Consider the following 72089-nt stretch of genomic DNA (forward strand, 5'->3'; position numbering starts at 1 on the left):
CAACAGAAATAAAAAAATTATTATTATTTTAATTTATTCCATCGGTGAGATGTCTAAAATCCGTTGGTATTTTTTGAATTTCACACAAACATTTTTAATTACCCTCCATATTTTTCATGGTCCGTCGGCAACCTGACACGATCAAAGATGCATTTAATGCACCGCCCTTTGGAATTCGCACAGTCTGTCGGGAATTTTGTCGGTAATATTGACCCGCCAACACGTACCGACAGACTAGACGCCATCGGCAACTTCATCAATGAGTGTGGCATTTCAAGTAATTATTTTCGAACTCTCTGTCAAATGCCGACGGGCGTTATTCTATCGGTATGGACGTCAGTGATTGTGGCATTGTACAAGAAAGATTGTATTTGTATTGCCTATTTACCTTCTTGTAAACACTTAAATGCTAAACTGTCCATCGCACAAAACAATAACAACAATGCTTAAACAATAAATATTTCGTGTTACAAAATATATCATCCATAAAATATATTACATGAAAAAAATGTTTTACAGAAGGCTTCATTCTGATAGTTAGTCAGAATTTTCTTCTTCTTCGTCATCAATTGAATAGTCATCACCTTCATCACAATCTTCAATATGGATATCATCATCTTCATCGACATTTTCTTGTCCGCTAGAGCTCAAAACAACATTCAAATCCTCTGCGTCAACATCAACAAGACTATCATCGAAAACACGAAAATTTGATTTTTCTTCCAAGTCAATCGAAGGAGCAACTCGATATGGTTCAACCAACTCACTAACTTAAAAGACTTCATCTCGAACACTTGTGTCTTCATTCTCATCCTGAACAACCTCGACACGACCCCAGGGTTTTGTTTTTAAAACGGAAAACCAATCCACTCTTGATCAATCCTTTCTAAATGAAGGGGTGTATGTGTAATAAACTTGTTGACATTGCTTTGTGAAAACAAAGACATCTTTTATGTTGCGGAGTCTAGCTTTTGAGTTGATTTTGACTAGACCATAGTGTGGATCAACTCTAATTCCTTTGTCAGTCGTGTCATACCAATAACATTTGAATAAAAACACTCTATTCTGCTCGCTATGATATTGCAGTTCGATGACCTCTTCTAATCTGCCATAGTAGTCAACTTCTAACTCACTACTAGTGGATCCCTTAATACAAACACCGTTGTTGTATGTCTTTCTTCCATGCTGGTATTCTTCAGTATGGAAAACATATCAATTGAAAAAATACCCGTTGTAGCACTTAACTTTTCTTTCAGGCCCCAGGCTTAGTGAAGACAATGACTTAGGCGCACTCCTTCCCATTTGACAAACCTTATATGTAATGTACATCAATAAATAGTAAATGAACGAGAATCTCATAATGACATGCATACAGTAATTTTGCAAGTTAGAATGAGTTTGTGATAGTGCTTACATGTGTTTTGAACCACGTGGCAAATTGTTCATCTTGTAATTGAAAGATCTAGGATTCGGTCAGTAGTGAGTTATTGGAGAGCAAATATTGTCGATGTTGCCTGCAAGTGATAATGAGTATATGATATTACAATATGTAATTAACAGTATATTACTGACAAAGTTTAATTAGTATTACACATATATAAACTTACTGCATAAAAGGTCTCAACTCATCATAGTTCAATAGAACATAGTTGTGTGCTTGTTTGAACTCTATTTCCGACAAATATCTTCCACTTACGGCATTTTTAGGTGTGGGTCGTCCAGGATTGGAGAATATTGACAAGTTCCCATTGGAAGGCACTTCACCGCCATCATCATGCTGTGGAACGCGATTGATTCTCGTTCTCAGATGAGGTTCAAAATAGTACGAGATAAATGTTGAGATCTTCTCAACAATATAGGCCTCACATATCGAAACCTCAATATGCGCCTTGTTCTTAACCTTTTTCTTGAGATTAAACAAGTACCTACATTGAATTAATCAAGTATTTTCAGTTAAGAAAAACATAGAAAATAATTTTATTTATGAATTACATTGCAACTGTAATATCTAACTGTTCGAATGGGTACATCCATCTATACTGGACCGGTCCTCCAGCTTTTGCCTTGAACGGTAGATGTATGGGGAGATGCTCTATTGAGTCAAAAAATGGAGGGAATATCATCTCAAGTTTGCATAGTGTCTCGATGATATTCGTTTGAAGCCTCTCAATGTGCTCAACATTCAACTTGCTGGAGCATATAACTTTAAAGAAATGACTGATCTCCGTGAGTGCATTCCATATTCCTTTTGGCAACAAATCATGAAAAGCTAATGGGATGAGTGTTTGCATAAACACGTGGCAGTCATGACTCTGCATTCCATACAATGTACAATCATCGATATTAACCAGCCTTAATATGTTCGAGGCATGTCCATCCAGAAAATGCAAACTCTTAAGCCATTTGTAGACTAGTAGTTGTGTGTTTTTCTCTAACATGAAGCTTGCTCTTGGTTTTGTGACCCGTGACTTATCATAAACCAACTCCATATTTTTACGGTTACAGAATAAAGCTATATCCAATTTAGCCTTGATGTTGTCCTTTGTCTTCCCCTTCACATCCATGACGGTGTTGAAAATTTTCTCAAACACATTCTTTTCAATGTGCATGATGTCAAGGTTATGGCGGAGCAGATTGGTCTTCCAATAAGGAAGCTCCTAAAAGATTGCTTTACCCAATTATGGGTCAAACCAAAACCAGGAAACTTTTGCTTACCTGATTGAAGGCCAAACACAATGTGACTGTACTCTGATACAACATCATGCAATTTTTCACCAGAAAGACGCAGGGATGCAACACCTTTTTTAACTTGCCAATAAAGAAATCTTTTATGTTCTTTCTGTACCTGTGATTTAGTGGCAAGAAGCGACGGTGATAGTAAAAAAAAGAAGCTTTACCTCTGTTTGCTAGCGTGAATGCCTTGTTGTTTTCCAAGCAGTATGGACATGCTAGTTTCCCATGCGTGCTCCAACCATAAAGCATTCCATAAGCTGGAAAATCATTGATAGTCCACATCAAAGCTGCCATCATAAGGAAATTTGTTTCCTCGATATATCATAAGTCAGAGATCCGGAGGACAACAACGGTGCCAACTCATCAATCAACGGTCAAAGACAAACATCTATATTCCAGCCCGGGCTGCTTGAACCGGGTATGATAGTAGATAAAAACATGAACTACGGCCTCATACACATTCCCAGTGGAAAGTTATAAACTGTGAGTATGACCGGCCAACAAGAATAAGATGTAGCAAATGACCCGAATGGGTTGAATCTATCTATACACAATCTAAGACGCACGTTTCTTGATTCAGCTGAAAAGTAAGGATGCATACTATTAAAGAGTTTCCAAGCTTCGCCGTCAGAAGGATGCACCATCACTCCATCAACTGCATCATGTGCTTGGTGCCATGTCATGTGCTCAGCAGTCCTTGGTGACATGAAAAACCTCTGCAGTCTAGGTGTGATTGGGAAGTATCTAAGTTTTTTATATGCCACTCTGTAACGGGAATGCCCGCATGTCATTCACTCGGTCATCTCAGCATTTTCAAGGTAGTATAACATGCAAAAGTTAGGGGACATGTCAATTTTTTGGTATCCTAAACCGAGGGGTTTCATCATGGACTTCGCAACAACTTTTTTTTCTTCCTTCACCAGCAACCGACGTTGGCCATCATTCCTTCCACCGAAGCTTGCTGAGCCACCAGCAGAGCCTCCTCGTCGCAGCCAAGCTTCCACCGCAGGTCAACCTCCTTCCCCTTCCCTTTCTTCTTCTTCTTCTTCCTCGGTGGTCTCCACTGTTCACGTGAACAGTGGAGAATAATCCACTGTTATTTATTTTTTTAAAACAAAAAAACTTTAATTCCAAAAAATCTTTTCTAAAAAATTGGTGATTTTCTCGTGTATTTTTCTATCTATTTTGTGTAATATTGGTTTGTATTTTTATACCGTAAAGATACAAATCCGGTATTAAAATACCTGGTTTTCGTCAAAACATTGCAAAAAAAATTATAAAACCAAAAAAATATATTTTGTTTTCATGCATACGCCCAAGTCTCTCAAAGATATATATATAAAAAAAATCATCACATCGTATTTTCCTACAACAAAAAAATCATATTGTTTTTTAAGCATAAAACAAAAAAATTCAAAAAAAGGTTTTAGCATGCACTTTGGCTTTAATAACAAGTCTGTTAGAATGGGATTATGAATATATTTTTGTCTTCTTTTAGTATGAGAACTTGGCCAATATTTCAAAAATTATAAAAATATATTTTTGTCTTCTTTTAGTATTTGGGATTATAAATTTATACATAAAACGTATTCCAGATATAAAAAATATAGTTTTCATATAGATGTTAGAATGGTTAGGTTTTTACCCGATAAGATAAGGACCTCCTTACTGAGGAGGATTTTTCTTGAACTATAGACAGACCAATAACTAGAAATATAATAACACCATGGTTTTTTATCAGACAATCAAACAATGCAACTTACCTTAGGGAAGGTGTATTTGGGGTGCTAATACCTTCCCTTTACACAATCAGTGCCCGTACTTGATCTTTGAGACCAGTCAGGGTTCCTAGTGACCAAAATACTATGTGGCGACTCCCATTCCATTTTCCACCAATAAAAGACAAGAATTTCTTGTCTCCCCATATTTTCCAGATAGATACATACATTTTTAGATTTAAAGTGGAACATTTCGCCGCGACGTCGTACACGTGCGACACATATACTACAAGTTTGTTTGAGAAATGACAATAAAACATGTACATCTACTAACAAAATACATATACTAAAAAAACAATAAAATTGACATTTAAATGTTAAAATTTAAAAATATAGAATTACTTACAAAAAATGATAAAATCCGTCGGTAAATCAGAACACGGATGTTGTGACCACAAAACTTTAAGAAATATAACTTGTTGTGCTGAGATGAGGGAGATTTTTATTTGGGGGGGAGGGGGGCTGGTTGTTTGCAGATGGGGAGAGTTGGGATGAGGAAGAAGAAGGAGAAATAATGGAGGAGAGGAGAGGTAGAGAGGGCATATAATAACTTTTTTTGACGGTTTCACCGACGGACTTATTCCGTCGGTGAGTTTGTCGGATATTCTGATGGAAAAATTGACACGTCACCGTACGGATCTGCCATTTTGAATCCCTTGGTAATTCCATCGGCATTTTAAATGGTGAACCAGTCACATCATTGTACGGAGCTGCCATTTTGAATCCCTTAGTGATTCCATTGGGAAAAATCACCAGCAAAAACCACCACGCCAGCAAACCGCCTTTTTTTTAAATTCTTAACTTTCTGTCCATAATTCCATCAGTAACTATCGATGGACAAATTCTGTCGGTAGTTACTGACTTCATTACGGATGGAAAAAGTTTCGTCGGTAAGTTCAACCTCAAATTACCGACAGAAATATTTCGTCGGTAAATCCATGCAATGTGCTTGTCATGCTATGCCTTGGTTCTTTCCTTGTATATCTTGGCATCATAGGACTCATTGTGAATTTCATCCATCTCGTTAAGTTGCAGGATTCTTTTCTCACCTGCAACCTGCAGATCAATGTTCAGTTGTTTCATTGCCCAATATGCCTTATGCTCTAATTCAACAAGAAGATGGCATACTTTCCCAAAAACTAGTTGATACAAACACATTCCCAATGTTGTTTTAAATGTTTTCCTATACACCCATAATGCATCATCTAGCTTTCTTGCCCAATCTTTTCGAGAGTTATTGACTGTCTTTTCTAGAATCTGCTTCACCTCTCTATTTGACACCTTTGTCTGGTCATTTGTTTAAGGGTTATAAGCCAATGCTCTCTTATGTTTGACTCCATATTTAGACAGAAGTGCTTCAAACTGCTTGTTACAAAAGTGAGTTCCTTCATCACTGATGATTGCTCTAGGAGTGCCAAATCTGGTAAAGATGTTTTTTTTTTTTTGTAATAATTAAACACCACTTTACCATCATTTGTAGGTGTTGCAACTACCTCTATCTATTTTGATACATAATCCACTACTAAGAGTATGTATTTATTATTGTAGGATGAAGAAAAAGGTCCCATGAAATCAATGCCCCATATGTCAAATAATTCAACTTCTAAGATATTCTGGAGTGGCATTTCATTTCATCGAGATTTATTCCCAGTATGTTGACATTTATCACAAGCAGTAACAAAAGCGTAAGCATCTTTAAACATAGTGGGCCAATAAAAACCAGATTGTAGAATTTTTGCTGCAGTGCGTTGTGCTCCAAAGTGCCCTCCAAATTCAAGGGTGTGGTCGTGCTTCAATATGTTTGTCATTTCTTCTTCTTCCAAAACACATCTCCTGATAACTTGATATGGGCAATGCCAATAAAGTATCGGCACTTCCCAGAAATAGTGTTTGACCTCAACAAATTTTTTTTTCTTTTGTTGGTAAGAAAAATATGGCGAGATGATCTTACCTGCAAGAAAATTGACATAATCTACATACCAAGGAATGAAACTATTAATGAAAATTGCTAAGATTCTTTCATCAGGAAAGCTTTCATTTATAACCATGAATTTAGGCTCCAATTGCTTTGTCAATTCCAACTGTTAAAGATGATCAACCACCACATTCTCTGTCCTTTTTTTATCTTTAATTTCTACATCAAATTCTTGTAGTAAAAGGATCCAACGGATAAGTCTAAGCTTGGCATCTTTCTTGGACACTAGGTGTCTATTTGCAGCATGATCAGTATACACCAGCACCTTGTTTCCCATCAGATAAGGCTGAAACTTATCAAAGGCATATACCACAACAAGCAACTCTTTTTCAGTCGTGACATAATTGAGCTAAGTGTTATTGAGTGTTCTGCTGGCATAATATATGGTGTGAAACACATTATTTTTCCGCTTCCCCAGCACTTCTCCAATTGCATTATCACTTGCATCACACATCAACTTAAATGGTTTCTCCCAATCCGGTGCAATTATAATATGAGCTGTCACTAACTTCTCTTTCAATAGCATAAAGGTTGTCTTGCATACTTCATCAAACTAAAACTTCATGTCTTTTATCAGCAGATTGCATAGTGGTTTTGATATTTTAGAAAAGTCTTTGATGAACCTCCTATAAAATCCTGCATGTCCAAGGAAACTCTTAACACCCTTTACTGTAGTTGGTTGCAAAAGCTTGTCTATTGTCTTAATTTTAACTCTGTCTACCTCTATTTCTTTTTCTAAAATTCGGTGCCCCAACACTATATCTTCCTTTACCATGAAGTGACATTTTTCCCAATTCAATATCAAGTTAGTCTTTTCACAACGCTCCAAAACCAAAGCCAACTTTGCAAGGCAGTCATCGAAAGAAGTTCCAAATACAGAAAAGTCATCCATAAAGACCTCAATAATACTGTATCTGAAAAAATAGCCATCATGCTCCTTTGAAAGGTGGCATGTGCATTGCACAACCCAAATGGTATTCTTTTGAAAGCAAAAGTACTGTAAGGGCAGGTGAAAGTGGTCTTCTCTTGGTCCTCTAGCGCGATGACTATTTGATTGTATCCTGAATAACCATATAGAAAACAATAGTATTCATGCTCGTTCAGCCTATCCAACATTGGATCAATGAATGGTAAGGGAAAGTGATCTTTGTGAGTTGTTTTGTTAAGATTTTAGTTTTCTATACAAATCCTCCATCCAGTTACCATTTGAGTAGGTATCAGTTTGTTATATGCATCTCTTACTATTGTCATTCCTCCTTTCTTTGGAACAACTTGAACTGGGTTGACCCATGAGCTATCAGAGATTGGATAAATAACACCAGCATCTAACCATTTTAGAACTTCTTTCTGGACTACCTCTTTCATTGTCGGGTTAAGCCTTTTTTGATGTTCTACTATCAGCTTGACTTCATCTTTTAACAGAATTTTATGCATGCAAATAGAAGTACTGATGCCTTTGATATGTGCCAATACCCACCTGAGAGCTGCTTTATGTTTTCTCAGCACCTTAATAATTTTTCTTCCTCTATTTTGGAAAGCTTTGCAGAGACTATCACAGGATAAGTGAAAGCTTCTCTAAGATATGCATATCGAAGGTACTCTGGTAGAGGTTGCAATTCCAAAATCGGTGCTTGTTCACTGGTTGATTTTACTTTTGGTGGTGCTTGTCCCAAATCTTCAAAGTACCTTCTGCAGTTAGATAAGAGTCCATCCAACATGTATATTCGACTATCTCAGCATCCTCCTCCAGTACATTATTTACCAGACATGCTTCCAACGAGTCACTTGGATGCTTGACTTTCTCACTAATTAAGGAGTCTACCACTTGAATGTTGAAGCAACTCTCTTCCATATCTGGATGTTTGATGGCTTTGAACACATTGAAGTATGATGAAGTCTGCTGGAAAGATGAACTTGCCCACTTTACCCAAGACATCTTCAATTATTCCTCTTGGATGCTTTAGTGACCGGTTAGCCAGTTGCAGTGTTACTGTGGTTGGCCTTGCTTCACCTAAACCAAGTTTCTTTAAAATAGATAAAGGCATGATATTAATACTTACACCTAAATTGCATAGAGCTTTTTCAAATATAGAATTTTCAATGGAACATGGTATAGTAAAACTCCCTATATCCTTAAGTTTAGGAGGCAATTTCTTCTGCAAAATAGCACTACATTCCTCAGTGAGAGCAACAATCTCATATTCCTCTAGCTTTCTTTTGTTTAATAGGATGTCCTTCAGTAATTTCACATAGCTTGGCATTTGTTCAAGAACATCTACAAAAGGAATGTTAATCTGTAGTTTTTTAAACATATCAAGGAATTTAGAAAATTGCTTATCAAGCTTATTCTTCATGAGTCGCTGAGGAAATGGAATTCTTGGTACATTTCTTTTGTTGGTTCTATCAGAGCGTCAAATGTTTTCATGCTCTGAAGTGGTTTGGCCACTTGCTCCTCCTCTTCTTTGCTTGCACTCTTGTTTCCAGCAGTCTACTCTGCTTCTTTTCCACTTCTTAAGGTTATGGCCTTGCATTGCTCCTTATGATTAATTTCAGTTATGCTTGGTAGATTTCCTTGTTGTCTACCCATTAGCATATTGGCTAGCTGACCAACTTAAACCTCTAAATTTTCAATTGTAGCTGCTTGGTTCTGCATATTAGTATTCGTTTCAGTCATGAATCTGCTAGTGTTGTTTGCTAATTGTGTCATAGCTTCTTCAAGTGTTGATTTCTCTTTCATGCGCTCACTTGAGGATGGAATGGTTGGATTCTTCATGACAGTTTGATTGTTTCATGAAAAATTAGGATGATTTCTTCAGCCGGGATTATATGTTGCACTGTAAGGGTTGTTATGCTAGTTGTAATTTGACATAAAATAAGCATGCTCTACTTGAGACAAAGGGTTCCCAACTTAACACTCTTCACTTGGATGGTTTCCATGGCAGAAATTACATGTTGTATGGATGACATTTGTTGTTAGTTGAGTGGCTTTTAGTTGTTGAGTAAGCAAATGGACTTGAGATGTTAATGTCGTGATAGCATAAATTTCATGCACCCCAATAGTCTTCTTCTGTATATTTTTTTCATTATATGAATGAGTGAAAACGTGCTTTCGTTGTTGTGGAATAAGAAGCCTTCATATCTTAATACATGTATTTAATTTATTCGGAGCTATTAGAGCAGGATCCACTTTTCAAGGAATATGATGGCCATTGGTAATTGTTCATGGCCATTTCTTCCAATAAGCTGTAAGCATCATCCTGTGAATTACTTATAAAAGCTCCTGTTGAAGCTACATCGATTAGTGTTCTTGTGGAGGTTTGCTAATCCATTGTAGAAATTTTGCGCTTGTATCTACTTTGGAAGTCCATGGTAAGGGCACCACCTAAGAAAATCCATATATCACTCTCATGCCTCATACAGTGGTTCACTCTCAAGTTGGGTGAATTTTGAGATGTCAATACAAATCTTTGTTGTCTTAGCTGGTGGAAAAAATTTAGCAAGGAATTTATGAGCTAAATCTTTCCAACTGATGACTGAGTCTGCAGGCATGGAGTTTAACCAGTTCGTCACTCTATCTCGTAGAGAAAAAGGAAACAATTTGAGGTGAATGGCATCATCAATAACGTCATTATGCTTAAATGTGTAACAGATTTCCAAGAAACTTGCAATATAGGCATTAGGATCATCACTCGACAACCCATAAAACTGAATTGAAGTCTGAATCATCTATAATATTGCTGGTTTGATCTCAAAATTATTGGCCTCAATCCTTGGTTACCTGATAACATAATGGATTCTTGTTACTTGTGAGAGAGCAAAATCTTTAAATGCCAGTGTGTGTTGCTCAGGATTTTCATTGTTTGCCATGATGTTTGAGTTGTTCTGAGTCCCTCACATTTTCTTTCTTAATTCCTTTGCAGTTCTCTCAATCTCAGGATTATAAGGCAGCAACGGCTAATTTTTATTGCTTCTCATGCACTAGACAAACACCTAAAAATCTAAAGGCAAAAAGTAATCAAATTAGATCAAATTTAACTCATATTAATATTATTAGTGATTTTATCTTAAATCCCCGACAACAGCGCCAAATGCTTGTTGATTAATTTTGTAAGTGCAAGAATCGTAACAAATAATAAAATGATGAGTAGAGTATCATCCCATGAGGATTTGTAAAAATTACTACTAATTACCAAAATCGTTTATATTATGATCTATTTGAGGAATCGAATGAGATAGTTTACGAAACAATAATTAATGATTCAAAACAAACAACCAACTAATTAAATATTATTGAATTCAATTCTATTGATTCTAGGATTTCTGACTTCCTGTAGCTATTTCCATGTGAACTTTCTTAATTGAATTAATTATTCCTAGCATTGATAATCAGGTTTTTCTAATTTAAACACTAATCTCTCTCAAGTATCAATGAATTATTTCGACAATCAAACTTCATATACTCTACGAAATTTCTGAACTTGTCTAAATTTATTAAGTACCATAAAACCTTTAAAGATTACAAAAGTTCCTAGGATATCTTTATCTTATAGATTTCTTAAGGTATTTCAAACACTGTCTAAAATAATTATCACTTCTCAATCTCAAATTGAATCCCAAATCATGCAAATGTTGGCCAAACATACATAAGCATTAAACATATAATGAAATACTCAACAACAAATGTATTAATTCAACCAAAGAAATTGTTCACATATTCATAGTAAGGTTACATCAAAAATCCTAGAACAAAAGTCTACTCCATAGTTAAATTAAAGAGAAACAAACTTGATACAATGAACATCACTTAAAAGTAGAGAATTGCAGAAGAATAGCTAGGTGTCTTCCAATCTGCTTTGATTTTCAACTCCCTTTTTTTCTTTGTTTTTGTCTCCACTTTTTGTGTCACCTCCTCTCTTCATCTTTTTTATTTGTATTGTAAGGTCTCTCCCAGTCTCTCTGTTACCCTAGCTAACCCCCCCTTCATGTCTTTTATATTCTAGCCTTTTTACCCCCCGATGGGATGAAGAAAATTTCTGTAACAACCCGGCTTTCCAAGCCCAACACAACAGTAAATTTTTTTTTTTTTTTTTTTTATTTTTTTTATGCATTCAATCCACATGGTGCCGGCAATCAATGAATCTAAATCCTCACATCATCGAAATACAATCCATACAATCAACATTTCATTTCAAAGTGAATCTTACACAAACACGTAATATTAAGGTTGCTTGATTTGAAGTTCATATTAAAATATATACATAGACATGAGTTTACAGTCTTCTCCTACTAATAGTCATCACAATTTTAAACAAAAAGGATCTAATAAAAGTTATACATTCAGTACATTGATCCATACAAAATACATTGTGATTTAAGATACATCTACATAATTCCTTGCAAAATAGGTTCCCGTGTATCGGGTTTCCTAGACATCTCGTTGGTGTGAAGTCCCTGCAGCAGTACAAACATTTAAGAGAATGCAAATATTTAATAATAATAAGAATGGTAACTCACGGTTTGGCAATTAAATAAAACATTAACAATTATAATTTCTTCATGTATTTGCTACAACAACTAGTAGTACATATAGATACACAAGTTTTCGGATGCCATTCGCCAAAACTACTCATTCATTTGTGTCGGCCATCCATGGTGAAAACTGCGTTGCTGCCGATCAAGGAATCGGCAGCGAAAACTGTGTTGCTGCCGGTCCAGAATCGGCAGCGGAATCTGCGTCGCTGCCGATTTCTGTATCGGCAGCGGAATCTGGGTCGCTGCCGATCCAGAATCGGCAGCGGAAATCTGCGTCGCTGCCGATCCAGAATCGGCAGCGGAAATCTGCGTCGCTGCCGATCCAGAATCGGCAGCGGAATCTGCGTCGCTGCCGATCCAGAATCGGCAGCGGAAATCTGCGTCGCTGCCGATCCAGAATCGGCAGCGAAATCTGTGTCGCTGCCGATCCTGGATCGGCAGCGAAGGCAGCGAAGTCACTCTTTTATCCCGGCCATCCATCCGTTTGGATGCCATTAGCCGAAGCTAATCAGTCCTTCATCCCGGCCATCCATTCGGACGCCATTAGCCAAAGCTAATCATTCTTTGTCCCGGCCATCCGTTTGGATGCCATTAGCCGAAGCTAATCACTCCTTTGTCCCGGCCATCCTTTCGGATGCCATTAGCCGAAGCTAATCATTCTTTGTCCCGGCCATCCCTTCGGACGCCATTAGCCGAAGCTAATCACTCTTTTGTCCCGGCCATCCATTCGGATGCCATTAGCCGAAGCTAATCAATCTTTAATCAACATTTAAGCGTTCAACAATCTAATATCGGTTCTAACAATATGATAGTACTCAAGTTAAAATATTTCAAGATTCAACGTAAGAAAAAGGAAGGTGCAAGTCACCTACCTGCTCCACCTGTGGGTCGATCCTGTCTTGATGATGGTCCAATCCCGACCGCACCACCTAAGACATCAATGGTCACAAATCAGCACAGTTGTATTTATTTTATTTTTGAATCATACTCATCATCACACTTATTTCAAGAGTTCATATGTTCACATTCAAGTGTTCCATATTTTACACCATCATAACATGAGATTGTTACTAGCATTTAAGTCATTCCTGCCTAGGAGGCTTATTGTAGGAATTCGGCAGCGAGAACTGGTTCGCTGCGGGCTGCCAGTTCGGCAGCGACAACTGTTTCGCTGGCGGCAGCCAGTTCGGCAGCGAAAATTGCATCGCTGTTGGTGCCCCAGTTTCGCTGCACAACGCACACTCGGCAGCGAATATCAATTCGCTGCAGGAAGTTCAGTCGCGGTAGCGAAACATAATTTCGCTGCGCAACACACAAATCGGCAGCGAATATCAATTCGCTGCAGGAGGTTCAGTTGCGGCAGCGAAACAGAATTTCGCTGCGCAACACACAAATCGGCAGCGAATATCAATTCGCTGCAGGAGGTTCCGTTGCGGCAGCGAAACAGAATTTCGCTGCGCAACACACAAATCGGCAGCGAATATCAATTCGCTGCAGGAGGTTCAGTTGCGGCAGCGAAACAGAATTTCGCTGCGCAACACACAAATCGGCAGCGAATATCAATTCGCTGCAGGAGGTTCCGTTGCGGCAGCGAAACAGAATTTCGCTGCGCAACACACAAATCGGCAGCGAATATCAATTCGCTGCAGGAGGTTCCGTTGCGGCAGCGAAACAGAATTTCGCTGCGCAACACACAACTCGGAACCATCAATTTCAACACATAGTTCTTCAACAAAAATTCCAGCAATAACATCACAGCAGAACACATTAAATTCCAGCAAGAACATCACAGCAGAACACATTAAATTCCAGCACTAACATCACAGCAGAACACATTAAATTCCAGCAAGAACATCATAGCAGAACACATTAAATTCCAGCACTAACATCACAGCAGAACACATTAAATTCCAGCAAGAACATCACAGCAGAACACATTAATTGCAGCAACAATCATCACAACAAAACACATTAATTCCAGCAGCAACATCACAACAGAACACATTTAATTTCAGCACCAACATCACAGCAGAACACATTCATTCCAGCAGAACACACACACATGCATGCTGGCCTACCCCATAGTTAAAGCCAGCTTCTACCATAATTGTTAGATGTTCTGAAATTGACTTTATTTCACTTCTGTTTGCTAGATCTCCTAGTTAATTTCAGTTTCCCCCATAGTTGGCTTAGGTCTTAGATCAATTTTTCTTAGGGTTTTTCTTCTTCATTTTCGTTTTTGATCTTAAGGGGGAGAGGAAAGGGAGTTCCATGACCCATACCTTCTGATTTTAACCAAGTTTGAGGAAGGTTTGACACTATTATTTTCTCTTCAGCTGCTGGTTCTCCTCCTTCTTCTTCCTCTCACGTTTTCCAGCTCTCTTTTTCCTCTCCTCTATGCAGCTGCCCACTCCTCTCTCAAGGTCTCATCTCTCCCTCACAAGCTCACAAGACACTCTACTAGTTTGATTCACGTTTTTGATGTGAAAGGGGAAGGGAAGAATGACATGCAGCTGCTGGTTTGGGAAGAAGATGGGTCATTCTCTCTCCCCTCTTTGTATTTATAGTACCCATCAAATGAATTGGGTTGTTTGGGGGTGGGTTTAGGTGTGTCCTTATCCTTGTTTGGTTTATCTAAAACCAGTTTTACCCCTCCCTCCCAGCTGTGCGTCACTGTTGATTGAGAAATCGGCAGCCGAAAACTGCGTCGCTGCCGATTTCTGCATCGGCAGCGAAAACTGCGTTGCTGCCCAATCCAGAATCGGCAGCGAAAACTGCGTCGCTGCCCAAACCAGAATCGGCAGCGAAAACTGCGTCGCTGCCGATTTCTGCATCGGCAGCGAAATCTGCGTCGCTGCCGATTTCTGCATCGGCAGCGAAAACTGCGTCGCTGCCCAATCCAGAATCGGCAGCGAAAACTGCGTCGCTGCCGATTTCAGCATCGACAGCGAAATCTGCGTCGCTGCCGATTTCTGCATCGGCAGCGAAAACTGCATTCATCACCATCTTTCTCTCTCTCTTTCTCTTTAAATATATATATATATATATATATATATTTGTTTGGGTGTTTACATTCTCCCCTCCTAAATATGAATTTCGTCCTCGAAATTTTAAAAGTTTCACACTCCATACCTGGTAGTTCAAATAAATTGGGGTACTTTTTCCTCATCTCAGCCTCCCTCTCCCAAGTTTCCTCTTCTACTTGAGCATTTCGCCATAAGATTCTGACGATGGGGATCTTTTTGCTCCGTAACTCCTTTACTTCTTGATCTAGTATCCTTATGGGTCTCAATTCCAGTGTTAAGTCTTCCTTGACTTCTACTGGAACCTGGGGTAGAACTCGGGTGGGGTCTATGTCAGCCTTCCTTAACAAGGAGACATGGAACACATTATGGACCCTGGCTAACTGTGGGGGCAAATCCACCTTATAGGCTACTGGTCCAACTCGTTGTAAGATTTTGAAGGGTCCGATGAAACGGGGAGTTAACTTCCCTTTCAACCCAAACCGTAACATGTTCTTCCATGGGGCTACCTTCAGGAACACCTGGTCCCCCATACTGAACTCGAGAGGTCTTCTCCTCACATCGACATACTTCTTCTGTCTATCCTGCGCGGCTTTGATGCGATCCCTGATAGTTCTCACTTTCTCCGTGGTAACTTGGACCAACTCTGCGCCATATAACTTCCGGTCCCCAATTTCCTCCCAACACAAAGGAGTTCTGCACCTCCTACCATACAAGGCTTCATACGGGGCCATCCCTATTGTGGCTTGATGACTATTGTTATACGTGAACTCCACCAATGCCATGTGTTCCTCCCAGTTTCCTCCAAATTCTAGCACACAGGCCCGTAATAGGTCTTCCAAGACTTGGATGACTCTTTTCGATTGGCCATCCGTTTGAGGGTGAAACGCAGTGCTCATGTCCAACCTTGTCCCCAAGGCATGTTGTATGCTCGGCCAAAGTCGAGAGGTGAACCTGGGATCTCGATCCGATACAATGGACACCGGAATCCCATGAAGTCGTACCACCTCATTTATGTAGATCTTGGCAAGCTTGTCCACCGAGTCGGTCATCTTTACGGGCAAGAATAGTGCGGATTTCGTCAACCGATCTACAATGACCCATATCGCATCATTTCCTTTTCTCCCTTTGGGAAATCCTGACACGAAATCCATGGTGATCATCTCCCACTTCCATTCTGGAATTTGTAATGGTTGTAATGGTCCCGCAGGCCTTTGGTGTTCAACCTTGACTTGTTGACATATCCCACACTTTGACACATACTCAGCTATGTCCCTTTTCATATTAGGCCACCAATAGAGGTGTTTCAGGTCTTGATACATCTTAGTGCTGCCAGGATGTATGGAGAATTTGGACTCATGAGCTTCTTGCAGAATCATTCGTTTGACTGTTTCATCATCAGGCACGTACAACCGTTGTCCCATCATCAAGGATCCATCATCCGCTACTCGGAATTTCATTTCTACCCCGGCCTCCACATTCTTCCTAATCTTGGACCCCACCTTGTCATGGAATTGAGCATGTAGTATATGTTCTCGATACGTTGGTCGCACCAATAATTGGGCTACTAACCCACCTCTTGCATCAATTCCCAAATCTGCACCCAACTCTTTTAATTCTGCCAATTGCCGCTCCTTTCCCACTGTTAAGCTTCCCAAGGAGGCTTTACCTTTGCGACTGAGGGCATCTGCCACCACGTTTGCTTTCCCCGGGTGGTATTCTATGGTGCAATCATAATCCTTAATGAGCTCTATCCACCTTCTTTGCCGCATGTTCAACTCCTTTTGCGACATCAGATACTTCAGGCTCTTATGATCAGTAAAAATTTGGGTTTGAGACCCATACAAATAGTGTCTCCATATCCTCAAGGCAAATACTACAGCTGCCAACTCCAGGTCGTGCACCGGGTAGTTCACCTCATGAGTCTTTAATTGCCTTGATGCATAGGCGATCACCTTCCCATGTTGCATCAAAACACACCCCAATCCCTTCCCCGAGGCATCACTATATACCACAAAACCCTCGGTCCCTGAGGGAAGAGTTAAGACTGGAGCAGTGGTGAGCCTCCTGTTCAATTCTTGGAAGCTTGCCTCACATTCTTCTGACCACACCCATTTCTTATCCTTCCTAGTTAGCTGGGTCAAAGGGGTTGCAATCAGGGAAAAACCTTCGATAAATCTCCGATAGTATCCTGCAAGTCCCAGAGTGTTAGTTGTTAGGGCTGGAGGAACTATACGTTAACAAGCTAGCTTTGAAGTGTTTGTCATCGTACCATAACTTTCCAAACGATTTGAGTTCATTTTATAAAAAATAACCAAGGCAACAAAAAAAATTAATGAACAGAATAATTAATCAGTTTGGTTTGACTAAATTAATATGCAAAAGTATATTTTCGCATGAATTCTAGAAAAGCCATGCTATTCTTTTAGAAAAGCCATGAATTCTAAAAAAATTGAAACTAAAAAGGCACTATTGAAATAACAGAACCGAATTGAACACAAACCGGAAAAAACCGAAAACAAACCGGAAAAAACTGAGCCAAACTGATAAGTTTGAATTGGTTTTTGTTTTAAAATGGTTGGATCCATCAACGTTGGGTCCCGGCCTATCAGGACCTGCCTAACCAACATTATTGATCTTGCGTCAGGACTCAATCTCTTGGGTCCTGCGTCAGGACCCACTTTTCTTGGGTTGTGTCATGATCCAACGCACTTGGGTTTGACGTTACAACCCAAGGCTAATGAGTCCGGCGTCAGGACCCAGTTTCCTTGGGCTGCGTCAGGACCCAAGGCTAATAGGTCATGCATCAGGACCCAGCTCTCTTGGGCTGAGTCAGGACCCAAGGCTAAGGGGTCCTGCCTCAGGACCCAAGGTTCTTGGGTCTTAGGTTTCTAAATATAATTATTTTTATTATAATTAAAAGTATTAATATTAAAAATAGTATTATTTGTGTTATAAATATAATTATTTTTATTATAATTATATAATATTATTAATAAAATAATTAATAAATTTGAAAAAAATATTATCAATATTGAAAAACAACCATAGATTTGATTTGAAGTGTAAAAATAATGATGATTATTATCGTTATGATTATCATTATCATTAATAAATTTTAAAAAACTATTATTACTATCGAAGAAAAACCATAATTTTTTTTGAAGGATTACAAAAAATAAAAAATTTTGGCAGACAAGTGAAATATTATTATTAATATTATAAATATTATTGTTGGGTTTGGCGTTGCAGTCAGACTCAGTGCTTTTGAGTCCAACTTTGCAACCAGACTCAATGCTTTTACATCTTATATTTTTATGATATTTAAAAGGTAAACCTGCGGCATAGCACCGGACACCAAACTAGTATATCCTAATTGGTTTCTATTTGAAGTTTCACCCATATGATATTCTATAATAAGAACATATCCGAAGTCATCTTTACGCTTCTGCCCTTGACCTGTAGCATATTCTATATTTAATGCCCACTCCAGTTTCAAAAAATGCAGAATAGAAACCGCTCCTCCTGAGCCATGGTGCTTCTTCCTTGTACTGTTGCTTTCCTACTCCTTTCCTTCTTACAGACTGTAAAAATCGCAAGTAAGTTTGCGTCTCTTTCTATTTTAATTACCTCCTTCCATTTCTAAAGAATTTAGCTTAACTGAGCTGTCTTCATTTCAGTCTATGAAAACAAAAAATGTTGGTGTTCTGTTTTGTCGTTTAAAAATTGCTGTCTGATCATCTGCTTTAAATTTTGCTGCTTTTTGTGCAGACCCGCAATCATTCATCGGTATAAACTATGGCCAAGTTGCGGACAACCTTCCACCACCACCATCCACCCCAAAGCTTCTTCAATCCACTTCAATCCAAAAAGGTCCGATTATATGGATCGGACCCCGCCATAATCGAAGCCTTAGCCAACACCGGAATTGGAATTGTTATCGGCACTGCAAATGGTGACATTCCAGGACTAGCCTCTGATCCCAATTTTGCCAAGAGCTGGATCAACACAAACGTGCTTCCCTTCTATCCAGCTAGCAATATCATCCTCATCACTGTTGGCAACGAGGTCATGACTTCCAATGACCAGAATCTCATGAACAAGCTCTTACCAGCAATGCAAAATGTACAGAATGCTCTAAATGATGCATCGCTCGGGGGTAAAATTAAGGTCTCCACAGTTCATTCGATGGGAGTGCTTAAGCAGTCGGAGCGTCCTTCTTCTGGAAGCTTTGATCCAAGTTATGGGGATCTGATGAAGGGCTTGTTGGAGTTTAATAGTGCGAATGGTTCGCCTTTCGCAATCAATCCCTACCCTTACTTTGCCTACAGAAGCGATACAAGGCCTGAGACTCTTGCTTTTTGCCTTTTCCAGCCGAATGCAGGACGAATGGATGGAAACACTAAGATCAAGTACATGAACATGTTCGATGCCCAGGTGAGAGTAAATCAAATTGCAAGTGCGAAAATTTTGTATCAATAGATGATCTAATAAAAATGCACAAATAAGCCCGAGTCACAGAAGCAACACCACAACACCACCAGCAACAGCAGCCACCGCCACTGACACCATCACTAGCAACAACGACAGCAGCACAAGCACGAGCACGAGCACGGGCACTGGCACAAGCACGAGCACGAGCTCAAGCACGAACACCATCACCATCAGTAGCGGCGGCAACAAAGTATATTTGATTAGGATTTTCAATTTAGATTTGTTGGATGGGTTTATGGGACTTTCTTTGATTTTCCTTTTCTTTTATGACTTGCATACTTAGAATAAGAAGTTGTAAAGAGACGATGAATATGGGTTAAGGTTTTTCTCTTTATTTTATAAGTTTCTTTGTCGAATCTATTGTTTAGGAGTAAATTGAAAAAATAATTGGAAAATGAGTTCAAGGGATATTTGTTGGTTGAGTATTATTATTAATGTTTTTTTTTAAAAAAAAAAACAATTCAGCTAAAGAGAAAAAGCAAGTTAAGTTTATGAGCTAGCTCTATTTACACTTTTACTGTGTGCCAGGCTTTTGGATCCGCCATTTAAGAGAGGCTCAAAGCTCTTAGGCCTGATATTACAGACAGACCACTTAAACTTGAGTAAGTTTATTGTTATTATTTATATTATAAATATTTTGAAGTTTATTATTATTATTATTATTAAAAATATTATTATTTGTATTATAATTAATATTGCTAATATTAAAAATATTATTATTTATATTATAAATTTTATTGTTTTTATTATAATTAATATTATTAATATCATAATTAAGAAAATTTAAAAATATATCATTAATTTTGAAAAAAATTATAAATTTTAATTAAATGATAAAATTATTATTATTATTATTAATAATAAATTTGAAGAAAAATATTATTATTATTAAAGAAAAACAATAAGTTTTATTTGAGGAGATTAAAACCTATAATAAAATTATTATTATCTTTTTAATTGCTCTCGATGTCTCTATTATCTCCATTAGTAATGATAAAAAAATGTTGAAAGAAATATTCAATTTTTTAATACGCATCATTATCAACAATATTTGAAATACATAGAATCATCATTTTTAAACAAATAAATTCAAAATATTCTTGCAAATTGCATCTTCAAAAACCCATTTAATTTATTCTAATAGATCCAGTCACTAACAGCACCACCACAAGTAGCCACCAAAAGCAACAATACGTGCTCGTGGTCGTGCAATTGCACAAAGACCATTAGCATCAGTAGTAACAACAATACCAAAATATATTTAATTAGGATTTTCAATTTAGGTTTGTTATATGGGTTTATGGCACCTTTTTTTTTGCCTTTTCTTTAATGACTTGCAAACTTAGAATAAGAAGATGTTAAAAAATGATGAAGATGGGTTAGGAATTTTCTTTTATGACTTGTTTTGGAGTAAATTGAAAAAATAATGATGTAACTAGATTATTCAATAGTTTCACCCACAGTTAACTAGTGTTTTGCCTATTATATATATATAAAATGCCTTGATATTCTTTGTTTTATGTTTTGAAGGTATTTTTGGATGAAAGATGCAAAAAGGAGTAAATTTGAGGTAATTGGCAGATTTGACGTTCAGTTGATGTTTTGTGCAGAGCGTGAGTTCTAGAGATTGAAATGAAGTGATTCCAGTGAAATTAAAAAGCTAACATCCATACCTTTCTATAAATGTAATGAAAGAAAAATAAAAAGAGAAAGATCATAGAGATCACATCCTTCAAAGTCAAATCTCGCAGTCTGCCAATGTTGATCCTTGTCCATTCAAAATTCAATATCTGGAGCTTCGGAATTCCAATTAATGCAAACTCAATTTTTTTGGATTCTTTACTCAAAGATATATAAACTCTCCAAATTTCAACCAAAAAAGATGTCATATGAGGGAGATATGATTTTTTAAAGATGACAACTGAATTCTGCCAGCAAACAGGTTTCGTGAAGAACCGAGTCCAAATTACATTCTGAAGCATCTAAATCGACATCCAGGTTTTTCTATCAGCAATTTAGCTTCTCTAAGTCAGAGATTGAAGATTTCATGCAAGGCTATTTCTTCTTTTTAGGGAAAATAGTTATTGAAGTACTTAAATGTAAATTGTCAACTTAAGAAAGGGCTATTTTATAAAATAAGGACTAGGGTTTCTTAGCCTATAAAAGGAAAGAGAGATGAGAAAGAGGAGAAGAAGGAGGCAGCAGCCAGTAGAGAATAAACACAAATTCTCTCCTCTACAAACCCAAAAATTATGCTCTCTTCATTATTTAGGAGTAGTTGTTCAATAGTTATGCAAGGCTAAGCTCTTTTCTTGGTTGCAAGGACACAAGAAACCTTCGGATTTCAAGAACTGTGAGATTTATTCTTCCTTTTATTTTCAGTTTATGTTATGAATGAGTATGATTGTTTTTCTATGCATATTTCCTATGATTGTTGTTGATAATTGCTAGAGCGGACTCTAAGTTATTGTTGTGAACAATCTATTGCTAAGTTTAATATCAAAACCGGAGTTGTGATATACGAACTTGTGAAGCAACTAAGCTTGATAATTATGGTGGAACTACATTAATGAACTTAGAGAGAACATTTGAACAAAGTGACACAAGCTGCGGACATCTTGGATGTTCATCTTGATGAAATTATCTAGTTCTTAAAGTTGCCATTAAATTGAATCATTAGTGCGGACACTTTGATTGTTTGTTGGTTAGGATTAGTTATACGGCGGATCCGTTAATTAATCAACGTTAAGAAAAGATAAAATTTCAGAACATAAACTGCAATTTTCGTTGGTGAATGTGTGCTTGCGACCAAGGTTTGTTTTCTTGATAAATTTTGATTTCAATTAATTTTGTTAGCTAGTTTAATTTCTTCTATATTTTAGATCATCACAAATCAAAAACCCCCCAAATTGCATAACGTATAGCATAAAAATCTGAACTAAATCTTCCTCATGGGATCGACCCCTTGCTTACTCTAATACTATCTTGTGTGTTGTGTTTTAAGCTAGGGTAATTAATTTGTGCGACCACGACATCGCAACAAATAATTAGAAAATTAGTTTAGGGAATATTTGCTGGTTGAGTATTATTATAAATTAAAAAACAATAATTTAGCAAAAGAAAAAAGAAAGGAAAAGTTAAGTTTATGAGCAAGCTCCATTAACACTTTTATATGGTGCGCTCAATTCCCAATCCAATGGAACAATGAAAGGTGTTGTTGTATTTGGCTTTGTGAATTCTTTATATATTTTATATATGGACCAACTGACTTATTTGGTAGAAATTTGATCTTTATGAGTATAAAAAATCCCAATTTTGGTAGTTTCATTGGTGGATTGTGAATATTTTTGCATGATGCTATAAAATATATACAACCTTGTTGCAGGTGGTTAATAAAAAGATAAAAAAGGAAATGAAACCATAAAACACCCCTATCTTCATTAACCAAAGGAAGTCCTTCACCAAACCCAAAACTTTTACTGCGTAGTCCACCATCTGTTTGTTGAATTTAAACACCAAGAAACAGAAACATTTATGAAAAAACATTACAAATCAAAGAAAGCTCAAACACCAGTAGATCCAAACCCTCCAACACCTCTCTCAGTTGCATCCAAATCCTCGATTTGTATGACATCAGGAGTTACAATTTTCTCAAGAATCAACTGTGCAGTTCTATCGCCAACCTTTACCTTAAAATCAACATTAGAGTAATAACCCTATCAGGCCTCTGTAATCAGCATCTATGACACCAACACCCACATCAATTGAGTGCTTCAATTCCAATCCCGATCTTAGTGCTAAAACAACAAAACTCAATTTTAGAAACAAAACCAAACCATCCGTGAACATAAATTAAAAGGTACGAAGTGAGATTTACCAATACAAGCATAGGCAAACTTCATTCTTTATAAGTGAATTTTACACTCAATCGCCCTGTAACTCGATCACAATTTCAGGACCATAACAAATTCTTATCAGAGCAGGAAGTTATGTGTAATTCCTATAACAACTTACAGACAATTTGAGATCTTCATGAAGATGTATCAGGAGAATCGATAGAAAGTTAGAACCGAGAGGGACCAACTTTATGCTCGAATTGAAGAACTTTCTTGTGGCTTGGCTGCAATCAGATTAGAGGTTCATCAAGGAGATTATCATAACCCAATTTTTGACCATTTTATTTTAATTATTATTATTATTTTATTTACTGAAAAGGATAAAAAAAATGACGGTGATAAAAAAATAATAATGATGAAAAACAAGTAAAATGAAATCAATGAAGAATGAATTAAAATTTGGGTTAAGAGCAATATGATTGGAAGTTTTGGGATTTAATTAAACTTTGGAATTAATCTAATTAAGCTTGGAATTAATTTAATTAATCCAATCAAGGGTTTAATTGGAGAATTGATAAGTTTTGAGACTTAATTAAGCTTGGAATTAATTTAATTAATCCAATCAAGGGTTTAATTGGAGAATCGATAAGTTTTGAGACTTAATTGGACTTGGATTTAATTAAATTAATTAAATCAGGGATTTAATTGAAGAAATAACAAAGTTTGGGGTTAATTGGGGGCACGATTGCAATAAATTAAAATCCAAGGACTACATTGAAAATTGTGTGCAAATGCAGGGGGCCATTGCAGTTTAAACCAGGGACTTAATTAAAAAACTTTTAAAACTTCAAGGGCCAAAACACAAATCATCATTACACATCAAAACGACGCCATCTGTGGATACGCTGTTCATCTTCTTCAACGGACGCCCGCTGCCGCCATTACACCTGCAAGCAATGGTTGGAAGAAACATATTGTTCTCTGGCTATAAAAGCCAGAGAACAAAAGGTCACAAGGGGCAGACGGGAGGAGAAAAAAGAGCAGATTTGCGTTCCTCTGTTTTCTTCTCAAAGAAACAGAGGAGGCCACAAGCAGCGGAGGAGAAAGATAGGGAAACCACAAAACCAGAGAAGAAAGAAACCAAAGAAAAAAAACTGGGGAAATTCAGAGCAAGGGAGATCGAGAACAGAAAAAGGAGAGAGGGACTGAAAAACAAAAAAAAGCAAGGGAAAGAACACTGAAACAGGAACACAACAAAAAAAGAAGCCAGGAACAAAGAGGAAAAACAAAAAAAGAGATCAGAGAAGGCGAAGAAAAACCCAAGAGAGAGAGGGAGAGAGACGAAAGAAACCGGAAAGAAGAGAAACACAAGCAAAGCACAGAACTTTTAGGTTCATCTCCAGAACTCCCATACCATAAATAGGCTTCCCTCACCAGTTCTGACTTAAGAAAAACAAGAGAGAAAACCGGCCAAGAGAGAGAGAGATGGTGTTCTGAAAACAGAGTAAAGAAACGAAAAAACAAGCCGAAACAGAGACACAGGAAAGGAATACAGCATGAGATACAAGTAGAAGGAGTAATAAGAAAGTCAAAGGCAAAAGCGTCGCCTTCAGCAATTACGCACAAATTCTTTGCAAAAGAACCAGGTAAGTCTTCTGCTCTGTGTTAACCCAAATTCAGTTGCCCGCTGTTTGTTAATTAATTTTCGCCATCTGTTTTGAATTCAATATCAAGGGCCATGCACGCATGATTTAGATGACATGTGCCTCGTGTGGCACAGCTGGGTCCAGCCCCGCCTATGTGGGCTGAGCTGGGTCCAGCCCCGCCTATGTGGGCTGAGCTGGGCCCAACCCGTCAAAAAAATAAAAATAAAAAAATAAAAAACAGAAAAAAAAAATAGAAAAAATAAAAAATGTGTATGCATGAATAAAAATAATGTAAATTTATTGGTTTATTCACTAATGCCAGAGTCAGGAATAAAAATACCGGTTTAAATTTATATTATTTTTATTCATTGTATTTTATTTTATTTAGCTAGAAAAATAAAAAAATATGTACATGCGTAAAAATAAATTTTTTTTATTCACTGGCGATAGAGTATGGAATAAAAAATATTGATCTAATTTATTTTAAAGCTACGTAATATTTACCAATGCTAGAGTTGGAGATATTCGTAGTTGAATTTTCACTGACGCCAGAGTCAGGAATATTATAAGCAAATTATCATAGCGTAAACTAATAAACATTTAGCAATTTAAGACAAAACCAGCAATGCAGTCTGCCTTAGGCAGAACTTTTAAGGGGTGATAATATCTTCCACTTTACATAACCAATCCCGAGCCATAGAATCTCTGTTGACCAGTTAGGGTTCCTAGTGACCATAATACTAGGTGGCGACTCCTTAGACAAGACATTTTTCCTTAAAAAAACCAGATGCCAGAAATCCATTCTTTCCATGATATACTTTTATCTTTTAGAGTCGTCGCGATGTCGGGTGCGACAGAGATGATGGAAGTGTGAACAGGGGACTAAGAGGACATCCTCAAATGGTTAACCGTTTGGAGGGACGTATGTGACATGACCAAAAGATTGATGTTTTCTCCTAAGTGTAGGAGTGTCGAAGTAATAAATAACTCGGCAAGACCGGGGTTGAACCACAGAGAGGTTAATTGTATAAATTATAAATAACAATACAACAACAACAACAACAATAATAACAACAATAATAACAATAATAGTAATAGTAATAATAATATTAATAGTAATAATAATAATAATAATACTCAGTACGTGGCGTTGTTATACCTGAGAATGATCTAAAAGATCGGGTCACAGGTGTCCAGCCTATATACTGAGTTTATGAAAAGATCAAGGAGATATATTATATAATATAAATAGATTTCTGATGCGAATGAACAAGGCAAGACCAACAATGTCAGGATCCTTGATAAAACACAGAGCATACTTAACGTACATAAATAATAACAATAATGTAAATAATAATAATAGTAGTAGTAGTAGTAGTAGTAGTAGTAAAAAAGAAGAGGAAGAAATTAATGAGAACATTGAAATGGAAGATTACTGTAAGGATTAAACAATGATAAAAATAAATGTTAAGGTTAGAGGATTCACTAATGGTATTTCAAACAAGTATAATATAAACTCTTATTACTCAATTTGGAAACCACACTCGAATGACGTTTCAATCGGATGATTTGTCATTAATAGCTCATTATAAATTGTTAACATGATCATATTAATATCTTATTTATGTAACACCAAACTTTTAAATATTTTCAGAAATTCATGATGCTAACTTATATTAACAACAAATCAAGTTCCTTTCATAGCACAGGTGTAAGTAATACCATACGGTTGGGCTATGAGAGTGCCAAGCAAAATTCAGACCCGCAATTGTTGAAGGAAAATATACAGAACAAGTGAAGCTATTGGACCCTGGAAGTATAAAGATGGCTTGCTTTTCTTTGAACAACCAGTTTATTCGCTACACAATTCCCCTCTTGTTCCATCCATAATCTCGACTGTCTATAATAGTAACCATGAGGGCTATCATAAAACACTTCATCGCATAGCTCAAGACTTTTATTGGCAAGGAATGAAAACTTTTATCCAAGCTTTTATGCGACAATGTCTTATCTGCCAAAAACACAAGGCTGAAAACTTACATCCAGCAGGTCTTCTTCAACCTTTGCCAATTCCACTTAAGACCTGGTCGAATATCTCTATGGATTTCATTGAATGACTGCCTACCTCCCAAGGAAAGTTGTTTTGCTGGTTATGGTAGACCATTTTTCGATGCATGCATATCTCCTTCCTATTGCTCATCCATATACTGTTGTGAGTGTAGCCCGGTTATTCTTTGATAATATTTTCAAACTTCATGGCTTGCTTGAAACCATTGAGTGATCTTGATGTAACGTTCACAAGTTTTTTTTTTTTTTTTGACTAAATTGGCTTTCAGTTCTACTTATAATTCACAAAGTGGTATACAAACAGAGGTTGTCAATCCACTACATGATTTCACAGTTTTACCGACGGAAATATTCTGTCGGTGTGTGATTACGAGTTCGTCGGTAAATTATTTACCGACGTCTTCACCGATGGAATACGTCCGTCGGCTTTCCTTTCGTCGGTAATTCCATATTCTGTTGCTATATTGGTCGGAAAAACAAAAAACAATTTGTCAATGGCTTTACAGACGGAATTTGCGAGCCAAAAAAAAAAAAGTTTCCCACTTGAAATATACCGACAGATTTCATTCCGTCGGTGATATCGTGAGTTACCGACAGAAACGTACCGTCAATAAATTTGTCGGTGAGTGTTTGAAATATCGACCGAATATATCCATCTGTAAATTTGTCGATAATTGTGGCAGCTACTATCAAATGCCGACGGATTTATTCCATCAGTAAAGCTATCGATGAAAGTATGAATTACCGACCGAATGTATCTGTCTGGAAAGTCGTCGGTGATTGTGGAAACTAATGCCGATGGATTCATTCCATCGGTAAAACCCTTTGTAATAGTTTTTTTCTAAATTTGTTTTTTTAAAAATTATTTAGAATATATAATATAAAATTATATAAATTAATGCTAATAAAAACCAATTATGCAAATAAAATTTATATTAAACATTAAAAAAAAAATCAAAGTTAAATAATATTCATTACAAACTGAATGTGTTTCAAAAAAAATATTAAATGAAATTTTAAAGGTAAATAATGTTTATTACAAATTAATATAAAGATGGAGATGGAGGAGGACGAGGAGGAGGCTGGTGGTTATATGGCAAAAAAGGATTAGGCGCACATGTTTCACTATGTGATGCCATGTTCATGACCATTTCGCGAAGCTTTTCATAAGCCGCTTTTTGTTGTTCAGACTCCACTCTTTGTTGTGCTTGAGACGCTTTGAGTTGTGTGTAAGCCTCTGATAGGTGGTCGTATTTTTCGGTGAGCTGAGCTGTGTGTTGCTGCAAGGCCACAAACTCCTTAGATTGGGAGCTCAATATTGATTAGGAGCTCCCAACGGTTGAAGCACTACGGGCCGACCGCAAGGTAGTTTAACATGTAGAAGTTAGGGCACATGTTAATTTTCTGGTATCCTAAACCGAGGGGTTTCATCATGGACTTTGCAACATAGAAGTTCTCTTTCAAGTTGTTCCTTTCACGTAAAATGCTTCTCGTCCATTCAATAATTTTGTCATACCCGGCCTCACTCAACCCGTGATCTAACTTGATGGTGAACACATGTGCTACGGCCGATAATTTATTGTGGTTTGTGTAGCCATCCTATAATGGTTCGTCAAAATCTTTCAACAAATCAAAAAACCTAGTTGCATTTGCATTAGGTTCTTCTTCTACGATTGGACATTGATTGACATTACCTTGATTCATTCTCATCAGAATCTTTCAACAAATCAAAAAACCTAGCTGCATCTGCATTAGGTTCTTCTTCTACGATTGGACATTGACTGACATTACCTTGATTCATTCTCATTGCTTCCATAACCATATTTCTATAAGGATTAGTGTTGTCATTTGCCGCTTCATGCATGTTGCTAGCACTAGAAGTTGACCCAACCACCGTTTCTCCCATTCTCCTCTTACTAACAAATACTTTTCCATGTGCATACCAACACTGGTAATTCTCCATAAACCCTTTGTGTAGAAGATGCATCATTACAACATCTGGATGCAGATACTTTTTATTTTGAAACTTCCTGCATGGACACCTAATACCGCTTCCAGTAAAATTTCTGGGAATAGATGTTGCGAAATTAATAAAACCCTGAACCCCGTTACAATAATCCATCCTTCACAATCCTTGGGGTGAATCTCGATACATCCATGAACGATCATCCATGACTAATATCGAACCTCTATAAAATTATGATGACATCATGTATTAATTAACTAAGTTAAGTAAATAAACTTGCAAAAATATTACTTTACCTCGAGATTATCTAACAAACCAATCACAACTTCTCATACATATTAAATATTTATTATCATTTATCAACGTCCATACAAATTAATATATATAAATTTACGAAAATTACCACTCCGCAATACCATTGATAAAACTTAAAATGGACCCGTTAAGCAAGCTATTAATTATTTCCAAACAGCACATGTAATTCGGTAATTCCATAAAGTTTTAACAATTTACAAACAAATACAATTTTACAAAATCTAAAACAAACCATAACAGGTATAAAATTATTCATTCATATACTACAAGTTTGTTTGAGAAATAACAATAAAACATGTACATCTACTAACAAAATACATATACTGAAAAAACAATAAAATTAACATTTAAATGTTGAAATTTAAAAAGATAGAATTACTTACAAAAATTGATAAAATTCATTGGTAAATCAGAACACGGATGCTGTGACCACAAAATTTCAAGAAATATAACTTGTGCTGAGATGAGAGAGATTTTTGTTTGAGGGGAGGGGGGGTTGGTTGTTTGCAGATGGGGAGAGTTTGGATTAGGAAGAAGAAGGAGAAATAGGGGTGGAGAGGGTCGGCAGAGAGGGCATATATTAACATTTTCCATCGGTGAGTCTGTCGGCTATTCTGATGGAAAAATCGACACGTCACCGTACGGATCTGCCATTTCGAATCCCTCGGTGATTCCGTCGGCATTTTAAACGGTGAACCGGTCACGTCACCGTACGGATCTGCCATTTCAAATCCCTCGATGATTCCGTCAGTATTTTTAACGGTGAACCAATCACGTCACTGTACGGGGCTGCCGTTTTGAATCCGTTAGTGATTCCGTCGGTAAAAATCACCTTGCCAAAACCTCCACGTCAGCGAACCGCCTTTTTTTAATTATTATTCTGAACTTTCCATCCGTAATTCAGTTGGTAACTACCGACGGACACTTTTTGTCGGTAGTTACCGACTGAATTACGAACGGAAAAAGTTCCGTTGGTAATTTCGACCTCAAATTACCGACAAAAATATTCCGTCGGTAAATCCGTTGCTATTAAGCGAATTTCTGGTAATGATCGCACTATCAAGATGTATTTGCGTTGCTTTACAAGTGACCGTCCTCACCGCTGGTTTCAATGGTTACCTTGGGTGGAGTATTGTTACAACACAAGCTACCACTCCTCTCTGAAAGCTACTCCATTCAAAGTGGTGTATGCCCGCTCTCCTCTCACTATGTTGTTTTATTGTCATGGATTAGCTAAACTTGAAGTTGCGGATCAGGAATTAAAATCCAGGGAATTGGTGCTTCAAGACCTTCGAAACCGATTACTTCAGGCTTAAAATTCCATGAAGGTATGATGCTAAACATCGTCCTGTTCAATATAAACTGGGTGATCGGGTTCTCCTCAAACTCCAGCCTCACCGCCAACTTAGCCTCTCTTCAAAATGGACACTAAACTTTCACCCAGTTACTATGGTCCTTTTTCCTATTTTAGCCAAAGTGGATTTTATGGCTTAATAATTAGACCTTCCCTCCTCCTCTAAACTAAACCCTGTTTTTCATGTTTCCTGCCTTAAACCTTTCCATGGAACTACAGTTCCAATTGAACCCTCTTTGCCTATTCTGACACAAGGCGAAATTCAACCTCTTCCTAAAGTTATTCTTGATTCCCGATCAGTTAACAATCAGCACCGGGTTTTAGTTCATTGGGACGGGTTGTCCCTTGCGGAATCCTCTTGGAAGGATGTTGACTCTCTTCGCAATCGCTTCCCTTCTTTTGCACTTGAGGACAAGTGCCGTACAAATGGGGACAACGATGTTATCAGCGACCACATGGATAATCTCTTTATATTGTAAGCTGGAATGTGGTTATAGTAAGTGAAAATTTTCAAACTTTTACTTGCATTGAGATCGTTGGGTGCTGGACATAGTAGTTTTTAAGTGCTCAAAAGCTTGAGCTACCTCATCTGTCCATTAATTTGAAAGAATCAATGCGTAACATAGTTGTAAGAGGAGATGCAATTGTACCATAATTCTAGACAAACTTTCGGTAACAGCTAGTAAGTCCCAAGAAACCACGTAAGCCTTTCACACTACTCGGCTTTGGCCAATCAATCATGATATTACGTGGAATTCATTGGTATTTCGAGTTTTCAACAGCCAAGTGTTCTATTCCTTTGATTTGGCATTTAAATTTCTATTCCTGAGCTATCCTGTGTTTGGTTGGGAAGGCCATTCTCTATTCCTGAGCTTTCCTTTGGTTTGGCATTTAAATTTCTATGTTTGGATGGGAAGATGGGTTTTAAAACATCACTACGCATTTTGTTTGTTAATAGAATGGACAGTTCCTTTTCAAGAAAGAAAAAGGCCAAATTGTACTTAAAAAAAAAGCTCCTTGAACTTAACTTCTGAGATCCTGATTTTCTATCCTAAACATTAGATTTTTGGAATAGGCTTGTTCTGTTAGGAAATTAACAAAAAAATAAAAACCCAGGCTCATAACATCTTTTTAATGGCTCTCTATGTTTCTATTAATAATTACAAAAAAAAAATTGAAAGAAATATTCAGTTTTTTAATCTAACATCTTTATCAACAATATTTGAAATACATGGAATCATCATTTTTAGACAAATAAATCCAAAATATTATTGCATATTGCACCTCCAAAAACCCGTTTAATTTATTGAAAGAGACTCAGGCATTAGCAACAGCACCACAACCACCCCCAGCAGCCGCAGCCCCAGCCGCAGCCACCACCAGCACCATTACCAGCAACAATGACAGGAGCACGGGCAAGGACACGGGCACGGACACGAGCACAAGCACGAACACCATGAACATTAGCAACGACAGCAACAAAGTATATTTAATTAAGATTTTCAATTTAGGTTTGTTGTATGGGTTTATAAACTTTCTTTGATTTTCCTTTTCTTTGATGACTTGCATACTTAGAATAAGAAGTTGTAAAGAGATGATGAAGATGGATTACGGTTTTTCTCTCTATTTTATAAGTTTCTTTGTTGAATCTATTGTTTAGGAGTAAATTGAAATAATAATTGGAAAATTAGGGGATATTTGTTGGTTGAGTATTATTAAAAAAAATTTTAAAAAAAAATAGCCAAAGAGAAAAGAAATGAAAAGTTAAGTTTATGAGCTAGCCCCATTTACACTTTTACATGGTGCGCTCAATTCCCAATCTAATGGGATGAGAAAAGGTAATGTTGAATTCGGCCTCATGACTTCTTTATATATTTTATGTCTAGAACACCGGCTCATTTGGTAGAAATTTGATTCTTTATTTTTTTTTTGAGAAGTATATGGTTTCATTAAACGCCATAGCCTGGCGAGACAAAAAATTACAAAGCCTGCCGCATATCAATTTTGCAGGAAATGCCAATCAAAGCAAAGTCCAAACAAAAAGGACAAAACATCAGAAATAGACTAAGAAAGCAACAATATAATCAACACAAGAAAACCATTACTGCAAAACCAAGAGAAGCGTCCAAGAGTCTCCAATTTAATTTTCACGAGAATGTAAACCTCTGAAGAGATGCACATATAGTCTGATAGACATAATCTGAGAGATGAATCATAACCAAGCAATGAAATCACTGGATCTGTGCACTCCTTGCTTAGCCATACAATCTGCCAGACTATTGCTCTCACGGTACACATGAGAAAAAGTAATTGAACCAAACAGACTAGTCAATTTCTGAACTGTGGAGAAGAGGTCTCTATGCATCCATGGCCTGTTGTGAGTATTATGCATCCAGCTGATTACATTGGCAGAATCAGATTCAATAATTATATGCTTATGATGAAGGAAACACTTTGAGGCTGAAAGCTCAATAGCTTTGACAACAGCTCTCAGCTCAGCTATGTTTGAGTCTAGAATCCCTACTTGAAGAGAAAAAATACCAAGGAGATGACCTTGGTGATTGCGCAAGGCACCACCTATACCTGAGAGACCAGGCTTTCCAAGAGAGGAGCCATCCACGTTCCACTTGAATCTACCAATGGGAGGAGGAGACCATATAACACCAGTTCTATAAATCTGAACATTGGACCAGCGGATCAGACCTGCTGACGATCTTAACAGATCTAGAGGGGAGTAAGGAAAGTCAGGATGAAGTGCTTTCAACCATAAGCACAGCCGAGCGATGATAAGGAAGAAGACTGAATCATAGTTCGGCGACTTTTGTCGAAATATCAGGTCATTTCGAAGAAGCCAAAGGGACCATACCACTGAGAAAAACAACATCAGCCATGCTTTTTTTCTGAAATTTACCCTGAACCATGACAGTCCACTGAGAGAATAAGCATGACAAATTCTTAGGGCAGCACCATGATAATCCCCACCACTTGATGATTTTAGACCAGATGATCCAATGATTATGGCAATGTAGAAGTAAGTGATCAACCGACTCTTCCTCAACTTGACAAATAGGGCAGTTGGAGTGTGAGCTATCCAAAACACCTCTTCTAACCAGCACACCTCGGGTGTTGAGTCTGTTAATAATAGCCATCCAACAGAAGATCTCCACTTTAGGAGGGACTACACCTTTCCAGATTCCAGCAAAAGAGAAGCCATTGGTAGAATAGTGAGTTGGGCTTAGCAGCCCACATAGAGATTTAACTGAAAATCTTCCTGATTTGTTGTCCTTCCATATTAGTCTATCCTCTGATTCGCTGTCTAAATGCACCTTTGAGAGAACGATATATAATTGTTCTAACAAACCAATGTTTCGACCCCTCAAAGGCCTTGACCAGGAAAAGAGCCATATCCATTCAAAACCATCCCACATTCCCATCTTGTCAATGCTGGCATCTTTATCATTGGATAAACGGTAAAGAGTAGGGAAACGATTTGCAAGACAGTGATTGGCAACCCAAATATCATGCCAAAACGTTGTTCTCTTGCCATTACCAATAAGAACCATAGATTGATGGGACACAATCTCTTGCAATCTGTTATCTTTAATACAATGGTTAATCATACGCGTCCATGTGCTGCCAGTTCCTGAAAGAGGGGTTTGTGGCAGGAAACTGGAGCTGTTTGTGTTGTGTATGAATTTGATCAATTCCTTCCATAAGCTTGATTCCTCCGAACCCAACCTCCATTGCCATTTATACAGCAATGCTGTATTTTTATCCCTTAAAGACCCAATCCCAAGGCCCCCTATCCTTTTCGGGAGAGAAACTGTTGACCAGCTGACATTGCATAATTTCCTGCTTTCCTCTTTTCCAGACCATAGAAAAGATCTGAACTTTCTCTCAATTGTTGTTGCAACTGTTGCTGGCATGGGAAATAAAGATAGATAGTAGATGGGCAAGTTACTTAGAACAGATTTAAGTAGACACAATCTACCTCCAATAGATAGAAATCTGCCTTTCCATGCAGCCAACCTGCTGCTGATTTTGCTGATAATAGGCTTCCACATTGAAACTCTGTTCATATTTGCACCGATGGGAAGACCAAGATATGTGATTGGGAGTAGTTCCTGCTTGCACCTAAGAATCTGCGCTGAGTGGCGGCATACATGATCTTCAATACCCACGCCAATAATACTGCTTTTGTAGAAGTTAACTTTCAGCCCTGATATAAGTTCAAAGCATAAAAGGATATGCTTTATGTTCTGTAAACTGGATAGGGAAGCTGAACTGAATATAAGGGTATCATCCGCAAACTGCAAGTGAGATAATGCAGGACCAGAACTGCTGAAATTCAGACCTTCAATCAATTCCATATCACAACCACGCTGCAGCATACAACTCAACCCCTGGACGGCAAGATTAAAGAGAAAAGGAGAGAGCGGATCTCCTTGGCGTAATCCTTTTTCCAAGCTGAATTCCTCTGTGGGAGAGCCATTAACAAGAACAGACATCTTTGCTGTAGAAATACATTGCATAATCCACCCTCTCCATCTGGATCCAAAGCCCATACTAGCCATAACTTCGTTAATGTATTCCCATATGACAGAATCAAATGCTTTATGAAAGTCAAGTTTGAAAAGATAAGCTTTACCATGGTTTTCCTTGATGTAAGCAATAGCCTCATTTGCAATCAATACACTGTCAAGTATTTGCCTACCTTTGATGAAAGCAGTTTGATTGTCTGTAATAACTTCTGGCATAACATGTTTCAATCTGATTGCCAGCAACTTTGATATAATCTTATATAAGCTTCCCACCAAACTGATAGGTCTAAAGTCCGCCAACTTTGCAGCACAATTTATCTTAGGAATGAGTGTAACAAAGGAGTTGTTGATGCCTGAAGGGAGAAGGTTAGATTGATAAAAGTCTTCAACCATACGGGTGATGTCCCCGCCTATAGTACTCCAAGCTTTCTTAATAAAGGTAAAATTAATACCATCAGGACCTGGTGCCTTATTTCCTTCACAATCCCAAACCGCAGCTTTGATTTCCTCTGTAGAGAACGGGCATTCCAGAGCAACCGAGGATGAGGGCTTCAACTTTTGAAATTCCAGATGATAACATGAAGGTCGTGGTCTGTCATGATGGGAGTATAAATTACGGAAGAAGTTGAAGACAGCTATCTTCATCTCGGCAGGCTTAGACAACATATTCCCATCAACTTCCAGTGATGAAATCAGGTTTTGTTTCTGTCTTATTGTTGCAGCTAAATGAAAAAAACGTGTGTTCTTGTCCCCAAGCTTGCACCACTGCACCCTTGACTTCTGATGCCAGATAGACTCTTGCATTATATACAGAGTTCGAAGTTTGGAGACAATGACATTGCTTCTAATTAATTCATCAGCTGACAGGTCTCTGCATTCTTTGAGATTGTCAAGGGAGTCAGCTTCTGACTCCAGCTCCTTGATTTGGTTAGACATGTTGCCCACAACTTCTTTGTTCCAGTGCTTACATCTCTCCTTTAACATCTTGAAAGCTGAGACCATGTTCCCTCTACCAGTTGATGAGACTGAAATGGAGTTCCAGAAACTTTGTATCATCTTCCTGAAGTCAGCCATCAGCCACCAACAGTTCATAAACCGGAATGGTTTTGGTCCCCAATTCTTGTAGTCTAATAACAGCTGCAGGGGTCTATGGTCAGAAGAGAACCTTGGGAGACCGAATAAAGTAGAGGCTGGAAGAAGCTGCAGCCAATCACCCGATACGAAATTTGATTCTTTATGATCCTTATGAGTATCAAAAATCCCAATTTTGGTAGATTTCGTTAGTGGAATTGTGAATATTTTTACATGATGCTTTTTTTATAGTTACTACTCATGCAAACAGCAATAAAATATATATAGCCTTGTTGCAGGTGGTTAACAAAAAGATAAAAAAAAGGAAATGAATAATATTCTTGCTAGTAGTGATTAACTGCCTTAGTTCATTCCAAATCTACGGCGCCATGCCAGTTTTCGACAACCTGGAATTCAGGTACACTTGCATGAAGAACAAGCGATGCTCGTGGTGGGTTCGCACCGGGTTTCGGGTCTTTTTTCGGAGGATTGGCCTTCTTTATAGCTGTGGCTTTTCCATTTTTACCTAGCCTGGCTGCTTTAATAGGAGGAATCGCGTTTAATGAAACTATATACTTCTCAAAAAAAAAAAGGAGAAATCGCGTTACCCCTTACACTGGCTTATCCATGTTTCATGTGGATTTCGATCCAGTTTGGAATTTGGCTACCAAAGGCCTACATGCCATCTTCTTCCACCCCGAATGATAGTTGATCATGAGTGTAGGAAAAATGCTACAATTTTTTGTAAATGTTAATTCACGTAATATAATACCAAATTATGTATAAAATTTCAACTTTGAATTCTCTAATTATAAAATCTTATATCAACAACCTTCTCTATTTTGAAGATGGTTTCACTTGCCAATCTATCATTTGATAATTTTCATTATCCTCGTGTCAACTTTGTTAATCAATTCGTTTCATATTTAAAAAATATTCTTGCTGGCTTCATTGACCTTGTTCTACAGATCTTTGGGTTCTGATTCCTTGTTCCCTCATCTAATGGGTCGTGGGTCAGAGTATTTCTTATGGGTATATCTTCGGTTTCTTTACATATACTAGTTATTAAACTCAATCACGACAACTTGACTGGGAACCCATAACCTTGTCTTTTGCTAGGTTGACTCATTAACAAAAAAAAGAAAGTCCTTCACCAAACCCAAAACTTCTACTGCTTAGTCCACATTCTGTTCGCTGAATTTAAACACCAAGAAACAGAAACATTTAAGAAAAAACATTACAAAATCACAAGAAGTTCAAACACCACTAGATTCAAACCCTCCAACACCTCTCACAGTTGCATCCAAATCCTCGACTTCCATAACATCAGGAGTTACAATTTTCTCAAGAATCAACTGCGCAATTCTATTGCCAACCTTTACCTCGAAACCAACATTAGAGTGATAACCCCAATAGGGCCTCTGTAATCAGCATCTATGACACCAGTACCCACATCAGTCGAGTGCTTCCATGCCAATCCCGATCTGAGTTCTAGAACAACAAAACTCAGTTTTAGAAACAAAACCAAACCGTCAGTGAACATAAATTAAAAAGTACGAAGTGAGATTTACCAATACGAGCATAAGTTCCTTACGTATAGCAATGCTCAAATCTGCAGGTATAAGAGTTTTAATATTAAAAAAAATTATTATTTTGCTGTACAATATTTTTATTTTTATTTTTAAGAAGATTAATATTAAAAATATTTTTATTTGTATTATAAATATATTTGTTTTTATTATAATTAATATTATTAATATCATAATTAAGAAATTTTCAAAATATATCATTCATTTTGAAAAACAACCATAAATTTAATTTAAAGGGTAAAATTATTATTATTAAATTAATAAATTTGAAGAAAAATATTATTATTATCAAAGAAAAACAATAAGTTTTATCTGAAGGGATTAAAAACTATATAAATTTAGAACAAATAAGTTTAATATTATTATTAACTTGGGTCTAGAAGAGCATGCCAGACCCAAGTTGCTTGGGAGTGGCAGAGGGTAGACCGAAATCCCTTGGGTCTTGCAACCCTCCCTAACCCAAAACAATTGGGTCAAGAGTCAAACCCTAGGTTAATGACTCCACATCATGACCCAATGCTCTTGAGTCTTGCATCTTCACTCAACTCTAATGGGCTTGGAATGCATGTCAAACCCTAGACTTATGGATTCGCCATTTAAGAGGAACCCAAAACTTTTGAGCTTGGAGTTATAGCTGGACCCACTTAAACTTGAGTAAGTTTATTGTTATTATTATTATAAAAAATATTGTTATTTGTATTCTAAATATTTTTAATTTTATTATTATTAATATTAAAACTATTATTATTTGTATTATAATTAATATTGCTAATATTGCTAGACCCAAGGCTTTTTGGTTCCTAATTTAAGAGGGGCCAAGGCTCTTGAGCCTCTTGTTAAAGCCAGACTCAAACTTGGATAAGTTTATTATAATTATTAATATAAAAAATATTTTTAATTTTAATGTTGTTAATATTATTATTTGTATTATAATTTAAAAATATTACTATTTGTGTTATAAAGTTTTTGTTTTTATTATAATTAATATTATTAATATCATAAATAAGAAAGTTTAAAAATATATCATTAATCTTGAAAAACAAATATAGATTTGATTTGAAGGGTAAAATTATTATTATTATTATTAAATTAATACATTTGAAGAAAAATATTATTATTATCGAAGAAAAACTATAATTTTTATTTGAGGGGATTAAAAACTATAAAAACTTAGGTCATATAAGTTTAATATTATTATTAATATCATAAATATTTTTAAAATTCATTCATTTTAATAAATTTAAAATAAATTTTATTAGTATAAAAATATATATATATGTGATTTGTAAGGACCTGGTTTTTTAAAAGTTAAAATTGATAGATTTTTTTTTAATCATTCTAATTGACTATTAAAAAAATGATGGCTTCACCACTTTTAAGTGAGAAAGAGAATGGCATAACGCACCCCTCACCTTCAAAAGGCTCTGTACATGGGTCCTCACTAGGGCAAGTGCAAGCATTATAGCCTGTAGTACCGAAATAAAAGAACATTACACAGCTGTAGTTTATGCTCAAATGCAGTAACATGAAGAGGGATTAGTAAAACCAAGAAGGAAGTGTTTTGAGAAAACTTGCTGGGGTTGTTGGAAGAGAAAATGGCTGATTGTGAAAAGATTGGTCCGTTTGATTTTGGTTTTACATTTTAGAAACCAACAAAATTAAACCAAGAAATCAAACCCAAAAACCAAAACTATATATAACGAAACTAAACAAATCATTTTTTATCTCAAGAAAATCAAACCCTTGATAAAAATAGTCTAAGTTTTTTTTTATAATTAACCTATTTAAATTTATTTTGTTTTAACATAAATAAGATTGAATAAATCAATTTTTTATTTAGTTTAATTTAAAAAAATTAAAAAATTAATTTAGTTCTTTTTTTATATCCAAATCAAACTGAACCAACCCATACTACTTACCTTTTACGTTAAGAAAAAAAATGGATTTTAGATATTCGCATGTGAAGAAACTACTTAATTATATAGGTACATTAATTCAATGTAATAAAGAATAATTCTCAATTTTTTATTTTATTTTATTTATTTCGTGGAAAACACAATGGACAATGGACAATATCATTCTTCAATTTATTCATTATTAGTGATTGGGAAACGTGTGCTACAACACAATTAGATGATAATAATTTTGTGTCGTAGCGTACTTAATTAGCACACGTTATCGCATGTTTATTTCTACATAGGCTTTGAAACTTGGAAGGATAATTAACTTGTCTTAAAGAATTTATAAGTTGATGCAATGCTTGTGCTAGTTGTTAACAAGCTAGCTTTGAAGTGTTTGTCATCGCACCCAAGGTTGTTAAAATCACGAGTTAACTCGTAAAATCTTATGATGTATCTAACATGCTAAATCGAACTAAAAATCCGAAACCAGTAAAATTGGAAATCACTACAACATTTAACAATTTTACCAACGGAATTTTTCCGTCAGCGTAAGACACACTGTCCGTCGGTAAATAATTTACCAACAAAATGACCAACGGAAATGCTCCGTTGGTGAATCTTTCATCGGTACTTTTTTATATGTCGGTAAATCCATTAGTAATAAAAAAATATTATTACTGACGGAACAGATATGTAAAAAAAAATTACCCGCTTTATTTTGTCGGTACATCCCTCGAAAAATACAATTGGTAATTCCATCGGTAATTATTTAAAAAAAAATTTAAAAAATTATTTTATAAAATTATAAAATAATTAAATTAACATAAATCAACACTCTATACTATATACTCAAAATGCTTGGAAAAAAGAATAAGAAAATCAACTCAAAAAAGTTTGCAACAAATAAATAAAACGAAAAAAATAAATTCAACTAAAAAAAAATCATATGAAAAAAATAAAATTGCAATTGCTAAAAAATTTAAAAATCTTATAAATAAATCAACTAAAAATTTGATCTCATATGAAAAAAAATCTCACAACAACATTTATACAATTATTAAGAACAAAAACAATTAAAAATAAAATAAAAAACAAATATGGTGAAAAAGATCAAGAAAAAAAAAGAAAAAAAGAAAAATCTTACCTTAATGTATTTGCAAGTGAAGCTAAGGAGAGAAAAAAAATATCGTAAAGCATATTAATTAAAAAAAACTAAGAGGATAAAAGAAGAAAGAAGAAGAAGACATACCCGAGTATGGAGGAGAAGAGAAGGAGATGAGGAGAGAAAAGAAGAGAAAGAAATAGATATTGATGTTTTTTACATATAGTGAAAGAGAAGAAGAACAAGAACAAGAATAAGAAATGAGTCTGTCTCTTGTGAAATAAGAGAATCCAAGCTTATTATTGGGGCACGTTAGCGACGGTTTTATCGACGAAATTCCGTTTGTAATATTTAATTAAATTTTCAATTTCATAAAAAGTTATCGAAAACCGCCAACAATCACTGACGATTTTTCAATCCGTCAGTGATTCTGTTTGTAATATTTATATGAAAATTTTAAATTAATTGAATTTTTTCAAAAAACCGTCAAATAACACCGACGACTTTTCAATCCGTTGGTGATTTTGTCGTAAAGCACAACAATTAATGGTGCAATTGGAAAGTGAACAGTTCTGAAGCTCTCTAAAAAATACCGATGGAAAATTTCATCGCTAATCCCCTTTGTAATTGACACGATGAACAGTGTTCAATGTTTAACAACGAATTAATTCCATCGGTAAAAATGACACGTCATCATTTTTTTGCTTTGTTTTAATTTTTTTTCCCACTGTAATTCCCTTGGTATATACCGAGGGAATATTTTTGTCGGTAAAATCCCTCGAAAATTACCGACAGAAATATTCCATCGGTATTTTTGTTTGTATTTATTGATTTTCTGGTAGTGAATTTTGTTTCGATTAAAGTTGGGATAGAAACTAGACATCTGAAACTTTCCAACTATATATCGTAGGCTCAATAATTCATCCAAATAAGAAAGAATAACATGTTTGAAATCAAAACTCAAATCTGCCAAGAATATATAAAAATTAGAGATTCAGGCTGCATAGAGGAATTTTAACATGAATAATTTTTTTTTATTATTCTATTTTATTTATTTATTTATTTTTAAATAATTATTTTTAATTTGATTTTTTTTATAGCGCATTGGACATTGTTAGTTATTTTATTATTGTATTTATGTTAGTTAATTACTAATTTAAACTCATTAGCTTGCAAGCCAAAAGGAGTCTATCAAGACTTATTATGATGGGAACAACCAGGTTGTCACTAGGTTTATGTGTACTTCTTATCTTTCAATGATTCCTTTGTATTGAGAAATTTTATTATAAGACCTTTTATTTCTCAATATCATTAATTTATTAATTCATACTATCTATTTCTCTCATTTTATTTAGATCACTTATTGATTATAATACTGCTGAGTCATTTTATCAGATTTTAATGTAATTTGATTTCTTGACTACAATTATCAATATATATTAAAAAAATTACTTACGATTTTACGATTCGAGTTTATATTGTATTTTTTGTGTTGTGTTAAAAAAAAACATTTTTTTACAATCTTGATCATACCATAACTTTCCAATCGATTTGAGTTCTCTGCCTTTCTCTCTTGTTTTCCACGTAACCAAAAGGCAAATACACTTAAAAAATGATATTCTATTGATTTTTTTTATGTTGTTTACATTACATCAGATTGACATACTCATGAATTTACATTCCTATTCTAGTCTCGTTATCAACACGAGTTTATACACTAGTGCCGAACAACAATCTTACACAAATAATACCTCTTTTCATACGATCCTCATGTAATTTCTCAACACAACATCCTTATAAATAAGAATACCACATAAATATATTTATAACATAATATCTACATGTTTGTACATCCACATCCATGTTCCAATACAGTTTTCATGACAAGTCCTTACAAAAGTGTTGAAAGGCAAATATTCAATATAACACTTAAGACAAACTATTACATAGCACTTTTCAAAATATGAGAACCCGTGGAACTGTTTTCCTATATACCTTGATTGTATGATGCCCCTGTTACAAAAACAACATGGATACAAGAATTATAAATAATAACTAGAAGGATGTTATTGTTTTTTTTTTTTTATCAACTGAAGGTGGGTACATTCGTTCATTCACTTCTCAAATACATTGTGCAACCCTCATTACTTCGCTACATGTATTATCCTCATGCATACGCCTCAACACCTCCATAGGAGTGGTAGGGCAGTAGTTTAATCTTTGGTTGGGGTTAATTACTTCACCTTAACTCGGTCATTCATCCTGGATGCTTTTAACCATAACTAATTGCAATAACAAAACTCGATCACCCATCTCAAATGCCATCAACCAAAACCAACAACACAAGTCAACTCGTTATCTCTTACGGATACCATTAGTCAAAGCCAATCATCATAATCAACTTGGCTATCCATCTAGGATGTCATTTACTAAAACTAATCATCAACCATAACCCGGTCATCCATCTCGCATGCCATTAGCTGAAGCTAATCATTAATCATAACCCGGTCATCCTTCTCGCTGATCAACAATCACAACCCAGGCATCCATCTCGAATGCCATTAGCCGAAGCTAATCATCAACATAACCCGTTCATCCATCTCGGATGCCATTAGCCAGAGCTAATCATCAACACAACTCGATCATGCATCTTGGATGCCATCAGTCAAAGCTAATAAAAAATCCAAACCTGGACATTCGTCTAAAATGTCATTAGCCGAAGCGAATCATCAACAGAACCCGGTCATCTATCTCGGATGCCATTAGCCGAAGCTAATCATAAAACATGACCTGATCATCCATTTTGGATGCCATCAGCCAAATCTAATCAGTCATTTGTCTCAGGCATCCATTCGGATGCCATTAGCCAAAGCTAATCATTTACTCATCCCAGCCATCCATCTAGGATGCCATTAGCCAAAGTTAACCAATCATTTATCTCGGTCATCCATATGGATGCCATTAGCCAAAGCTAATCAATCATTTATCTCGGTCATCCATATGGATGCCGTTAGCCGAAGCTAATCAATCATTTATCTCGGTCATCCACTTCGGATGCCATTAGTTGAAGCTAATCAATTATTTATCCCAAGCATCCATTTTAGATGCCATTAGTTGTAGCTAATCATTTTTTTCATCAGCATTTACTCCTTTGATAGCTTGATGTTTGTACAAACACAATACAATAACATTCATGATAGAGCATTTCATATATCACAACAAGAATTCACAGTTTCACCGACGGAAATATTCTGTCGGTATGTGATTGATAGTACGTCGGTAAAATATTTACCGACTACATTACCGACGGAATACATCCGTCGGCTTACCTTTCGTCGGTGATTCCCCATTTCATCGTTATATCAGTAGGCAAAACAACAAAACCATTTACCGACGGTTTTACAGACGGAATTTGCGCGCCAAAAAAAAAATTTTCCCGCTTCAATAATACCGACGGATTGTTATTCCGTCGGTGATATCACAATTCACCGACAGTTACGTTCCGTCGGTAACTTAGTCATTGAATTGTTGAAACACGGACATAATATACCGTCTGTGAATTCATCGGTAATATATAATACTGACGGAATTACTCCGTCGGTAAATCTGTTGGTGAGTCATGAAAACACCGACCGAATTTATCCGTCTGGAAATTTGTCAGTGATGGTCGCGGCTACTGTCTAATGCCGACGGATGTATTCCGTCGGTAAATCCCTTTGTAATTTTTTTTTATATAATTATTTCGAATACATAATATAAAATGATATAAATTAATGGTAATAAAAACCAATTATGCAAAAAAAATTTATATTAAGCATCAAAAACAAAAAAATGAAAGATAAATAATATTCATTACAAAATGAAATGTTTCAAAAAAACATTAAATGAAATTTTAAATGTAAATAATGTTTATCAAAAATTAATATAAAGGAGGATGAGGAGGATCAGGAGGAGGAGGAGGTTGGCTGTTATTCGACCAACTTGGATTGGGTGCACATGTTCCACCTTGTGACATGTTTATGACCATTTAACGAAGCTCTTCATAGGGCGCTCTTTGTTGTGCAGATTCTGTTGTGCATTGTTCTTTGAGTTTTGTCTATGCCTCTGATAGGTGGTCGCACCTTTGCTGCAAGGCCACGAGTTCCTTAGATTGGGAGCTCGATACTGATTGGGAGCTCCCGACGGTTGTAGCAGTACGGGTTGTCTGCAAGTTGTCGGCCCTAGTGTTGGAGAGCCCATAAACCTGATTCTTATCGGGTCCACCTGACGATCTAGCCTCCATCCACAAATCCGGATCGAATTCCGGATGGGTCGAAGGATCGTCCCCGTATGTCTCCCTCAATCGATTATTATAGGTCTCCTGAAAATAAAACAAGTAATCATCATATTCAATTCAATAAACATAATAATAACTTACAAAATAAAATGGATGAATAAACATACCACAAAATGTTGAGCGTGGCTGTCAACGAACTGTTACACCCCCTTTTGGCGGTCTTGACTCCGCACGTGCGTCTCCACAAACAACTCCATAGGGCTCGGCTCACGTCAAAGAGATGTAGCCTATAATGAAAAAAAAATTATTAACAACAAATTAATTGAATGATATATTTCGTTTAAATTAATCTTACCATCCGTTTTGCATGTGCAGCAAACGGAACAGAGCCGCCGGTGTGCGTTGTCACCGAGCCATGAATTGGCCGATTCCGGTTGCCAGCACCGGACTATGAGCGTCGTGTGAACCGCTCAGACGTCACGTGCTCAAGATAGTGCGGTCATATATCCTCCAGGATGTATATCGGTTTGAAATCCCTCTAAACCGCAACATCGTTCCAGCCTTGGAACCCCCTATCCCTCGCAGTTTTTTTTGCCTTTTTTTGGGCTTCGTACCAAAAATCACGTGTAAACCCCTGTAAATAAAAATAAATAATAATAATAAAAAAAAACAACACATAGAATCGAAGTAATGACATTTCGATGAGTAATGGATATTCGGTATGAAAGAAATGAATAACTAGTAGGAATGACAATAAATATATCATGTGAGAGAGAGAATGATCTCTATAAACAAATTTAAGGGTATTGTTGAAGTCGAAAAGAGAGTCATGATTTTTAGTTTAAAACTTGTAACGTTGTCGAAACCAGTGACGAGTTTCAATAGATAAAAGAATAAGAAAAAAAAAACCAGAAGATATGTAAACCCCGGTCAAAACACGTATTTTGACAAATTAATGATAAATGTGGTAATATTGAATTTATTGAGTATAAATTAAGGGGAAATGTCATGAGGATCTAAGTAAATAAATTAATGCTTCAAATTCAGATATTAGCGTAAAAGACACTATTGTCTAGTTTTACGGTATTGATGATATATCTCAATCCGATCGTTGGATTGAGCTGAAATTTTATAAGGAATCTCTAGACATATTGTTTTATATTAGGTTCAAATTTCGTGTCAATCGGAGTTTGGAAAGGATTTACGAGAGTACTGAAAATCAAGTAAATTGAAGAAGATGACACAAGGGGCATTAACAAGGGCATTTTTGTAATTTTATCAAAACAAATACTCTCCTCTTCTCTCTTTAAAAACAGAGCACGTCCTCTGCAAATGAAAAAAAACAGGAGGGAGACCATTTGTTTTGTCCCATTTTCTTCATTTTCTCTTCATTTCTTCAAGCTAAATCAAAAGGGAGTGTTCTTAGGAGGATTATATCCAAGAAAACAAATTAAATGACAACTTAGAGAGTTATAGAGCTTGGGAGAAACAAAGAGAAGAAGCTGGAAATTGGAAGAGGAGGACATGATTTTAGTAAATTTTTGCAAGAATTCATTGAAATAAGTTAAAGTAGCAAAGGTAAGCAACATACCCTTTAGTAATTTCGTTTTTCTCTCTTGTTCTTGCATAGGGAGAAGAAAACCTCCAAGTTTAAAATTCTAGGGTTCATGTAAATATTTTGGGGGAGTAATTGAACATGTGAATTTCGAGATTAATTGCATGATAATGGCTTGATTTGCTGAAAAATAGAAGGAATAAATTGATTTGAAACTATGGATTTTGGGATTGCAACAGGGCAGGCACTTCGGCAGCCATAGTTTGACTTTCCACCGTTGGATTAGATTGATTTTTGGATATGTTATTATACTCAATGTTACCTGCATTCTTTCTGACCAGAGGGATTGGAAATATCAGACTTGGTTTGAGGGCTGTCACCGGAGGAACATTTCTGGAAAATCACCCTTCAAGACAGCCTTGTTCATCAGCTGTTATATCATCGTTTCACCGTTGGATTGATCTGGATTTTTGATATGTTGTTCATCCAGATGTTATATGAATTCTGAACGGTTTAGATCGGAAAAGAACACTCCTACCAGAAATTGCACTTCCCGAACAGCAGGTCTCCAAATTTCAGGTCAGTCCGGTATTGTTCTGATATCGGGAGTTTTAACCGTTAGATGTATGTTAATTTTGGATATGTTATTCTAATGATGATGATGTATAATTCCACCATTTGGATTTATTGAATTCTGAATTTACAGAATGATGTTTTAAGTTTGGTTTGAGAAATATTGAATGAAAATATTAGGTTTAGCATAAAAAGAATGTTTTGGGACTAAGGATAATGGAAATGGGTTTAATGATGATGGTTGTGTTTGTGTTATGTTTGAGTAATGTTTTATGTGTTGATAAGTGATGGTATAGTTAAATTCTATAAAGAATAGTGATTGATTAATACTTTGGTTGTGTTAGAATGGGAAATCATGTTGTAAGTTGAATTATGATATAAGGAATCATTTTGAGTGTGCTTTTGGAAAACATTTGGCAAGTGGTCATTGATGAAATTTAAGTTAAATTACATTGTTTGGTGATAGATTAAATGTCTTGGGACAAAAGAAAATCGGTGACGAAAAGTCATGCCCTTTGGACATTGAAGATCATTGATGAAGAATTGAATTAAATGGGCGTTTAATGTTAGTGTAAATAAATTCTAATGTAAATGAATTTAAATGAAAAGTAAGAAAATAAAATACATTCATGGAAATTGTTTACGGAAGTATTTGATATTGTGAATTTATGAATATTATGAATAAATCGTGAAGATTCAATCATGATTCAAGATGTTATATTAAAAATGTAGGAGAAGCATTCACTCGACTTCTCAGGAGCTCGTATAGTAGGAGCTTAAGGAGGGACTGCAGGAGGGGCACACCAACAAGGCGGAAGAGCGAGTTGAGCTTCTGCAGCTGGTAGGTGTTCTATACCTACACTTTTTACGTAGCGTTAATTTACTAACTTATTAAATTCTTGGTCTTTGCATCTATGGGTGGAACCACAAAGAGAGAGGATAAAGTGAAATAAACGAGAAATTAAAAATGGATTTGAGTACTTGATTGGGTTAAGAATATGAATTACACTAATAGACTTCATTGATGATCATTCCTCGAACTTGATTAGCCGATCTCGAATGCGGAGGCTAATGATGTTAGTAAGGTTTACTAACATTGGCACAATCATCCCTAAAAACGAGGGATACTGAATTTGATTAACTATTCGGGTGAGAATAGTTAATGATATTGACCGGTGCTGTCAATATCGGCAATCACATGAAACTTGATTAGCCGGTCCCGAATGCGGAGGCTAATGATGTTAGTAAGGTTTATTAACATCGGCACAATCATCCCTAAAAACGAGGGATACTGAATTTGATTAACTATTCAGGTGAGAATAGTTAATGATATTGACCGGTGTTGTCAATATCGGCAATCACACGAAACTTGATTAGCCGGTCCCGAATGCGGAGGCTAATGATGTTAGTAAGGTTTACTAACATCGGCACAATCATCCCTGAAAACGAGGGATACTGAACTTGATTAACTATACGGGTGAGAATAGTTAATGATATCGACCGGTGTTGTCGATATCGGCAATCACATGAAACTTGACTAGCTATTCCTGAAGTGAAAGCTAATGATGTCAAGAATCTTGACATCAACATTTCCGGAAATATTCCAAGATATTATGAGATAAATGTTGACATCTCTTCAACAATATAGGCCTCACATATCGAAGCCTCAACATGCGCCTTGTTCTTAACCTTTTTCTTGAGATTAAACAAGTACCTGCATTGAATTACAATTCAAGTATTTCCAATTAAGAAAAACATAGAAAAAACTTTTCGATATGAATTCCATTGCAATTGTAATATCTCACCGTTCGAATGGGTACATCCATCTATACTGGACCGGTCCTCCAGCTTTTGCCTCGAACGGTAGATGTATAGGGAGATGCTCCATTGAGTCAAAAAATGAAGGAGGGAATATCATCTCAAGTTTGCATAGTGTCTCGATGATATTCGTTTGAAGCCTCTCAATGTGCTCAACATTCAACTTGGAGCATATATCTCTAAAGAAATGACTGATCTCCATCAGTGCATCCCATATTCCCTTTGGCAACAAATCACGAAAAGCTAATGGGATGAGTGTTTGCATAAACACGTGGCAGTCATGACTCTTCATTCCATACAATCCGCAGTCCTCTATGTTAACAAGCCTTGATATGTTCGATGCATGTCCATCCGGAAAACGCAGACTCTTAAGCCATTTGAAGACTAGCAGTTGTGCGATTTTCTCTAACACGAAGCTTGCCCTTGGTTTTGCGACCCGTGACTCCTCATAAACCAACTCCATATTTTTACGGTTACAGTATAAAGCTATATCAAATCTCGACTTGATGTTGTCCTTTGTCTTTCCCTTCACATCCATGATGATGTTGAAAATATTCTCAAACATGTTCTTTTCGATGTGCATGACGTCAAGGTTATGGCGAAGAAGATTGGTCTTTCAATAAGGAAACTCCCAAAAGATACTTCGCTTTACCCAATTATGGGTCAAACCAAAACCAGGAAACTTTTGCTTACCTAATTGAAGGCCAAACACAATGTCACCGTACTCTGATACAACATGATGCAATTCTTCACCAGAAAGACGCGGGGATGCAACATCTTTTTCAACTCTGCCAACAAAGAAATCTTTTTTGTTCTTTCTGAACCTGTGATTAAGTAGCAAGAAGCGACGGTGACAGTAAAAAAAAGAAGCTTTACCTCCGTTTGCTAGCGTGAATGCCTTGTTGTTTTCCATGTAGTATGGACATGCGAGTTTTCCATGCGTGCTCCAACCAGAAAACATTCTATAAGCTGAAAAATCATTGATAGTCCACATCAAAGCCGCCCTCACAAGGAAATTTTGTTTCCTCGATATATCATAAGTCAGAGCTCCAGAGGACCACAACTACGCCAGCTCATCTATCAACGGTCGAAGAAAAACATCTATATTCCGCCCCGGGCTGCTTGGACCGGGTATGACAGTAGATAGAAACATGAACTCTGGCCTCATACACATTCCCGGTGGCAAGTTATAAACTGTGAGTATGACCGGCCAACAAGAATAGGGAGCAGCAAATGACCCAAATGGGTTGAATCCGTCTGTACACAACCCAAGACGGACATTCCTTGATTCAGCTGAAAAGTCAGGATGCACACTGTTAAAGCGTTTCCACGCTTCGCCATCAGAAGGATGCACCATCACACCATCAACCGCATCATGTGTTTGGTGCCATGTCATGTGCTCAGCAGTCCTTCGTGACATGAATAACCTCTACAGTCTAGGTGTGATCGGGAAATATCTAAGTTTTTTATACGCCACTAGAGTCTTTCCCCTGCCAGTTTTAGGTTTGTAACGTAAATGCCCGCATGTCATGCACTCGGTCATCTCATCATTTTCAAGGTAGTATAACATGCAGAAGTTAGGGCACATGTCAATTTTCTGGTATCCTAAACCGAGGGGTTTTATCATGGACTTCGCAGCATAGAAGTTCTCTTTGAGCCTGTTCCCTTCAGGTAAAATGCTTCTTGCCCAATCAATAATTTTGTCATACTCGGCCTCACTCAGCCTGTGATCTGACTTGATGGTGAACATTTGTGCCACGACTGACAATTTATTGTGGTTTGTGCAGCCATCCCATAATGGTTCGTCAGAATCTTTCAACAAATCATAAAACCTAGCTGCCTCTGCATTAGATTCTTCTTCTACGATTGGACATTGACTGACATTACCTTGATTCATTCTCATTGCATCCATAACCATGTTTCTGTAAGGATTAGTGTTGTCATTTGCCGCTTCATGCACGTTGCTAGCACTAGAAGTTGACCCAACCACCGTTTCTCCCATTCTCCTCTTACTAACAAATACTTCTCCATGTGCATACCAACACTAGTAATTCTCCATAAACCCTTTGTGTAGAAAATGCATCATTACAACATCTGGATGCAGATACTTTTTATTTTGACACTTCCTGCATGGACACCTAATACCGCCTCCAGTAAAATTTCTAGGAATAGATGTTGCGAAATTAATAAAACCCTGAACCCCGTTACAATAATCCATCCTCCGCAATCCTTGGGGTGAATCTCGATACATCCATGAACGATCATCCATGACTTATATCGAACCTCTATAAAATTATGATGACATCATGTATATATTAATTAACTAAGTTAGGTAAATAAACTTGTAAATATATTACTTTACCTCGAGATTATCCAACAAACCAATGACAACTTCTCATAAATATTAAATATTCATTATCATTTATCAACGTCCATACAAATTAATATATATATATATATATATATATATATATATAAATTAACAGAAATTACCACTCTGCAATACCATCGATAAAACTTAAAAAGGACCCATTAAGCAAGCTATTAATTATTTCAAAACATAACATGTAATTCGGTAATTCCACAAAGTTTTAACAATTTACAAACAAATACAATCTTACAAAATCTAAAACAAACCATAACAGGTATAAAATTATACATTCATAAGCTATAAGTTTGTTTGAGAAATAACAATAAAACATGTACATCTACTAAAAAAAATACATATACTAAAAAAACAATAAAATTGACATTTAAATGTTAAAATTTAAAAAGATAGAATTACTTACAAAAATTGATAAAATCCATCGGTAAATCAGAACATGGATGTTGTGACCACAAAATTTTAAGAAATACAACTGCTGAGATGAGAAAGATTTTTGTTTGGGGGCGAGGGGGGGCTGGTTATTTGCAGATGGGGAGACTTAGGATTAGGAAGAAGAAGGAGAAATGGGGGAGGAGAGTGTCGGTAGGGCGGCCATATATTCACTTTTTCCGACGGACTCACCAATGGACCAACACCGTCGGTGATTCCGTCGTGAATTGTGACGGGGAATCGACACGTCACCGCACGGACCAGGTTTTTTAAATCCCTCGGCGATTTCATCGGTATTTTTTGACGATGCACCTGTCACGTCACCCGTACAGACCTGGCATTCAAATCCGTTGGTGATTCCGTCGGTATTGTTGACGGTGAACCGGTCACGTCACCCGTACGGGTCCTAGGTTTTGAATCCGTCGGTGATTCTGTCGGAAAAATCACCCGCCAAAACCTCCGCCTCAGGTACTCGCCCTTTTTTCATTAATTCTGAACTTTTCGTCTGTAATTCGGTCGGTAATTACAGACGGAATCTAACTGTTGGTAATTACCGACCGAATTACGGACGAAAATATTTCGTCGGTAGTTTCGACCAAAAAATACCGACAGAAATATGTCGTTGGGGATTCCGTTGGTATTTAGCGAGTTTCTGGTAGTGTATTAACATTATGAAAAAGGAAGGAGAAAATATGATTCGCTGCAGACAACACAATTTCGGCAGTGAACTCTGATTCGCTGTAGACAACACATTTTGACAGTGAACACTAGTTCGTTACAGACAACACATTTCGACAGCGAATGTTGATTCACTGCATACAACACAATTTCAGCAACGAACTTTGATTCACTCTAGACAACGCAATTTTAGTAGCGAACTCTGATTCTCTCTAGACAAACACTGGTTAGCTGCACACAACACAATTTCAGCAACGAACACTGATTCGCTCTAGATAATGAAATTTCAGAAACGAACACTAGTTTGCTGCACACATCATAATTTCAACAGCGAGCTCTGATTCGCTCCAGACAACGTAATTTTGACAACGAACTCTGATTTGCTATAAACAACACAATTTCTGCACTGAACATTAGTTCGCTGCACACAACACAATTTAGGCAGGGAGCTCTCATTCGCTGTAGACAACATAATTTGAATAGTGAACTTTGATTCGCTCCAGACAATGCAATTTCAGTAACAAACTCTGATTCCTTGCACATAACACAATTTTAGCAGCAAAAACTAATTCACAGCAGATACTATAATTTCACAGCGAACACTTGAGTCACTGCAGACACTATAATTCAATAATGAACGCCTGATTCACTACAAACACTATAATTCAATAGTGAACACCTGATTGACTGCAGACAACACAATTCGGCAACAAATACTAATTCATTGCAGACAACACAATTTAGCAGCGAAAACCTGATTCGTTGCAGACACTATAATTTGGTAGGAAACATCCATATGCGTTTCGGTTCCAGCACACCGTTTGCTATTAAAAAACTAGCATAATCACATAATTTCAAGCGTGAACAACCATATGCAATTTAGTTTAAGCATACAATATGTTCTTATCATTCAGCAGAATCACACAATTTCAAGCATGAACATCAACATGCATTTCGGTTCCAGCATACAATTGGTTCTTAAAATCCAGCAAAGTTACACACTTTATGCATTGCATCATTTCTTTACTCCTTTATGTAAGTTCTTCCATCATGTATGAAAAACCAAAGCATCAATCATCCCCATGCATTTTGTTTTAGTTTAAATATGGTCCAGGAGTTCAACAATGTCATTTTCATGCATTTCATCACATATTTACATGTTGTTCAACCCTCACTATGGTCAGTCATCCCTCAAAGTTTATGCATTTAAAATTTATTTATTTCTTTTGTTAAATGTTCTGGAAGTAGTTTCCCCTAATCAGCCCCGTTTTTGTCCTTATTTCTAGACTAAATTTCCTTAATAGCTGGTGTAAGGATCCTAGGCCATTTTCTTCTTCCTTTTCAGTCCCTAAGTCACAAGAACAATGTAGAAGGGTTTTGGTTCATACCTCACGGCTTTTTAATAGGTTCCAAGTGTAGTTTTAGATGTATCTATTTCTTTTTCTATCTAGTTTTCTCTTCTTCTTTTCTTATGTAGCTTGGCCGGCGTACTACACCCTCTCTCCTTTCATGAATTTTGTCTCTAACCTCACCCTCTAGGTTTCCTTTAGCTCACACATTTAATGGAGGGGGCATGTAGCTAGATTAGGTCTGGTTTTTTGTGGAGAGAAAGCAGAGGAGCAAGAGCATGTAGCTACTGTAGCTAATCTTTGGGAAGAGGAAGGGTCTCCTTTTCTCTCTCTTTGTATTTATAGCCCTTATAAGCGTGTTGAGGTGTTTGGGGGTTGTTCAACCTTATCCTTTTCCTCTTTTGGGTTATCTTGAGTTGGTTTCTATTCCAATTCTCCCCTAGGATAAGCTGATCCAACACTAATTTTTTGTTGAGTTTTTAGTGTCGCTATTGATTTAGAAATCAGCAGCAAAACTGTGTTGCTGCCGATTCAGAAATCGACAACCAAAAACTGTGACGCCGTTGATTCAAAAATCAACAATGAAGAACTTTGTCGTTGTTGATTCAGAAGTCGACAGCCAAAAACTATTTTGTTGCCGATTCAGAAATCCTACATCTAACGAACTGCATCACCTCGTGGTGTATTTGTTTCAACAATAACCACATTATTTAATTTACTCAATATCTTAGTCATATATTAATTACTTCACTCTTAACCTTTGAAATTTAATACTTCTAAATTCAATCAATTAATTTACATAATCTTTTCAAAACTTAAATACCCAGCTAACTCATCTCGATTACCAATAATTCTAACACTTTCATATAATTTCCCACAAATTTGGTTATTCTTGGGAGAGGCATGGGGAAGAGCCAAGTCTCTTGGGTATTGCAATCTTACTTGACCTAAGACAATTGGGTCAAAAGTCAAACCCTAGGCTAATGGGTTCACATTAGGATCCAATAATCTTGGGTCTTGCGTCCCCACTGAAATGTAATGGGTTTGAATTGCAATCAGATCCAAGGCTTTTGGGTCACTCATTTAAGAGGGGTCGAAAGCTCTTGAGCCTAGTGTTGTAGTCAGACCCCCTTAAACTTGGGTAAGTTTATTGTTATTATTATTATTAAATATATTATTCTTTGTATTATAATTAATATTGAAAATATTATTATGTGTTATAAATTTTATTTTTTATTATAATTAATATTATTAATATCATAATTAATAAATTTTAAAAATATATCATTAATTTTGAAAAACAAACATGGATTTGATTTCAAGGGTAAAATTATTATTATTATTGTTGTTGTTGTTGTTAAATTAATAAATTTGAAGAAAAATATTATTATTATTATCAAAGAAAAACAATAAGTTTTATTTGAGTGTATTGAAGAACTTATGATTTCCTTGTTTAATTAGTTGAGATGTGTTGTTACAATGTGATTGATAACTAGGAAAAAATTGCATCACGTACAAGAAGGAGGAGCCCTTAGTTCCTTTGGGTAGGTTCGGCCGAAGTAAAAACAAATTAATTAAATTAGTGAAAATAACCTTGGGAGATCATAATTACATGGGTTGCCATGTATATGGTGATGACATAGTTGTATTGGAGGAGAAGGAAGGGATTGGAGATAAAATTGAACATACTTTATCTATTGATGAAACAAAGCAGTTTTTTCGCCCTAATTCTTGTGGGAATTCAAACATGAAGACAATAGAATCCAGGGAGGGGCCATAGAAGTTGTAGCCCGGAGTGTTAGCTTTCCAATGAATCTGACCCCACCTAATTTGGATTCCTATAACTTCGAATATGAATAAAATTTTAAGGGGAGGTCAAGTTGTCACCCCTGCTAGCAGATTTAGCTAAGTCGACAAAATGGTGAAATTTAACAATATTAAGGGTGGAATTCATTTTCTCGCCCTTCATGAAGTGTGTAACGTCATGCCTTGATCTTCAGAAAGGAATAAACTGTGATTGAAATTGAATTCATGATGTTCATTAGGACTACTAATTTTAGCCTCCCTAACAAATAATCATGGCTCTGCCCCGACCTATAATTACTATTGTGTATTTTCGCATACATATAAATAAATAAAATTGACTAAAAATAACTTAAATCATTGTATTATTCTCAACTATTACACTATTATTCTCAACTGTTACACTATTTTGAATATAATGACTATAAATTTAGTGCCAACTTTTTTTAGGCGTCTGCTCCCGACAAATTTCAGATGGCTTTATAGACTTTAATTTTTGAAACCCAGCCATGGAAGGACTTGAAGGTAAAATGCTTATTACTTTCTGTATGATAGAAAAGCTACTTATAAAGGCATTATTAATAAATCGAGCTTCTTTTGTTTTTTGGCAGTCTCATATTGAGGGCATTTTTTTATGCGGGTTGCTGAGTGACATTGACCGATGCAAGTCAATTATAGTGTGAGTTTGTTTGATGTTTTTTCCGTTTTAATTTTTTTTATCTTACTGTATTGTTGTGAATTGGGCTCGTACTGCGCGCGCGCACATTTTTGATAGTGTTTTTGATGGAATAACGCTTGACTGAAAAGTTCTAGTTGCCCAGTGAAGAATTGGCGACAGTTGAACAAATTGAAGAATTGTTATGATTTATATGAACAGTATCGTTTTAGAAAAAGATTGTAGTGCATTATGCTTTTAAAGTTGATAATAAAGTAATTTTGTGATTTTATTATATATATTCTAGTTGTGTTATGTGAAGCCCGAGAATAAAGTATACAAAAAGGGGGAGGTTATAATAATTCAAAATTTTGTTATAACACAAAAAAATGCAAAAACAAAAGGGGGGCTAAAATAAGAAAAAGGGAGAAAGATGGGGCCAAAATGGAATTAAGAAGAAATGGGACTATAAATACCCATTTCTTTTATCATCTATGGCCGACTGATAACAAGAAGAAGATGGGGAGAATTTCAGATTTTTCCTTCATCAAATCTAGGAGTAAACACCTAAAATTACTATACCCACATAAGCCTCAGAATTATTAAGTGGAGGAACACAATTGGGTGGAGAATTAACAAGAAGAAAAATGAAGAATTGGTGAAGAAAAGAGGGGGAAGAGTGGCTAACTATATGCAAGGAGAAGAAGGCTAAGATTCTTCTAAAATTTTTGAACTAAAGTTTAGATTCCATCCAAGTAAGGAGTTCTAATTCCAATTTCTATGAAATTAACTTCAATTTGATTAGAAGTTCGTGATTTTCTTGAATTGAAAATTAGGGTTCTTTAACATAAAATGTTGGAAAAGGTAGAAATGAGTGAGATTAAATGGACTGGAATAATCTAAGTGCCTTAAAGAAGAAGAAGAAATGAGTGCAAAAAAGAGAGCAAGGGAACTCTTGGTTCCTTTGGGCATGTTCTCGACTAAGAGATACTGCAGATAGGGAATGAGAACTTATGATTTGCTTAATTAATTAACTTGATACAAATGACCTTAAGAGGACATAAATGAGATTGTTGCCATGAATAAAGGGAGGGCATGGTTATGATTGATGAGGAAGCAAGGATTAAAGATGAATTGGAGATACTTTCTCTATTAGCAAAATAAGGCAGGTTCGTTTCCCTGGTTCTTGAGGGAATTTGGACCTAAAAACTACAGAATCCAGGGAGGGTCCCTCATAGAAGTTGTAGCCTGGAGTGTTAGCTTTCCAATGAGTGTGACCCCGTCTAATTTAGTTTCCTGAAACTCTAAATATGAATAAAAATCTGAGAAGAGCTTCAGCTATCGCCACTACTAGCACTTTCAGCCAAGTCGACAAAATGGCGAGTTTTAGTCGTATTAAGGATAGAATTCATTTTCTTTCCCTTTGTTAAATGTGTAACATTGTGTTGTGATATTTATAAAAGAATAAAATGTGATTAAAATTAAAGTCATGATGTTCATTAGGATTACTAAAGAGCTGGAATTTTAAAGGATTATAATAGGGGATTTAGGTGAGAAAGAATAGTGATAAAGAGAAATGAATATTATTGCCATTTTTTCTATTGTGTTGTGATATGTGGACTAATATGGAATAATGATGGGTGTTTGTGGTTTCAGGAGGAACTGTGGAAGGAATACAGCAACAACAAGGGAACACAAGTCGAGCGTCTACAACAAGTAGGTACTCGATACCTATATCTCCGCTAGTTAATAATTATTTTAACTAAGTTAGCCAAGTTGATTAACTATTCGAGTTCAGAATAGATAATGATATTGGCGGGTGATGTCGATATTGGCAAAATTTATAAACTTGATTAACTATTCAGGTTCAAAATAGTTAATGATATCGGTGGGTGACATCAATATCAGCAAAATTTATAAACTTGATTAACTATTCGGGCTCATAATAGTTAATGATATCGGCGGGTGACATCTATATCAGCAAAATTTATAGACTTGATTAGCTTTTTGCGGTGAAAGCTAATGATGTCAAGAATCCTAATAATGGCATACCTGAGGACCTCCCTAGGTAACATAGAACATTGATTAACTATTTTGGTCCAAAAAATAGTTAATGACATCAATGGTTGTGTTAAAGGAAATGATTAGTAACCCAGTAAAGAGGCCAGTGCCCAGGAAATTAGGTAGATGAATTAGTGACCCAGTAAAGGGGGTCGATGCTCGGTAAATTGGGCACATGAATTAGTGGCTTGGTAAAGGGAGTCGATGCCCGATAAATTAGGCAAATGAATTAGTGGCCTAGTAAAGGGTCAATGCCCAAGAATTGGGCGGATAAATAAGAGATCTGGTGATGGGGTCGGTGCCCGGTAATTAGGCAAATGGATTAATGACCCAGTAACGAGGTTAATGTCAAATATTGGATGGTTGGATTTTTAGACAGTCAAAAGTAATGGACTGGACTTGGGGTCAGTGCCGAGTTTAGGTAAATGTGATGGATGAATGGTAAATGAGCATAATAGGAGGAATTAAATTTCTAGATGTTTGGGACCAGTGTCCTAGTTAAAGGGTTACTAATAGAAGCAATTATCGAGTGGATAATTAGTATACACGGTATAATGTTAACATGAAATCTTTAAAAAAAATTGAAAACATTTTATCAAAAAAATAAAACGTGTATTGTGATTGAATGTGTGAAAATGTGTATTGTGATTGAATATGTGAAAATGATTGGGATGTCATAATAATTCTTATTTTTAGACTATTATAGCATTATACCCTGTTTTGGGCAATGAGCATTATTACCTGGTGAGGGCGAATGCTTAGCAAGGAGGAATGAGAGTGGTTGTGTGATTAAGAAATTATTGTCGGACTTTGATTCAGGAAAAAAAAAACATGTTCCTAAACAGTTGGGGCAGGCCGAGCAAAATTGTTAGGGTGATCCTGGATGAGGAGTTATTAATTGGTATTAATCAGTTAGTGCTAGTACACTATTTACTGGAGTGATATTGTTGATTAGTGTCCAGGAATTACTAAAGACGTTAATGGAAAGGCACTAGGGATTGAGGCTTTAAACACAAATTTTAATTGAGAGTTTAGATTGAAGGGTTGGTGCCTTAGTCTATAAAGTTGTTATAAGGCATTAGTGACTCGAACAGGGATAAAGGAACTGTAATTGATGGAACCGAAGGGAAACCTAGTTCCTTTTATAGGAACTAGTTTTATTCAGTGTTAGAAATAAAATTGTTAGAATGGAAGATATGATGTGATAGTATGGGGTATCAATAGTGGGGAGTATTCTCGTTAAATATGATGGATATTAAAATAGGTTATGATGTTGGTTAGCAGGATGACATTATCGAATGGATGAATATGTAGATCTCAAGATGGATATTCGAGATGATGCCAAACATAGTAATTGAGATGTTCATTGTCATAGTGATGACTGGACTAAAGTGAGTAGTTGATTTCACTACTAGTAAATGTGAAATAAAGGGGTGATTCTACATAAGGATAAGGGATAATTGTTTCAAAAAGGATGGGTGGTATACCTAACTAGCAAAAGCAAGAGTGAGTGATGTTGCAGAAATACTGAGGTGCGTTATTCTTCAATGAACTGAAATCTTGTGGACAAAACATGTTGAGGTTTTGCGAACAAAGAGCATGTTTTGATTTATGAACTAACGATATCATAAAAGTTTAGGGAATCAATGGTTATACTTTTATGTAATTATAGTTGTTCACATTTACATAAATATTAATTCTGTGTAGGACTCCTATCATGAATGACAAGAAGAAGTTTTCCATTACAAGATAATTGTTTTAGGAGTAGTTCGGATATTATAAATTTATGGGAGTTGTAACCAAACAAAAAAGGTGTTCATATTTTTTTCATTTCTTAGTCATTATGTTTCTATTACATTAAATGTTAATTTATTTCCTTAACCATTTATTATTTATTATTATTATGGTACATTGTGTGGAACTAAGACATTATAGATATATAAAAAATGAAAGAAATTCCTCATTTTTCCCAAGTTCAAGGCTCATGGAAATTGGATTTATCATGAGGAAATCTCGGGGTGTTATCGCTTACGCTTACTTGAACTTGGTATCCCCTGCTCTCCACTTTCCACTCCATGTACTCAATTCAGGTTGCCCTTTTTGACCATGTATTTGTCGGTGATTGTGTCTGTTCTTTCACTGCTTTATTGTCTATATAAACTCCCTGTGGTCTAATAGCAAAAAATGCATCCTTTCCGGTCTATCAATGAACACAGAGTTGTTGTGCAAGGCTTTATATGGGACATCAATTCTTTTGACCAGTGGGGAGATGAGTTAAGAAAGGTGTCGCACATCTCCACTCAGTGTCGCGACGAATATTCTTATATGTATATAATGGCATATCCAGGGAGACAAAAAATTCTCGTCTCATATTAGTGGAACATTGGAACGAGAGTCACCATCTAGTATTCTAGTCTCTAGGAACCCTAACTGGTCTCAGAGATTGGGCACGGAGACTGGTTACGTAAAGGGAAGGTATTAGCACCTCAACTACGCCCTACCTAAGGTAAGCTGCATTGTTTTGTTGTCTGATAAAATCTAATTTTCTTGTTGTGATTTCTAATTGTTGATCTTGTTTGTCTAAGATTCAAGAAAAGCCTTCCTCAATAAGGAGGTTTTTATATTAATGAGGTAAAACCTAATTGTTCTAGCGTTTGAAAAAAATAGAATTTTAAATCCAGAATACGTATTATGTGTAATGTTGTACCTCGGATACTAAAAGACAAACAAAATAAAAATTTGTTGTTTTTGAAATTTTGGCCAATGTTCTCTTGACTTTAATAAACTAGTTATTAAAGCCAAAATGTATGCTAAAACATTGTTTTTTTTTTTTTTGTATGAAAAATACAATATGATTTTTTTAATTTTGAGACACTTGGCCTTATGCACAAAAACATTTTTTTTTTTCAATTTTTTTTAAGTTGACGAAAATTGGGTATTTTAATATCGGATTTTGTATTTTTACGACATAAAATACAGACCAATATTAAAGAAAATAGCGTAAAACAAAATGCGGGAAAATCAAAAAATTTTAAAAATAATTTTTTTTGTTAAGTTAGACCCGGCTCACCATTGTTGAGCTGGACTGGACTCAACCCAAGATCCATGGGCTGGGCTCAAATATTCAGCTGGGCCAAAATTGGCCCAACCATGAACAGTGGAGAGCATGGAGGCGAAACGAAACATAAGAAAAAAAAAAGGAAGGGGGAAGGGTTGACCTACGGTGGCTGTAACTGTTGGTTGTGTTGCTGGAGGCTATAGGCAGCGGCGCTGTTGGTTCACGGTGGTACTTCTCTCTTTTCCTCTTCGTTTTACCTCTCTCTCTCTCTCTCTATTTTCCTCTATTTTTTTTTCTTTGTTCTTTTGTTTATTTCTCCATTTTTTTCTCCTCTCCTTTCTCTCTTCTCTCATTTATCCTCCCTTCTGTCCCCCTCGTCTCCCCTGTATTTATAGGTGAAAACAAGGGAGAGACATGGTTGGGGTAGCCACTATACTACCGCCCCACGATTGCCCGAGGAGGCACGTCTCCTCAATTTGTCCAACACGTGGGAGGCCAGGGGTCAGCTCAGCAAAAATGAGGTCTTTGGTCGGTGTCTTTTTGAACTAAAAGGAGGAAGAAAAGGCAGTGAAAATACAGCGGGACGCAGCTCCCTTCCCCTATTTCTTTGCATGTCCAAAAGAAGAAAGTCTGCAGTGTCGTTCAAAACGGCACCGTTTCAGACTTTTGTTTTTTTATTATGAAAAGTGGATGAAACGACGCCGTTTTGTGAAAAACACGCCGTTTCATTTAAATGAAAACATCGCCAAACGTGTCAAACTCCAAATTAGTCTTCAATTTGTGATTTGTTCAATCAAGTTCTCAATTACAATTTTGATTTTAAAAATCAATTCAATTGCATCCCTACCAAATTCAATCATCGGCCCTGAAGTTAGCTGTCTTTTCCAACTTGGTCCTTGGTCTTTGATTTATGCAATTTTACCCTTAAATTGATCAATAAACTTCTAATTTCTTTAATTTGGCCCCTGATTTGGTTTAATTCCAGCCTCTCTATTTATGCGTGTTTTTCATTTTGGTCCTTGGTTTCGGATTTCTTCAATTAAGTCCCTAATTGGTCATCAAACTTCAATATTTATGCAATTAAGCCCTTAATTTGACCAAATTAACTCTTAAAAATTATAATTTGACCCCAGAACTTTAATTTCTTCCAATTAAAGCCTAAATTGACTTCAAAATCAATTTTTCTTGCAACCAAACCCTCCATAAATTCAATTAAACCTTCAATAAAATTTAATTGAATCCATAAACATCTGATTTTGGACTTTTCTTCCTCAAATTGATTTTTTTTTGTCAACAGGGCTCTCATCAATCAATAAAATACCACCAAATTTTAATTTTTGTATTTTTAGACCTCCTCAGCCAATTTTTAACCATTTTCTTATCGTTTTGACATTCTTTTTTAACCAATTTTTGTATTGTTGATAACATTTTTTTATTTTTTTGTAATTTTTTGAAGAGAGAAAAAAAATATGAATTGGGGAATAACCCAAAAATAGGTTATGACAAAAGGTATGAATTACCTTACGAACTAGTTGTTTGATCCTTACTAAACAAACATGTTGTCCGAGAGTTATACTCTCTTCTGAACTAAATGTTGCCTTTCCTGTTCTTGCTTTTGCAGTTTTCCTTTTGAATATATTTACAAGAAAAAATAATTTTTATCACATTTACACTTTCAAACTGCTGTAAGAAATTATTCACCGTAGCCAAAGCGCTATTCTCCCTGAACAGTTGTAGTAAGTTAAAGAAGCATAAAATTAACCCTAATTACGGTACTGCCACTGAGGTTCAGTTTCACATGCGGGAAATTAAGTTCGGATGTTCCAGCCAATCATCAAACTATTCTTCCTCGGATAGAACTTTGTTCCTTGACAATGGAATATTTAGAAGCAACAGAGTTAATGGTTAGAAGATTGAAACTTAAGAACATTAAACATAAGTACTCCACTTCTCATTTTTTCTCTTTAATTAAACTTTTTTTTTTATCCATTTGTTTAATTTTCTTGATTGAATCCTTTTTTAGCTTAATTAGCTTAGACTAAGTTTGAAATTGTGGTGAGAAAACCAAATTAAAAGACAAAGGGACCAAGATGTAAAACATGGAGAAAATGTAAAACAGAGTAACCTTTATGAAGAATAAATAAGTTTTGGGAGAAGTAATCTTATATAATTGAAAACCAAGAGTTGACTATATATAGCCTTGCAAGTAACATAAAACTGAAATAAAACAACCCACATTATAGCAAACTTTACGAATGTGGTTACAAGCTAATAAATAGATCAACATAACATACACTCCCTAATCAATAGGGATTTAACAAAACATTAATTAGAAATAACTGACTACTTAACATTCTCTCTTAAACTGATTGTTGCTTAGCAATTAGTTTATATCTAGTTTTGGACACACTCCCATCAATCCTCGTAGCTTCAAAAAATGCATCTAGTTTTAGTGGCTTAGTCATCACATCTGCTATTTGATCTTGAGTACCACAATGAATCATCTTTATAGTGCCTGCTTTTGTAAGCTCGCGGAGAAAATGAAAACGAATGTCTATGTGTTTACTGCGCCCATGCATTACTGGATTTTTGGAAAGCTTAATTGTTGAATTGTTATCACAGTAAACAATAGTAGACTTACTTTGAATATGTCTAAGCTTTTCTAGAATTCTTCGTAGCCATACTATTTGACAAGCACAAGAGGCTGCTGCAATGAATTCAGCTTTGGTGGTGGATAAAGTCACCACTGGTTGCTTCCTTGAAGACCACGACATAGCTCCTGAACTCATTTTAAAAACATAACTTGATGTGCTTTTCATGTTCTCTAAATCCCCAGCATAGTCACTGTCTATGTAGGCTGTTAATTCCTCATCTTCTTTATTTTTGTAAAACAAACCATAGTCTGTTGTACCTTTAAAATATCTTAAGATTCTTTTAATAGCCTGCAAGTGGAGCTTAGTAGGATTTTTCATGTTTCTACTGATAAGACTCACGGCAAACATCACATCTGGTCCATTTTAAACCTTTTTGATACCTCCAGTGCATACTTCTTTTGATTAATAAATATTCCATCTGCCTTTGGACCACCTCAATACCCAAAAAAAATCTCATCTTCCCAAGGTCAGTCATGTCAAATTCATGCATCATAGAACTTTTAAACTTAACAAACATAGACTCATCATTCCCTGTGAATATAAGATCATCAACATATAGACTTATAATCAAACGTTTACCTCCTGCCTTGTTTTTTATGAACAAAGTATGTTCATATTGACATCTTTCAAATCCCTCCTTCACAAAATAAGACTCTATACAACTATACCAAGCTCGTGGAGTTTGTTTAAGTCCATATAAAGCCTTTTTCAACTTGTACACCATCTGCTCACAACCCTTTTTCACATATCCACAAGGTTGTTCCAAAAAGACTTCCTCATTCAATTCACCATGTAAGAATGCAGATTTTACATCTAACTAGTAAATAGTCCATTTTTTTTAGCTGCAAGTGCAACCACCAAGCGAATTGTATCTAATCGTGCCACAAGTGCAAATACTTCAGTGTAGTCTATTCCATGCTGCTGAGCATAACATTTGGCTACTAGTCGTGCCTTGTGTTTATTGATTTCTCCATTCTCGTTGAGCTTAGTTTTATACACCCACTTTACTCCAATCACTTTTGCTTCAGCCAGTAACTCCATCAATTGCCATGTATTATTCTTCTTGATTGCCTCTATTTCTGAATCTATAGCTTTTCTCCACATTTCATATTTCACTGCATCTTCTAATAAAACGGATCATCAGTCGACAAAGTAGCAAAGTTTGTTGTTTCTTCATCATCATAAATACCTTTTCCACTAACATGATTTATCATCCAAACTGGAGGTGTCCTGTGTTTTCCTGCATCGGAGTTGGGTGGGTTTTCTTCAATTAATTCATTTGAAGAAAAATCATATATTCCTTCATATGGAAGCAGCACCACTGTTATTGTCATTCCTTTCATTTGTAGCATTAGTAGTATTGTCAACAGATCTATCTTCTTCATTGGCATCAATTATGGATGTTTTGTCTTCACTATCACCCCATTCCAAGTCAGCATTAATTGCTCCTTCATGACTCTTGTCCTAATCCCAACTCTTATCTTCTTCAAATACAAAGTCTATGTTCATTATGATCCTTTGAGACATGAGATCATATAACTTGTATGCCTTTGATTCTACACTAACTCTAAGTAACACACAACCCCTGCTTTTGTCATCTAGCTTTGTTTTGTTATTATCAGAGACATTGTAACAGACCGACTGTACGACTCGATCAATGTAAAGAAAATTCCAACATATCCTCTTTATTTGAGGATAATTTTTTTTTTCAAAAAATTCGGCAGAGTTTCGTTTGCATTTAGGACATCCCAAGTTATTGACTACTATCAGTTTACTCAATCAACCCACCATCACAAGGTCCCATAATTCCGGACCTTATATCAAACCTCATAATTTCACACAATATATATATTTTATGAGTAAGATCAATATGAACATAGTCCAAACATCATATCATAAAATTTAAAAGAAAATGAATACTAACATGCAAAGAAAGTGTTTACAACATAATAAGTGTCCCTAAATGTTTTCAAAAGGGTTAATTACAACATAACTAAAATACTAAATGCTAAGCTTAACTTTTATAATTACATCAAGGTTTACACAAAAGTATACTACATATCACGTTAATTCCCTTTGTTTAAGTTAATTATTTACATAAGCTTCATAAAGTAGAGTCCTAAACTAATGATCTTCTTGGATGTTTGATGGACCTGTTACATAAATAAACATACCATTATGTTGATAAAGAATATATGTATGCTCATGTAATGAATACGAATGAAGTTTTAACTTTCTATCGAATCCATGAGAATTCTAACAAGGAACTTATATTTTGCTTGTAAATCTTTTAAACCCAATTAACACTCATTTGTATATTCTTAGTTGAATAATCTTATTTACTTGCATACATTGGGTGACCTTGCAAAGTCAAATCTTGTAATTCATTTCCCGGCAATCCTATCACGGATGCCATTAGCCGAAGCTAATCTTATAATTCATATCCCGGCAATCCTATCATGGATGCCGTTAGCCGAAGCTAATCTTGTAATCATCTCCCAACAATCCTATCACGGATGCCATTAGCCGAAGCTAATCTTATATTTACGCTAGATTTTATTTATATTGAACACGACATTTACTGTAATTGCATACACCAAACAAATTTTAAATTATATAAGTGCAAATAGGGGGGAAATCACGCACCTGCTTCGCCTGTCTTGCGACCTCCCCTAACAGAAGATCCAATCCTGGTTGCTCCTCTTGAATGACAAGGAAGTTTTTTGGTTATGATTCCTTCAAGCCGATATTATAGAGAATTCATATTCATCCATTACTCATATGTTACTTTCTATGCATGTTCGTTTCCTCATAATAACATACATACATATCTCATATATATTTTCAGAGTTAGTATCTCAATGTGTAAGCATTCGTATGACTCAATTCTTTTATATTCTTATTTATAGTATTCATGTGAAAGTCTATTATTATTGTCTAATTTCCAACAGTTACTGTTTGATTTTGAACTGTTACTGTCTGACTTTGAACTGTCACTGTCCAATTTCCAATTGTCACTGTCTGACTTTGAACTGTTACTGTCTGACTTTGAACTGTCAATGTCCAATTTCCAATTGTCACTGTCTGACTTTGAACTGTTACTGTCTGACTTTGTACTGTCACTGTCCAATTTCCAATTGTCACTATCTGACTTTGAACCGTTACTGTCTGACTTCCAAATGTCACTGTCCAATTTCCAACTATCACTGTTTGACTTCCAACTGTCACTGTCCAATTTCCAACTGTCATTGTCTGACTTTAAACTGTCACTGTCCAATTTCAAATTGTCACTATCTGATTTTGAAATGTTACTGTCCGAACACTCATCAGGTTTTTAACTATATCTGAGGTTCTAAAACTCTATTTTAAGTGAGATTTACCTCGTTAGAAAGCTAAGACACGAGGCTACTAGTTCTCTGAGGAAGGAGAACCCAATTTTTCCTCTAAGATAGTCAAAATTGCTCATCAACTAATTAGTCCTGCTGCCCTACATAATCAGTAACGACTCAGTTTCAGTTGGTAACCCATAATTGGAGTTCTACATGTCCAAATTGAGCAAAACCAGTTTCCTTGGTTAGCTAATATTCAAATGTACAATTTCTATGAGGAATCGAATTCTAATTCCCTCATCCTTCTGTTTAAAATCTCACTGAAAGTCAGGAGACAAGTATGTCCAGAGTTGTCGCCCCCTCCCCTTCACGCAATACTTTCATCAACTACATACCACGCATATAAATTAACTTAATCTCAACAATAAGTACTTTTTCTCCAATTTATGTCTAAGAACCCTAATCTATGATTCAATATCAAGGCATTAATTATTTATCGAATTTAAAAATGATATATATATATATATATATAAATATATAAATTATGTTTAGAATACCTTACCCGGTACAAATTAGGATCTTGATCTTCAACTAGATGAAGATTTTCAACTCCCTCCTTTCTTTTCTTCTTGTTCAATTTCTTGGTAATCATTTGCTCTCAAGTGTTTATCCCATCTATAAGCTCTAAATCTTGGATGGGTTTTTGAAATGTTAGTGTTTCTCTCTTGATTTCTCAAGAATGGGTATAAAACTCCCTATTCTCTCTCCTTATGGTTCCTAACGATTTTGTTTTGGTGAGGAGAGAGTGTTTATACTCTATATTTTTCCTTATTTGCATTTAGGCCCCCCCTTTCCCTTAAGTGTATTATTATTATTATTATTATATTGGGGTTTACATTCTCCCCTCCTAATAGAAATTTTGTCCTTGAAATTTGAGTGATATATCTGAATTTATAAACAAGTCGGGGAATTTTCATCTCATTTCTGATTCTCTCTCCCATGTCTCTTCCTCGATTTGTGAGCTTTGCCATAAGACTCTGATGATGGGAACTTTCTTATTATGAAGTTCTTTCTCGCCCCAATCGAGTATCTTTATTAGTCTTACCTCAAGTGTTAAGTCTTCTTTTACCTCCACTAGCACTTGAGGTAACACTCTCGAAGGGTCTACATCGGCTTTTCGTAGCAAAGAAACATGGAATACATTGTGAACCTTGGCCAACTGTGAGGGCAATTTATTTCATATGCTACAAGTCCGATACGTTTTCGGATTTCAAATGGTCCAATAAACCTCAGGGCTAACTTTCCCTTCATGCCAAATCTCAGTATGTGCTTCCATGGTGCTACCTTCATAAATACTTTATCTCCAGGACAAAATTCAAGTGGTCTTCTTCGAATATCTGCATACTTCTTCTGCCTATCCCGAGCCGCCTTCATTCGATCCTTAATAATCCTCACTTTTTCAGTAGTGATTTGCACTAATTCTGCCCCATACAGCTTTTTATCCCCAACTTCTTCCTAACATAAGGGTGTCCTACACTTTTTGCCATAAAGAGCTTCAAATGGAGCCATTCCTATTGTTGTCTGATAACTATTGTTATACGTGAATTCTACTAGTAACAGGTGCTCCTCCCAGTTTCCACCAAATTCTAAAGCACATGCCCTTAGTAAATCTTCTAAGATCTGAATAACTCTCTCAGATTGGCCATCAGTTTTTGGATGAAAGGCAGTACTATACTCAAATTTGTTCCCAAAGCACGTTGTATGCTCGGCCAGAGACGTGAAGTAAATCTTGGGTCTCGGTTTGAAACAATTGATGTTGGGACTTCATGAAGCCTTACAACTTCGTTCACATAAATCTTAGCCAACTTGTCAACTGGATATGTCATCTTTACTGATAGGAAAAGGGCAGACTTAGTTTGTCGATCCACAATGACCCAGATTGCATCATTTCCCCTCTTTCCTCTGGGTAGTCCCGACACAAAGTCTATTGTGATCATCTCCCACTTCAACTCAGGGACTGGTAATGGTTGTAGCAGCCCTGCCGATTTTCGATGTTCTACTTTTACTTGTTGGCAAATACTACATTTTTCCACGTAACTAGCCACTTCTTTTCTCATATTTGGCCACCAGTAGTATTGTTTCAGATCCTGGTACATCTTAGTACTACCTGGATGTACAGTGAACTTAGACTCGTGAGCCTCTCGTAGTAACTTTTGTTTAAGTGCTCTGTTGTCAGGCACATACATATGTCACCCCAACATCACTATTCCATCATCACCATTCGAAAAAGAGTTTCGCCCCCTGATTCCAGTTTGCTTCTTACTTTTAACACCTCATCATCAAGCTGTTGTGCCTCTAATATTTGCTCTCGATATCCTGACTTCACCTTTAGTTGAGCCATTAAGGATCCTTCCGGACTAACACTTAATATTGCTCCCAATCTCTTTAGTCCAATCATGGTTTCCTCATTCCAAGTCGTTGGTCCACCCCTAATTGCCTTGTCTTTACGGCTGAGAGCATCCGTGACTACATTCGCTTTTCCTGGATGGTAATCTATAATACAGTCGTAATCTTTAATTAATTCTACCCATCTATGTTGTCGCATATTTAACTCCTTCTGTGACATTAGATATTTAAGGCTCTTATGATCCGTGAAAATTTGAACCCGGGATCCGTATAAGTAGTGCCTCCATACTCGTAAAGCAAAAACTATTGTTGCCAATTCCAAGTCATGAACTGGGTAGTTGACTTCATGAGTCTTCAGTTGTCTTGATGCATATGCAAGTACTTTTCCATGCTGCATTAGAACACAACCCAGTCCTTTTCTTGAAGCATCACTATAGACTACAAAGCCTTCTGTTACGGATGGAAGGATTAGTACGGGAGCAGTAGTAAGTCTTCTCTTCAATTCTTGAAAGCTCTCATCACACTCCTTTAACCACTCCCATCTTATGTTCTTACTGGTGAGTCATGTCAGTAGAGTTGCTATCGTTGAAAACCCTTCGATAAATCTTCTATAATACCCTGCTAATCCGAGAAAACTACAAATTTCAGTTACCGTAGTAGGCCTTTCCCTTTTTATAACTGCTTCCACCTTCTGAGGGTCCACAAAAAAGCCTTTTGAAGACACCATATGCCCTAAAAAGGTAACTTCTTTTAACCAGAAGTCACATTTATCCAACTTGGCATACAACTGGCAGCTCCTCAGAGTCTGTAGTGTCTGTCTCAGGTGCTGTTCATGCTCCTCATAGGATTTGGAGTAAACCAAGATGTTTTCGATGAATACGACAACAAACTTATCAAGGTATGGTTGGAATACTCGGTTCATTAAATCCATAAAAAGCACTGGAGCATTAGTTAATCCAAAGGGTAACACTTAGAACTCAAAGTGTCCGTACCGAGTTCTGAAGGTAGTTTTCGACACATCTTGCCCCTTGATTCACATTTAATAGTATTCTGATCTTAAATCAATCTTTGAGAATACTTTGGCACCCTTCAACTGATCGAACAAATCATCTATCCGCGGAAGTGGATATATGTTCTTTACTGTCATTTTATTCAGCTGACGGTAATCTATGCAAAGCCTCAACGTTCCATCTTTCTTCTTCATAAATAATACAGGTGCCCCCCAAGGTGAGTTGCTTGGTCGTATGAACCCTTTGTCTAAAAGCTCCTGCAATTGAATTTTCAACTCATCCAATTCTTGTGGGGCCATTCTATATGGTGGTTGGGCTATAAGAGACACCCCGTGCAATATATCTATGGTGACTTTAACTTCTCTTTCTGGGGATAGTCCTGACAATTCTTATGGAAATACGTTTGGAAATTCCCTCACAATTGGAATGTCAGACAACCCTATTTCACCCTTTTCCAAATTCATCACATATGCAAGGTATGTTGTACAACCTTTCTTTAGTAGATTTCTCGCAACCATACCCGAGATCATATTTGTAAAGTTGGAAATTCTCTCCCTTTAAAGACTATTGTTTCAGCCTTAGCCCCTTGGAAGGTTACTGTTTTTGTAAAGCAGTCTAGACGAGCCTTATTTTTGCCCAACCAATTCATACCTAGAATTATATCAAAATCACCTAATTCTAGGGGTATTAAATCTGCTTCTAGTTCACACCCATTAATGTTAATTCCCACCCCTTCAAATACAACATTTGTTTCCACAGTTTCACCTAAAGGTGTCCCAATAATAAATCCTTTGTCTACCCTTTTTGTTTCTTTACTTAATTTGGTTACACTTTTATTTGCTATAAAGGAGTGAGTGGCGCCAAAATCAAACAAAACATGTATTTGATAATCATTCATTTGCAGCATACCTGCCACCACATCTGATGTTGCTTTGACATCCTCCTGGGTCATATGGAAAACCCTTTTTTGATCCCTTTCATTTTGCACTCTCGGTTGTCCCCTATTTGAGTTAGCTCCTGACTGAGTAGACCTTCCCGGTCTGTTTACTGTGATGGACTGCTGATGACTCTGGCTTTGCTTCCTATGTCTCTGAGGCTGTTCAGTGCTTAAATGGGGGCATTCCCT

The 72089-nt window shown here is 36.2% G+C and overlaps 1 pseudogene; it reads left to right on the forward strand.

Annotated features, from left to right (window-relative positions):
* Positions 1-8376: 8376 nt before the first annotated feature.
* On the forward strand, positions 8377-31198 carry LOC118047246 (glucan endo-1,3-beta-glucosidase 7-like; annotated as a pseudogene).
* Positions 31199-72089: the final 40891 nt, after the last annotated feature.

The sequence above is a fragment of the Populus alba genome, chromosome 14, assembly GCF_005239225.2.
Source record: "Populus alba chromosome 14, ASM523922v2, whole genome shotgun sequence".
Lineage (NCBI taxonomy): Eukaryota > Viridiplantae > Streptophyta > Magnoliopsida > Malpighiales > Salicaceae > Populus > Populus alba.